The sequence below is a fragment of the Pristiophorus japonicus genome, chromosome 12 (assembly GCF_044704955.1).
Source record: "Pristiophorus japonicus isolate sPriJap1 chromosome 12, sPriJap1.hap1, whole genome shotgun sequence".
NCBI lineage: Eukaryota > Metazoa > Chordata > Chondrichthyes > Pristiophoridae > Pristiophorus > Pristiophorus japonicus.
Window position 1 is genome coordinate 156875824 of NC_091988.1, and position 72089 is coordinate 156947912.

Here is a 72089-nt window from a genome sequence, read left to right on the forward strand (position 1 = left end):
TAAACAATTAATTACGGATTTGTGCACAACAGTACAACATAGGATTACATAGAATATATGGCACAGAAATAGGACATTTGGCATAACCAGTTCATGATGCCATTTATGCTGCACTCGAGCCTCCTCCCATGATTCCTCATCTAAATCTATCAGCATAACCCTCTATTCCCTTCTCCCTCCAATGCTTGTCTATCCTCCCCTTAAATGCATCTGTACTATTCGCTTCAACCACTCCCTGTGGTAGCGAGTTCCATATTCTCACCACTCTTTGGATAAAGAATTTTCTTCTGAATTCCCTATTGGATTTCTTGTTAACTATCTTATATTGATGGCCTCTAGTTATGCTCTTCTTCACAAGTGGAAAAATTCTCTCTCTATCTACTCTATCAAAACCTTTCATAATTTTAAAGACCTCTATTAGGTTACCCCTCAGCCTTCTGTTATCAAGCAAAAAGAGACCCAGCCTGTTCATCCTTTCCTGATAGGTGTACCCTTGCATTTCTGGTATCATCCTTGTAAATCTTCTCAGCACCCTCTCCGGTGCATCTACGAATAAAGCTTTAAAGCTTTCCCAATAACTTGGTGGCAAGGCATTCAAGCTTGTGAGGCAGCGTGTACGTGCACCTTATGACCAGGTTATAGTAAAGTTGAAACATTTCTGTCTATTTTTTCCTTAGGATGAGGGTGGCACTGACAAGCCAGAATTTATTACCCATTGCTATGTACTCTGAAGGTAGGGCAGGAGTCACTTGGTGGAGCTCTTCCCAGAAACGGTAGTCAGGGAGCTCAGTTTCTGGCGGGAACCAAAGACAATAGCTTCAGTTTTCCCAATATTTAGTTGGAGGAAATTTGTGCTCATCCAATATTGGATGTCGGACAAGCTGTGTGACAAATCAGAGACAGTGAAGGGATCAAGAGAGATGGTTGTGAAATAGAGCTGAGTGTCGTCCGTATATATGTGGAACCTGATGTGCTTTTGATGATATCAACAGAACATAAGAAATAGGAGCAGGAATGGGCCATTGGACCCTTCAAGTCTGCTCCGCCATTCAATAAGATCATGGCTGATCTGATCATGGACTCAGCTCCACTTCCCTGCCCGCTCCCCATAACCCTTTACTTCCTTGTCACTCAAAAATCTGTCTATCTCTGCCTTATATATATTCAATGACCCAGTCTCTACAGCAGAGAATTCCATAGATTTACAACCCTCTGAGAGAAGAAATTTCTCCTCATCTCAGTTTTAAATGGGCGGCCCCTTATTCTAAGACTATGTCCCCTAGTTTTAGTTTCCCCTATGAGTGGAAATATTCTCTCTGCATGCACCTTATTGAGCCCCCTCATTATCTTATAAGTTTTAATAAGATCACCTCTCATTGTTCTGAATGTGTATAAGCCCAACCCACTCAACCTATCCTCATAAGTCAACCCCCTCATCTCCTATATCTATGGCTGTAACCATCTTATATCCCCCTCACCTCCATATCGCCGTGGGTCAGCTTGTAGATGAGAAATAGAAGGCGGCCAAGGATAGCTCCCAGGGGTACTCCAGAGGCAACTGCGACAGTGGAAGAGAAGCCATTGCAAGTGATTTTCTGGCTACGATTTGATAGATAAGAACGGAACCAGACAAGAGCAGTTCCATGCAGATGAATGACGGAGGAGAGGGATTGGAGGAGGAAGGTGTGGTCAACTGTGCAGATAGGTCAAGTAAGATGAGGAGGGATAGTTTACCAAATATCAACTATTTGAGCTTCCAACCTCTAGGATGCTAGCATCATAATCACGAGGCTACCGCAACAATGTATTATTGATTTGAATTTCCAATTACGAATAACAGAATAAACCTAAGTTCACACAAAAAATGACAATATACAACAGATATATGTGGATGAGTTGCTCCTAGGGTGTCAATGAGATATATGGATGTAAATGAGTAATTCTATAATCTGATGATAGAGATTTTAATATGTTAATTGTTTAAATGGTACAAAGCCTACTGATGCATAGGAGCCCCAGGGCTCATTCCCCAATCTTTCTCTGTGGTTCGCCACTGTGAATGGAGAAAGCCTTTAATTTAATAGTAATGATCCTGCCCCTGAGCCAGAAGGTGCAAGATTAGAACTCCGCTCCAGACAGTCACGGCGAGTAGAGACTCTGGCTCTGAATTCTGGGTTGACATCCAGCGAAATATTCACATCCAGTGGGCAATGGTGAGAGTGAGGGTGTGTTCCCTTGGCCTCCCCGCACCCCCCACCTCTCATCGCATGGGTTGTGGGATCCAATAAAATCCTCCTGTCATATAGGACTAACCACCCTATCAGCTGATGGTTTCTGCCTTGAAAGGAACATTATATTTGCAGCCTACCAGACTGTTAATTAGCTTGCAAATCCTTCCACTACTTTACACTATTCTCTGAGGGGAAAGTGTGAAGATAGAAAATAACAATCACAGCAAATGCAATTTATGTAATTAAAAGTGCTTCCATGTCTATCATTGTCCCTGTTCTATCATATATTCACTGGGTTGATCAAGGGTTCTGTCAGATCAAAATATCAAGTATCCTGGGATGATGATGTGGATTGCATGCTCTGTCAGAGACTTGTTAGAAGGGGCACAGCTAATGATTGGTTGCAGTCCTTTGATGGAGGATTCTAGTATGGGTTTACAAATGGCTGAGGAAGCCCAAATCAGCAGAACAACTAGGTTGGTTTGTCTCCATGGCTGTGATTTGCCATGTTACGAAGTGAACATCCACTTTCAAGGTTTAAGGTACAGTGGGTGATTGTTTGGCGAGAAGTATCTGATACGTCCTTACTATACAGTATAAATGCACACGAGGCCCATGCTTGAGAGAAGGTCAGTCTGTGACCTGTCCTTTATTGCTTAGCACTCAAGTGATGAAAGTGGGTGGAGCTTCCCCTTTTATACCTGAAGGTCCAAGTTAGGAGTGTCTCCCACAAGTTCACCACCTAGTGGTCATTGTTCTCACAGTGTACAACTTAGGTCAGATTATACATGGGTTACAATGCTGGTTGAATACATGACAGTATCTGTTGTAGCTTGAATGCTGAGAGATATTGAGCCAGATTTTGCTCTCTAAATAACAGTGAGGATAATGGCGCTTGCCATTATTTATATGCAAATACTGCAGAAACTTCAGGTGAGGATCAGATGCACGATTACACTCAAATATCCAAACGTTTCTGACTGAGTTGCACTGCTAGCTTCGCGAAAGTGGCATCTTGCTGTCTGGCTCACCATTGAATGACATGAAGTTAGATGCAAACTAAACTCATCACAGAAAGTCAAGTCCTGTTCAGTCTAATTGCACTTTTAGTGACGTGATAAGTGTTAATTACTACCCGTCAACCTCCACGGCATTGAAAATTAACTATTATGTGTAGAGACTCATTCCTTCAGGTTTTAATTGTTGAAAATGTTTAAAATGTAGTTTAAAAAAAATGAATTTTCCTGTCTCTTTTTCTTTCAATCCAAGCTTTCTTTTCCTCTGTTTATTTCGCTTTCTACTTGATTTGGCATTGAATTCACCCACTCTAATTTACATTGCCTTCTCAGCCCTTACACTGTTAATTTCATAATCCATCAGTCGGATTAGTTGAGATTGCTTGCCCTGTTCACTCAGGTCCTAGATGGCCTGTTTCTCTCACTGCAATGTTACCAGCTCGCACTTTCAGGAACTTGCCACGGAAAAGAAATGTAAAAACATTAATGTGCAAGGGCAAGCCGAGCTGTTGCAGACACCGTTAGATGCAAATTACAACCCATAATGACATTGTTGCATCGTTGGAAATGCAGCAGAAAACGGAATGCCCCCAGACACACTTCGAAAACTGCTGCTGGGACACAAGGTGAACAAACAGAAGAAGCAATAGAAATACCATACTAATAAGTCAACTAATACAGAATTCTGATACAAGGGATTATTGCTGTTGCATTGAGCATTTAATTTTTCCATAAAAATCATAAAATAGTGGCTCTGCTAATTGTTGCTGCTCAGATTTGCTTGCCTTCAATAAACTCCTTTTATTGGAGATTGACAAGAAGTAAGGAATGCAATGCTTCCTGGCACTCAACGGCCAGCTGTCTGCGAGGCTTCAGCTTTTACTTTGGTGAGCAGGCCAGGAGAAATCGGGGTCTGAAGAATGTAGTGATGTTCGACAGGTTCAGGCATTTTAGAATGTTTCTGAAAAATCTTGCTTCGCTTCAAACGCATCAATTTATTCTAATTGCATCTAATACTAGCACCCCAATAATCCCTATATAAAAGCAACAAAATGGCAACTTTTGACAGTTCCAATGCACCCCCGGGAGAAGGGCCTTCGTGGGCGGAGATTTATGCTATTTGCCCAACTCTTGCCCAGCAAATGTCCTTAAAACTCTTACACCTGGTCGTAAGAGTTTTAAAAGATAGAAAAATTAAATATTATCACTAATTTTTATTTTAAAAACCCTGTCCATTATGGTAAGTTTATTTTTAACTCTATTAAAACATTTTCAAAAACATAATATTTTCCTAAAACATTTAATTTAATTCAATTTTAATTAATTTTAAATATGTGATTTTTAAAATCTATAGTGTTGTGCTTCTGTGTTTTTGAGGGTATTCCCATTGATAGTAATGGGAGCTTGTACAAATGGAACTCACCACTATTATCAATGAGAATAGTCCTTATTCATTGGTGGTCCAGGCCCGCGTGATCCCAGGTTGCGCTTACGTTCCTGGGATGTGTGGGCCTCTGCGCTGGGCTCCACATGTAGGCCTCGTACCGGAAGTGTTCGGTCCTCCGGGACCACCAAGTACTTTCGGAAAAAATATTTTGATTGGAGACATCTGCCCGCGAGAAGCCTCCGACCGCAATTTTTGGCCCAAGGTCTTCTGTTATTATGGGCTGTGAAATGTCGGTTTTAGAAGATAAAGATCTATTTCTGGAGCACTTGTAAAAAAGTGGAAATCATGTAAACATTCAAGACTCTCGGAAAGCACTGAACTTATGCCACATTTCTTCTTCAAGTCCCTCTTTATACATGAAAGCTAAAGTTTAAAGCCAGCAAACCATTAGGTGAATGATCAGCAATTATCTTATTGAATGGTGGTGCAGGCTCGAAGGGCCGAATGGCCTACTCCTGCACCTATTTTCTATGTTTCTATGTTATGCACATTAGGCACAGAAAATGCAATCATAGGAGCTTTAAAAAAAATTTAATGCAAAGCATTCTAATCTCATAAAGATGCATTAAAAGAGACCGAAAATTCATTTAAATGTCATTAAAGAAATGTTTTTAAACACAGAGAGAAAAGTGCCATAAAACACCAGCAATATGAATTTGGGTGCTGGTACACATTTGTGCGAGTTGCACGTTTGCATGGGACTATGTTAATGAGCAGCAGAAGGTTTTGTCGCAGAATCGGCGTAAAAGATCGAGGAAATTCGGGCGCAGCATGAACAAATTTCCTCCATCTTTTGTACCACAAATTGTCATTACTCCGTGATTACACTGTTTTATTGATGCAAGTTTGCAGGAAACTCTGGGCCATCATATAATTCTGAACAACAACACATTCTCCAAATTCTGTCCAGTGCATTAGGCTATGCTCATATGTCAGAGAAAACAAAATGAGAAAACTGAGCAAACTGTTCTAGCTCACTTTCAATACTAAAAATCCTTCAATTCTAGTGTACAAATTCTAGATTCTACCACCCAATCTTTGGCACACACTCAATAATCCAAGGGAACCTGAATATCACAATGACCAAACAGCAAAAAGTAAGTTTAGCACAGCAGTAACTGGATCAGCAATGACATCAATTTAAAGCAAGACAGAACAGCCACTGGACCAACATAACGACAGAGCAATACAGGACTATGAGGATGTCACCCATACATTTCACTGCTCTATATACAGCCAGACAAATCATTACTTGCCTACTTTAAAACTTGTAGAGAAAATTATCCCATGGATGCATTAGTTAATATACTAAAATGTTGTGATACACATCTCAATGTTTTCTTCATCACATAACAAATTATAATTATATATTATAAATTATTGGAACGGGATTCCTGGTGAAATTCTAAGGTTTCAAGTGAATTAAAATCATCATCATAGGCTGTCCCTCAGAATCGAGGAAGACTTGCTTCCACTCTTAACATGAGTTCTTGGGTGACTGAACAGTCCAATATGAGAGCCACAGTCCCTGTCACAGGTGGGACAGATAGTCGTTGAGGGAAGGGGTGGGTGGGACTGTTTGCCGCCCGCCCTTTCCACTGCCTGCGCTTGGTTTCTGCATGCTCTCGGCGACGAGACTCGAGGTACTCAGCGTCCTCCCGGATGCTCTTCTTCCACTTAGGGCGGTCTTTGGTCAGGGACTCCCAGGTGTCAGTGGGGATGTTGCACTTTATCAGGGAGGCTTTGAGGGTGTCCTTGTAACGTTTCCACTGCCCATCTTTGGCTCATTTGTCGTGAAGGAGTTCCGAGTAGAGCGCTTGCTTTGGGAGTCTTGTGTCTGGCATGCGAACTATGTGGCCTGCCCAACGGAGTTCATCATGTGTGGTCAGTGCTTCAATGCTGGGGATGTTGGCCTGTGGATGGGAGGTCTATACGGATCCCCAAGATAAGTTTGGTGCCCTGTATTCCATACACTTGGGATTAAACTAAACTTAAAAAAACAAAAACATTATATGATGCTAAAAGCCATGTAATTTTAAAAATTTGACATTCCACAAATATCAAATTAGATTTTCAGGGTCAAAAGGCTGTTCAGCAGTAATTATAAAAAGAAAGAAAGACTTGCATTTATGGAGCGCATGGACCACCAGACGTCTCAAAGCGGTTTACAGCCAATGAAATACTTTTGGAGTGTAATCACTGTTGTAATGATTCATCACAATTATGATTCAATACTCCATTACACCTCATTCAACAACGTTTAACTATTTGGGGGCTTTTAAGACCGATATTACAGGGTAAAAGTTTTCATCAATTCAATGATTTCTCAAAGATTGTTGGCTCTGGGGAGTTCAACAGTGTACCCTATGGAGAAGCGTAGAATCACTGACAGCAACGTCTGGATTACTGCATTTATGTGCACATGCACTATCTCAGTTTAGGAGAAGTAATGATGGCGAATGCTGACAAATTCGCTCCCATTAGTACTGCAAAATCTGAGCCGACATACTGATCTGCTGACTGGCTAATGTGGCACAAGTCACCTGATGTTGCCTGAAAGGATCCAGATGCAAAGACATTTAAGGCAGTGGTGAACCACTGGTACAGACAATCCAATTCTCCTGGAGAAAGCAGGCTGCAGGTCTTCAGTCAGTAGCTGATATATTTCTGGTGGAGGCTAGCCTTTTGAGAAGTCTAAGACCTTCTTTATCTGTCGACCCTAATGACAGAGGCCTGTTCTGATGCTTAATTCTTAGACCTAGAAATTTGGGTCGTTTGCGCCTCCTGTTAGCACCCAAAAGGGGCATGGCGCTGCTAATGACTCACGCTAAATTCCGCGGGAGTTTAGCGGCGGCGGTAACTCATGGTGCCCCGCTCCACTGCGCCAGCGATACCGATATCGTCAGCGTGCACAGTGCCCTGTTTTCACCATGGTGCAAAAATTGAGGAGTGTCCCCTGAAGCTCTGCTGGTTGATGCCAGCGACAGCTTCAGGGGATGTGAACTGGCCACTCGCAGGGTGCTACTTAAAAGGGAGGTGCTGGCCATGTTAAAAAAAATATGACGACTTTCTTCAGCGCCCCATTGGCACCACAATCACGGGGTCCGTGCCGCGCTCATTCAGCCCAGAACTCTGTTGAGTGCAATGCTGTTGGCACGGCATCCCTGCTCCTCCATGGAGGCCCATTTCTTATCTGCAGAGTTTGCAGATTGGCCCCCCCTTTTAATGAAGGGAAGAGCCCCTCCTAACCTAGCAGCACTACACGGCCCAGTGCTTGGTGCTGTATCCCGCTCCCGACCTGTCCATCGTTGTACTGCCCCAGAAAGGATGTGGAGCATGTTATTTTGTGCTCCACATCCTTTCTGGGGTGATAAACTGATTTTTTGGAGCAGGGCGGGACTTCCAATAAAGGCGCAATGGAATTTCACTCCTAAGACATTCTAATCTGTTGTCCTGTATGTCGTCATCCTCCTTCTCTTCTTGATAACACAATTCCCATATGGAAATCACTGTCTATAGTGCTAAGCATCACTTTGACCAAAGCTGAGTAAACGTAGCAGTAAAAATCCTGCTCAAAGTACTTTAAAGAATTCTACGGAGACAAAGAAAAACCAATTTTCAGTATCAGTACACAAAATGGCCTCTCCAAGCTGCTTTCATCTTAAGAACACCTGCTAAAGTCTCCATTGCCACATTTCTAGTGGTTATCATTATTTGGGTGGGATAAGGGCAGAAATGGCTGAAAAAGGTTTGGAGGAGCTGGCCACGCCTCCTTGACTCCGTGAGCATGGGACGGGAGATTCTTCTGGTGGGTTTTAAAAGGAACAGGCGGTTTCCTGGGTGGAGAATTCTGATGCCGTTTTTTGGGGTAAATTTGATACTGCAGCCTTAAAGTATCCATTCTACTCTGGTTACTACCAAAAAATGGGTGGTAACTCCGGAGAAACAAGCACTGCTCTTTGCTAACCTGCTGCTCCCTCAACCTGTTGCTGCAACCTTCAGCCTGACCTTGCTTTTCAAAGGCTGCACTCTAATTTCCATGCACCCCAACACACTACTCCCGTTATACACGGTAGATTATTTATGGACAAAGCTATTTGGACTAGAAAATGCTTTGATTGGCTATATATGAACACATGACCTGATTTCTGATTGGTCCCCTTGGAAGATAAACCACACCCAGAAGTTTCTCTGGAATGTGTAATTGGAACTGCACAGCCAAGTTCTGAATGACTTTGCAAACTATAATTCGAGCCATTCTGACTTCAGACCCCAGAGCGGATAGAACTCCCCAACTCCAGCCCAGGTTCATACCACCCCCAGCCCAAGTTCCTTAACACCCGCAGCCTAAGTTCATGCCCCCCAGCCCAGTTCCTTACATGCCCAGCCGAAGTTCATCCCTCACCCCTGCCATCCCCAGCCCAAGTTCATGCCTCCCCAGCCCAAGTGCCTTACCCTCCCGAACCCAAGTTCCTTACCACCCCCACCCCCCAGCCCAAGTTCCTGACCCCATCCCAGCCCGAATTCCTGAACATACCCCACCCCTCTCCACCATAGATTGGCCATTGTTAACATGTTTATTGGGTATGAAGTGAATAGTGACACAGTCATTAATGTAATGAAAGAAAGATCAGGGTGAGACGTGAATAAAACTGGATCAAATATTCTTCAATATATCCTACGAAAGACAATCATAGCTAGGACCTATAGTGACATCCTCTATCTGGAGAAAGTGAGCTGAGTTAAAGGAAAAATTGTTCAAAATGTTTCTTATCTCCATTCACCTCCTCCAGATAAAAAGGAGGTATGCATGGGTCCTCAAGCCTTTGGTTTCAAACAAAGCAGTGGGAAGTTAATCCAGGTCTATATTGACAGCATGCCCCAAGAATTGCTGCAGAAATCACTATTAAATCTCCTCAGAATCACAAACTCATCATTTCCACCTGGAGCAGCTGATCCTGGCAACAGATGCACCTTATATTTCTCGGTCTAACGCACCCAGAGTGCAATGTGACTGTAAAAGCAGGAAACCCGGAGATGCAGCACCATTGGCCTTTGTTATAATATATGTAAATGACCTCTCTTGGAATTCAGTAAATGGAACACAGAAAGAGTCAAAAAGTTCAGGGGAATTTGGGGGAATCGTTTTTGGGTGGAAAACTAGTGTAAATGTTTTGCTGCCAAAAAAGATAACTTGCCCCAATTAGACCCTGAAATTACATGAAAACAGCGTGGAAATTCTAAGCTTGTAATAAGAAGCAAACAGTGACACAGAATTTATTGCCATACCATTTTATTGGTGGGATGCAGAGTCAGCATAATATCCAGAAATTACAAAATTTGTTCCCAAAGCTGCAATATATTTCAGTTACATTCTTATTACCCTTTACCAATTTTATCATCTCATGCAAAATGACAAACGCTTTCACATTATGGCCGCCATATTGGGCAAGTCGGTAGTGCTACCGTTGCCGGTGCTCGCCCCAAGTACTTTAATTTCCAGGAGCGTGGCGTCAATCAGCATACAAAGCTGAATTGACACAAGCTCAGGGATTTTGGATGTCACTGCTCCTTTTATCGCACTCTCCAAACCACGCCCGTGCGTGCAGCCATTGACAGCATGTCAAACCAGGAGAAAAAGCTATAAACTTACCCATAAACATTCTGTACCATGCTGCTCTTATGTAAATTACACCCAAATAACTGACTTCAATTGCCTTTCAGTGTATTGCAAACATTTGAGCTGGCTTTTTCTTAGTTGTTGTTTAATTAAATTAATTTTCTGGATCTTCTCATCAAGATCCAGTTTATACCAAGAAAATGCTGATGAACCCGCTAAACAATGAAATATTAAGATTTAAAGAGGGCTTTTTGTGTTCTTATTGAAAATCTTAATTTCTCATCTAGCCCCATATCTCATAAAGGTGGGAAATAGCAATGTGTATTGTCTGGGGAATTGGGAGGAAGCGGGGCGAGTTCTCCATTGTGGGGGGGTTGTAACTGTTTATAAGGTGACTGCGCGAGAAGGCCACACTGACCCTTTAGACTTGCCCTTCGGCCTCCTGTTGCTGTTACCACTGGAAAGAGTGCATTGCATGGGAGCTTCTGTGCTGCACTTCTTCATTCATAGGCGCATCCAAGTTTGTTGATGATACAAAGCTAGGTGGGAATGTAAGTTGTGAGATGGATGCAAAGAGGCATCAAGGAGATATAGACAGGCTAATGAATGGGCAAGATCATGGCAAATGGAATATAATGTGGAGAAATGTGAAGCAGAGTATTTTTTAATTGGTGAGAGATTGGGAAATGTTGGGGCTCAGAGGGACCTGGGTGTCCCTGTACATGAATCATTGAAAGTTAACATGCAGGCACAGCAAGCAATTAAGAAAGCAAATGGTATGTTGTCCATGATTAAAAGAGGATATTAGTTTAAGAGCAAAGATGTCACTGCAATTATATTGGGCCCTGGTGAGACCACACCTGGAGTATTGTGTACAGCTTTGGTCTCCTTACCAGTAGGATATACTTGTCACAGAGGGAGTGTAACGGAGGTTCACTAGACTGATTCCCAGGTTGGGAGGATTGTCCTATGAAGAGAGATTGAGTAGACCAGGCCTATATTCTCTCGAGATGAGAAGAATGAGAGGTGATCTCATGGAAACATACAACATTTTTATAGGGCTTGACAGGTTAGATGCAGGGAGGATGTTTCCCCTGGCTGGGGTATCTAGAACCGGGGTCACAATCTCATAATAAAGGGTTGGTCATTTAGGACTGAGATGAGGAGAAATTTCCTTAATTAGAGGGTGGTGAATCTTTGGAATTCTCTGCCCCAGAGAGCTGTGGGGGCTCAGTTATTGAGTATGTTCAAGAAGAGACTGATATATTTTTGGATATTAAGCAAATCAAGGGATATGGGGAGCATGCAGGAAAGTGGAGTTGAGATAAAAAAATCAGCCATGATCTTGTTGAAGGTGCAAGGGCCAAATGGCCTACTCCTGCTCCTATTTCTTATGTTCTTATGCTCTTATGTTTAAATCATCAGGCAGCACCAAAATACCATTAACCTTGGGCCCACGGTGTCACCGTTTTGGGGCTTAATGAAAATGCTATGCCTATATTTATAAGTGAATTCAAACTTTGCAATAAAATCCTTACATAAACAGAGAGAACATTCACCAAAACAGCAGTGTTAAAGTTGACTATCAATTGTAATTAAAATAAAAAAGTATATTTAAGCATGCAAGCTGACTGCAGTGTCTGTCGTGATTATTTGTGAAAATTTAAGCAGTTAAAAGCATCGGTTAATGAATATCCATCATGGATTCATAAAATAAAGAAATTGGGGTTTTAAGATCTTTTTCTCAAGCTTCCCTTTTTCTCTATTTATCTTGATTTTACTGTGATGTTCAAGGATCCTTTTACATCTTGCAGTTTGTCGCAGTCAAAATCCACCAGTAGTTTCTTCAGCCCTGACTTATAAGGGACAAAGTCGCAATTCACTTTTGTTGCTTCGTTCGGTACTACATCTTTAAACCTAAGGGGAAAAAAAATGTAAGAGAAAAAAATCCTAACACACTGGTTATAAAATTGTAAATACAAGACTGAAGAAGAACAAACTATCCAGCAATAACCATCTACTATCATCTGCATTATGTGTTTGATTACTTAAAGGGAAAAGTGACTCTATTGATGAGAAACATTACCCACATTACGAACAACTCTCTGAGCTCACTTTTTTTCTCTCTTGACACTTTACAAATTCCTCCCAGGAACCCTATAGACATCCATGTGTTCTAAAAATCCAAGAATATTTATCTGTTCGATAGCCATTATCCACTCATTCTGTTATCTTCTCAAATAATGCCTATCGATACATGAAGGAAGACTACTTGCTTCTAAAACCATGGTGCCTGGTGCTTTTAGTCTCTGTGTTCATCACACCAAGTAGAGTCGGTGTACTCAGGAAGCAATAAATGCTTTGCTACAGAAATGGAATTTCATGAACTCACTTCTGGGGTGTTCTGTACAAAACATCTGCTGATAGGCTCCCTAAGATCAGCAACTGGAAATGATCCTACAGTCTAAAGCTTCATGTGATGGTTTGTGTTGCCACATTTTATCAAGTTCAAAACGGAACTGAAGCAGCGGAGATGAAGGGAAGAGATGGCAATTTCTGATGCTTTCGTTACAAATGAAGAAAATTCACTGAACACCTTCGCTCATGCTTTCATATCATAAGTCAAAGTAGTAAGTGAGAAAATGGACTTCTATTGAAAAGAAAACAATTTTTTGATCTCTAGTTTCATAAGATTCAGTTCAGCTGTCTCAAATCCAAATGGTAGAGTCCAACGCTGCTTTCATCAGGCGCGATGTTTTTTTCTCAACCCTCCCCAGTGCGACTATGCTCTTCTGAGGTTAAGGTGAGCTAAAACTGCATTTGTGGCTTTACAAATAGTTATAATCATCCATGCCACCTGACATCATTGTCCTTGTAGATGCTCTGTCCATTACAAAGGCAACTGGGATTTCCAGTGTGTTCAAGCCATTTTGCCAGACATCCGTGGCATGATGGTGAGAGTCTGGCTGAATGGTCAAGGGAATTTCTTATATATTTCATACAACTTAGTTGCCAGAAATTTCTCCAGTGCTTCCCCCCTCTACCTTCCACTCTGCTACCATAACTTTTATGTGTGATTAATATTTAATAATATTACAGCGCTTTGAATATTAGCAATTGTCTAATTGGTCATTGAGTAACACAACTTGGTCTATTCAGCAAATTTAAAAATTATAGCGCAATCATTCTCAGTGTTGCTGGGGATTCCCATCTTCAGGGCAGAGTTTAAATGGGGCAGGATTCCTGCTCACTCCACCATGTCTGCTCCAAACCCAACCCATTTTCCTGGGTCGGGCTTATTGCATCTGCATGACAGGCTCCCAATAGGATTCCTGCCGTCAAAGGGAAGCCCGCCAGTGGAACTGAAGAACCACCGGCGGAGTTGCAGTGGGGAAGCTGAGTGCAGCACCAGAAGGACCTTAAAGGGGCAGAAGCACCCAAAGACTGGAAGTAAGGCTCCCACTGAGGGCCCCGGCCAGGAACCAGAAAAGTGTGTGTGTTCCGACCGGGGGAGGGGAGGCTGCAGCAAGGCCCTCTCCTGGGGTCTACTTTTATCTTCCACATGGCAGCCCTGGGAAGTGGCAGCAAGTGGGATAGATAGGAGGAAATTCCTCCGGGAACCAGGGCCCAGGACCCTGCTGCTATTTGCATACAGTTTTCCAAAATTCGCAGCTGTGATCCCTCCCAAAATTGGGCAGCATCGCGGAAGAGAATGCCCCTCATTATTTCTTCTTAACAGGACATATTTTTAAGATCTCTTAAAGTAGTCCAGTTTTCTTCTAGTAGAATCTTCAACCTCCCTGATGCATCATCCTTAGCCCCAAAATTTGCTCTTTCAAAGTCTTGTGTATCTGTTTTGATAGCTTTAATTACATTATCAGACCTAATGGCACAATTATCAATAGCTCGAGATACATCTGCTTCTTGCCGTGCACTATATATTTTCAGAGTGTTTCTACTTACCTTATCTCCTTTCCACCTTCAATCAGACCTGCTCCCTCGAGAGTCATAACACAATTCTTCAGAGTTTCAGGAAAAGTGTTCAGGAAGCTGATTTCTACGAGCACATTTTTAAACTGCACAACGGGCTCATTCAGTACCTGATGAAGTAAATCAATTTTTAACATTGTAAATGATGCGCACTCCCTTTGGAACATCAAGATTAGTCATTAGTTTATTGATGCAGCTTGCCTATGACTCAAAATTTGGAACTAAACAGAAGTCTACATAAAACAACAAATAGAAGCGATGGACGCAATGTCACATTGAAATCACAGAAATCATAGAAATTTACAGCACTGAAGGAAGACATTTCACCCATCATGTCTGTGCCGGCCGACAAAGAGCTAATCCCACGTTCCAGCTCTTGATCTGTAGTCTTGTAGTTTACAGCACTTCAAGTGCATATCCAGGTACTTTTTAAATGTGGTGAGTGTTTCTGCCTCTACCACCCTTTCAGGCAGTGAATTCCAGACCCCACCATCCTCAGGGTGAAAACATTTCCCCTCAATTCTCCTCTAAACCTCTTACCAATTACTTTAAATTTCTGCCCCTTGTTGACCTCTCTGCTAAGGGAAATAGGTCCTTCCTATCCACGCTATCTAGGCCCCATATAATTTTATACACCGCAATAAAGTCTCCCCTCAGCCTTCTCTGTTCTAAAGAAAACTCCAGCCTATCCAATCTTTCCTCATAGCTAAAATTCTCCAGTCCAGGCAACATCCTCATAAATCTCCTCTGTACCCGCTCTAGTGCAATCACATCTTTCCTGTAATGTAGTGACCAGAACTGCATGAAGTACCTAGCTGTGGCCTAACTAATGTTTTATTCAGTTCAAGCATAACTTCGCTGCTCTTGTATTCTGTGCCTCAGCTAATAACGGCAAGTATCCCGAATGCCTTCGCTACCTTATCTTCCTGTCCTGCTACCTTCAGGGATCTGTGGACATGCACTCCAAGGTCCCTTTGTTCCTCTACACTTCTCAGTGTCCCACCATTTATTGTGTATTCCCCTGCCTGGTTAACACTGATTTGCCACGGTTATGCTCACCTGACCAGTTCATTGATATCTTCCTGCAGTCTACTGCTTTCTTCTTCATTACCAACCATACAACCAATTTTTGCATTGTCTACAAATGTTTTCATCATATATCAACTCTAAATCATTGATATATACCACAAAAAGCAAGGGAACTAGTACTGAGCCCTGTGGAACCCCACTGGAAATAGCCTTCCAGTCACAAAAATACTCATCGAACATTACACTTTGCTTCCTGTCTGAGTCAATTTTGGATCCAACTTGCCACTTTGCGTTGGATCCCATGGGCTTTTACATTTGTGACCAGTCTGCCATGTGGGACCTTATCAATAGCCTTGCTAAAATCCATATCGACTACATCAAATGTACTACCCTCATCGACTGTCCTCGTTACCTCCTCAAAAAAGTTACATCTAGTTAGTCAGACACGACGTGACCTTAACAAATCAATGCTGACTGTCCTTGATTAATCCGTGTCTTTCTAAATGATGATTTATGTTAGGGATTTTAATCAGATAATTTCCTTAGTACCAAAGGCCAAGCTGTAAAAGGGCGACAGGCAGTTGACAATTGGGAAAAAAATAATCGCCCCCACATTGGCCGCCCAAGGCCAGTAACACAATTTTCAGGCAACTAGTCTTTGGAGGCAGCTAAGTGTGCCACATGAGTTAGATGTCATGCCTTGCTTTACTTTGTAGCATTTTAACAATTAAATACGGTGACTGGGGTGCTAGAAAAGCAACTCCATCATTAATTTTAAATTGACTTGTCCACCAGCTGCAAACGACTTGTAGTTTGCAGCTGGAGACCTGGTCCCTACCTGAGCTCTGGAGGAAGTTTATATTCCAAGAGCCCCTGTTCATACCATTCCCCCTTTTACCAAATTTTTACTTTTCACAAAGAGTGATCAATGTATGAAATAGACTTCTAGGAAGAGTAGTGGAGATAAAACCCTGAAATCTTGTTACAAACAAAGTGAATGCTGAAATATAAGAACATGGGAACATTAGGAACAGGAGTAGGACAATCAGCAACTTGGGCCTGCTCCGCCATTCAATTAGATCAAAGCTGATCTGCACCTCAACTCCATTTACCCGCCTTTGCTCCACATCCTCTGATAACCTTAACCAACAAAATCTATCTATCTCAGTTTTGAAAGCTCTAAATGCTCCTAGCCTCCACAAGCTTTTGGGAGACAGAGTTCCATATTTTTATTACCCTATGTGAAAGTGCGCAAAATTCTCCATAACAAGGGAAAATTTAGGATCTTTCTGGGTAGATGAAGTAAAAATGAGCTAAATGGTCTTCCTAATCTGTAACTTTCTTGTGATCTTTATGCACGGAGCTTCCTTTTTATCCCTACCTCATGTGGTGGACTAAACTCACAACTTGATCAAGGTAATCAACATTTACATTTTCATAGCATTAGCTGCGTTAGTGATGTTCTCATACATTTTGTAGGAGAACATTTTAGGCCAGCCTCAAAAGTTGCACATTGCGAATTGAGTGTGATCTGATTTCTTGACCCTTGTACACCCATTTCTCACCAGTGCAACAAAGCCCACCAGTGTAAAATCTGCCCTAACGTAACGAGGAAGAGGGGAAAATAAAAGTATCAACAGAGGCGAGCACAATCAGTGTTAGCTTCCATGGTGGAAATTCAATGAGGTGGGACAATTCTTGATCATTACCTTAATTGTGAGGGGAGGGTTGATCAGAGTAATGTCTTTTATTGCAAATGCACTGTCTTTTGTTGATACGTCAGTTACAAGAGATATCAGCTTCATCAGGTTGTACATGTCAGGAAATCGGCCATATTCTTTGTAATCCACTTTCACAGGGATTATCTTTTCTGCAAAATATCAGGAAATGTAACAAGGAGGTTATAAAATTGATATGCATTTAATTCTAAGGGATCAAAATTGACCCTTTGTGCCGTGCCAGTTAGCACACGGGCGTGGCGGCCACATCACCCCGAGCCCCCACCGGTGAAATGTGATTTACGCCGCACCGCGGTTAGCGCACTGCCGCAGCGCATGCACAGCGATGACATCATCATGGTGCACGCCGACCCCTTAACGCCCCGCGCCAACACTTTGCGCCCTTCAGGGGAAATTGCCCCGCGGGACACGAGGTCGGCACGTGGCGATGCCATCGACCATTCTCGGTGCGGGAAGCTGTGATGGCTGTGGCGCCCGGCTGCCCTTAAAGGTGAAGTGTTAGCGCGGCAGCCAGGCCGCTGGCCCAGCCGACACCCTCACTGGTGGCCAAGTGGATTCCACCACAGAGGCTGCAGAGTTCGCAGTTGCCATTAAGATAAGGAGAGGGACGTTGTGAGGCATCAGTGTGACGTGGCACATCCATGTCACCTTGACATAATTAGCGATATGCTGACATCATGCGGATGCCCTGCGAGCACCGCATGAGTGCTCAGTTAACGCAAATACCCACGCCGGTGATGAAAAAACATAATCCGAATTATGCGCTGCAAACTCAGCGCGAGGTCAATTTGGCCCCTAAGTATCATATCGCACCCGAAGATATAGTGAGAAAAACATGGTTTCATATTTTATAAAATATGAAACTTCTAACCTCAACAGACATCAACCTAATCAGGTCTCCTTACAACACTGATGGAGATGAGGCCTCAGTGCAATGAGGAAGAATATTTTAGACAAACTATTATAAAGCTGCCTGCCCCTCAGGAAACAATTAGGTAGACTGTGTACCTCGATACCTAGGTAGGTCATGTGTTTCCCATCATGAGTATATCAAGAGCAGCTCAGATTTAACCAAGTCCCAACAGATTAGATACTGGAAGCTATTGTTAGTGATTTGCCAGATGAATACCTAATGTTCATACATCATTGCTTTAGCAGAGGTTATTATTTTAACACATTTATGCCTCTGTGAGAATAATAGATAAAAGGATGTCGTACGAAAGAAACGTCTTAAAGCATTTCACACAAATTACTTTTGAAGTACAATGGCTGCATGCTACGCAGGTCAGCATGGCAGTCAGTCTGCACATAGCAAGATCCCACCAGTGGCAATGAAATGGATAGCTAGTTACTGCGATTTGGTGGTGTTATTTGAAAGATGAATATTAACAAAGACAAAAGGAGAACTCCCTGTTCTTCTTTAAATAGAGCTATATGATCTTTGATATCCACCTGAGCAGGCAGACAAAAATTTCAATTTAATATTTCATCCAAAGGACAGCATCTCTGATAATGCAGCAATCCCTCCATACTGCACTGAATTGCTAAAACCCTAAAGTAAGACTTAAGCCCACTCCAGTTTGGCAAGAGTGTCGCCATTAATCCAAGCTGATAAGCACTAAAGTCTCCAGCAAGACCACTAACACTAATCTCTCGGTTCATATGACACAACAGCTCTTGTGTTACCTTCATTGGGGGCAATAGTGATCTCCTGTTTATGCTTCTTGACACAAGTGTTTTCTGATGGTCCATGGTATTTTCTTTTCTTTGCCCAAAAGCTGAGCTCGCAAACCTTTTTCTTTGAAGTTTTGTTGGAAACGACCAAGGTGATTGCAACAGATTTTCCATTGTAGATGGGTTTCTCAGCAGTCAACGTCAAACCTAGTGTCTTGACTGGTGGTGGAATATTTTGTATCCTGTTAGCCCTTTCAAAAACTTCTGTTTCTTGAATGGAGCCTTGGAGTCAAAAAACAAATGAGTGCTGTTGCATACAAGACAAACAAGTTTGCTGGCTTTAATTATTCAGTCCATCAATAAACTGTGTTTCTGACAGTTTCATGGTCAGTCCCATTGACAAACTACACAGGTGACTTAAAACTGTCTCCTTTGGTACATGGTCTGCACATGGATCACATCCTGATCACAGTTTACAACACAATTAATTGCCATACTGCTTATTCCTCTTTGTAAAAATAATTTAGTTAATATGCACCCACTGTAAAATCAACAAAGACTTTAAGAACACAAGTACATAAGAAATAGGAACAGGAGTAGGCCATACGGTCCCTCGAGCCTGCTCTGCCATTCAATAAGATCATGGTTGATCTGATCATGGACTCAGCTCCACTTCCCCGCACACTCCCCATAACCCCTTACCCCTTATCGTTTAAGAAACTGTCTATTTCTGTCTTAAATGTATTCAATGTCCCAGCTTCCACAGCTCTCAGGCAGTGAATTACACAGATTTACAACCCTTTGAGAGAAGAAATTCCTCCTCATCTCTGTTTTAAATGGTGGCCCCTTATTCTAAGATCATGCCCTCTAGTTCTAGTCTCCCCCATCAATGGAAACATCCTCTCTGCATCCACTTTGTCAAGCCCCCTCATAATCTTATACGTTTCGATATGATCACCTCTCATTCTTCTGAATTCCAATGAGTAGAGGCCCAATCTACTCAACCTTTCCTCATAAGTCAACCCCCTCATCTCCGGAATCAACCTAGTGAACCTTCACTGAACTGCCTCCAAAGCAAGTATATCTTTTCGTAAATATGGAAACCAAAACTGCACGCAGTATTCAGGTGTGGCCTCACCAATACCTTAAATAGCTGCAGCAAGACTTCTCTGCTTTTATACTCCATCTCCTTTGCAATAAAGGCCAAGATACCGTTGGCCTTCCTGATCACTTGCTGTACCTGCATACTATCCTTTTGTGTTTCATGCACAAGTACCCCCAGGTCCCGCTGTACTGCTGCACTTTGCATTTTTTCTCCATTTCAATAATAACTTGCTCTTTGATTTTTTTCTGCCAAAGTGAATGACCTCACACTTTCCAACATTATACTCCATATGCCAAATTTTTGCCCACTCACTTAGCCTGTCTATGTCCTTTTGCAGATTTTTTTATGTCCTCCCCACACATTACTTTGCCTCCCATCTTTGTATTGTCAGCAAATTAGGCTACGTTACACTCAGTCCCTTAGAAACATAGAAACATAGAAAATAGGTGCAGGAGTAGGCCATTCAGCCCTTCTAGCCTGCACCGCCATTCAATGAGTTCATGGCTGAACATGAAACTTCAGTACCCCCTTCCTGCTTTCTCGCCATAACCCTTGATCCCCCGAGTAGTAAGGACTTCATCTAACTCCCTTTTGAATATATTTAGTGAATTGGCCTCAACTACTTTCTGTGGTAGAGAATTCCACAGGTTCACCACTCTCTGGGTGAAGAAGTTTCTCCTCATCTCGGTCCTAAATGGCTTACCCCTTATCCTCAGACTGTGACCCCTGGTTCTGGACTTCCCCAACATTGGGAACATTCTTTCTGCATCTAACCTGTCTAAACCCGTCAGAATTTTAAACGTTTCTATGAGATCCCCTCTCATTCTTCTGAACTCCAGTGAATACAAGCCCAGTTGATCCAATCTTTCTTGATAGGTCAGTCCCGCCATCCCGGGAATCAGTCTGGTGAACCTTCGCTGCACTCCCTCAATAGCAAGAATGTCCTTCCTCAAGTTAGGAGACCAAAACTGTACACAATACTCCAGGTGTGGCCTCACCAAGGCCCTGTACAACTGTAGCAACACCTCCCTGCCCCTGTATTCAAATCCCCTCGCTATGAAGGCCAACATGCCATTTGCTTTCTTAACCGCCTGCTGTACCTGCATGCCAACCTTCAATGACTGATGTACCATGACACCCAGGTCTCGTTGCACCTTCCCTTTTCCTAATCTGTCACCAGTCAGATAATAGTCTGTCTCTCTGTTTTTACCACCAAAGTGGATAACCTCACATTTATCCACATTATACTTCATCTGCCATGCATTTGCCCACTCACCTAACCTATCCAAGTCACTCTGCAGCCTAATAGCATCCTCCTCGCAGCTCACACTGCCACCCAACTTAGTATCATCTGCAAATTTGGAGATACTGCATTTAATCCCCTCGTCTAAATCATTAATGTACAATGTAAACAGCTGGGGCCCCAGCACAGAACCTTGCGGCACTCCACTAGTCACTGCCTGCCATTCTGAAAAGTACCCGTTTACTCCTACTCTTTGCTTCCTGTCTGACAACCAGTTCTCAATCCACATCAGCACACTACCCCCAATCCCATGTGCTTTAACTTTGCACATTAATCTCTTGTGTGGGACCTTGTCGAAAGCCTTCTGAAAGTCCAAATATACCACATCAACTGGTTCTCCTTTGTCCACTTTACTGGAAACATCCTCAAAAAATTCCAGAAGATTTGTCAAGCATGATTTCCCTTTCACAAATCCATGCTGACTTGGACCTATCATGTCACCATTTTCCAGATGCACTGCTATGACATCCTTGATAATTGATTCCATCATTTTACCCACTACTGAGGTCAGGCTGACCGGTCTATAATTCCCTGTTTTCTCTCTCCCTCCTTTTTTAAAAAGTGGGGTTACATTGGCTACCCTCCACTCCATAGGAACTGATCCAGAGTCAATGGAATGTTGGAAAATGACTGTCAATGCATCCGCTATTTCCAAGGCCACCTCCTTAAGTACTCTAGGATGCAATCCATCAGGCCCTGGGGATTTATCGGCCTTCAATCCCATCAATTTCCCCAAAACAATTTCCCGACTAATAAAGATTTCCCTCAGTTCCCCCTCCTTACTAGACCCTCTGACCCCTTTTATATCCGGAAGGTTGTTTGTATCCTCCTTAGTGAATACCGAACCAAAGTACTTGTTCAATTGGTCCGCCATTTCCTTGTTCCCCGTTATGACTTCCCCTGATTCTGACTGCAGTGGACCTACGTTTGTCTTCACCAACCTTTTTCTCTTTACATACCTATAGAAACTTTTGCAATCCGCCTTAATGTTCCCTGCAAGCTTCTTCTCGTACTCCATTTTCCCTGTCCTAATCAAACCCTTTGTCCTCCTCTGCTGAGTTCTAAATTTCGCCCAGTCCCCAGGTTCGCTGCTATTTCTGGCCAATTTGTATGCCACTTCCTTGGCTTTAATACTATCCCTGATTTCCCTAGATAGCCACGGTTGAGCCACCTTCCCCTTTTTATTTTTACGCCAGACAGGAATGTACAATTGTTGTACTTCATCCATGCGGTCTCTAAATGTCTGCCATTGCCCATCCACAGTCAACCCCCTAAGTATCATTCGCCAATCTATCCTAGCCAATTCTCGCCTCATACCTTCAAAGTTACCCTTCTTTAAGTTCTGGACCATGGTCTCTGAAATTACTGTTTCATTCTCCATCCTAATGCAGAATTCCACCATATTATGGTCACTCTTCCCCAAGGGGCCTCGCACAATGAGATTGCTAATTAATCCTCTCTCATTACACAACACCCAGTCTAAGATGGCCTCCCCCCTAGTTGGTTCCTCAACATATTGGTCTAGAAAACCATCCCTTATGCACTCCAGGAAATCCTCCTCCACCGTATTGCTTCCAGTTTGGCTAGCCCAATCTATGTGCATATTAAAGTCACCCATTATAACTGCTACACCTTTATTGCATGCACCCCTAATTTCCTGTTTGATGCCCTCCCCAACATCCCTATTACTGTTTGGAGGTCTGTACACAACTCCTACTAACGTTTTTTGCCCTTTGGTGTTCTGCAGCTCTACCCATATAGATTCCACATCATCCAAGCTAATGTCTTTCCTAACTATTGCATTAATCTCCTCTTTAACCAGCAATGCTACCCCACCTCCTTTTCCTTTTATTCTATCCTTCCTGAATGTTGAATACCCCTGAATGTTGAGTTCCCAGCCCTGATCATCCTGGAGCCACGTCTCCGTAATCCCAATCACATCATATTTGTTAACATCTATTTGCACAATTAATTCATCCACCTTATTGCGGATACTCCTTGCATTCAGACACAAAGCCTTCAGGCTTGTTTTATTAACACCCTTTGTCCTTTTAGAATTTTGCTGTACAGTGGCCCTTTTTGTTTTTTGCCTTGGGTTTCTCTGCCCTCCACCTTTCCTCATCTCCTTTCTGTCTTTTGCTTTTGTCTCCTTTTTGTTTCCCTCTGTCTCCCTGCATTGGTTCCCATCCCCCTGCCATATTAGTTTAAATCCTCCCCAACAGCACTAGCAAACACTCCCCCTAGGACATTGGTTCCAGTCCTGCCCAGGTCTTCCAAGTCGTTAATATAGATTGTAAATAGTTGGATAAACGGGAGTCGCTGTGAGTTTGTAAACAGGCAGCATAGTTTTCAATGAGCTGATGTTTACAGAGGGTGGAAGATTGGAGGCTGACCAGGAGAGCATTGGAATAGTCATTAATTGTAATTAACAGTCTGCTTATTCGATATTGTAGCTGACTTGGCCTCGATGAATAAAAGATGTTCCCTGTTTAATTGAGAGAGAGATAGAGACTGAAAAAAAGAGAGCAAGAAAGAAAGAAAGAGAGGACAAAAAGAACAAACCTGTGCATTATTTTTTAAAAAGCTAAGAAAACACCAACAGAACACAACACAGAATATTTATGCAGAAATGGCTGGTTTCATGATAACAAATGGAACTGCCTACAGTTCATTTTTACCTAAGTGAAACTTTCTGTTTTCCATTATTCCTGCACATCCCAATGTTACTGACAACCACTTCACAATTAAGTCATATGATATTTGAGAAGATTTTAACACAGTTATGAAACAGAAAACTGTTGAATTTAATAGGCTGCATCAAAGTATCCAAATTTGTGATACTGTATGTTGTTAAAACAAAGTTATCAGATTCTACAGCCCAGGGATATATGGTATCCATGTAGCAGATAATAGTCAAAGTGGGTTTCAATTACTTTGTACTCTGTGGTGAATAAGCGCATCACGTGTAGGGAAATCCCTGACAGAGGTCCCTGTCGGAATGTGCAGGAATGTTGGTATCAGGACAGCAGAAGAGGATTGTGAAAGATGACAAAGTCTGTAATACAATATTTTATTTTGAATAGTATTAATTTATCTGCTCTATTTAAAAGAATTATTTGTAGATTTATATCTTGGTCTGACAGTGTTTATTCAGTATGCCTACTAAAGATGAGGACTATCACATGCCACCACATGGCACAATCCAGTAAGGGAGTGTACAGTGGCAAGGATTGGATCATTGGGTCTTGCTATCACTTACCTATATTGGGCAGATAAAGGCAGCTTTCTGAGTATAAGGAATGCAAGGTTCATGAATGTTCAGCCCAAATGAAATATCAAGAAAGGAGGGAGAGAGAAAACAGGAAAGTGTAGACCAGTTAGCCTGACATCAGGAGTAGGGGAAATGCTAAAATCTATTATTAGGGGTGTGGTAACAGGGGCATTTAGAAAATCATAATATGATTGGGTAGAGTCAACACACATTTATTAAAAGCAAATCTGTTTGGCAAATCTGTATTTTGAGGTTGTAATTAGCAGGGTAGATAAGGGGGAACCAGTGGATGTAGTGTACTTGGCATTCGATAAGGTACCACATATGAGGTTATTACACAAAATTAGGGCTCACAGGTTTGTAGAGGTGTTGATATTAAAATAGTTGTACAGGTGTTGAGTTGGGAGTGGCTTAGCCAGTCACATGATGTTTACAAGACTCAAAAAAACCCCAGCCAGTTGGGTTCAGGGGATCCGCAACGAGACAGGTGGTTGCCTAAAAGGTTATTACACAAGCTAAGATCTCATGGGATTAGTGGTAATACATTAGCATGGATAGAAGATTAGTTAACAGACAGAAAACAGAGAGCAGGGATAAACGGGTCTTTTTCAGGTTGGCAGGCTGTAACTAGTGCGGTGCTGCAAGGCTCAATGCTGGTGCCTCAGCTATTTACTATCTGTATTAATGACCTAGATGAAGGGACCGAGTGTCATGTATTCAAGTTTGCTGATGATATAAAGCTAGGTGGGACAGTAAGCTATGAGGAGAACACAAAGCGTCTGCAATGGGATATAGATAGACTGAGTGGGCAGTATTGTGGCAGATGGAGTATAATGTAGGGAAATGTGAGGTTATTCACTTTGGTAGGAAGAATAGAAAAACAGAATATTTTTTAAATGGTGAGAAAGTTTAAAATGTTGGTGTTCAGAGAGAGTTGGGTGTCCTTGTGCAAGAATACAGAAAGCTAGCATGCAGGTACAGCAAGCAATAAGGAAGGCAAATGGCATGTTGTCCTTTATTGCAAGGGGTTTGGAGTCTAAGAGTAAGGAAATCTTGCTACAATTGTACAGGGCCTTGGTGAGACCACAGCTGGAGTACTGTGCACAGTTTTGGTCTCCTTTTCTAAGGAAGGATATACTTACCTTGGAGGCAGTACAACGGAGGTTCATTAGATTGATTCCTGGGATGAGAGGGCTGCCTTACGATGAGAGATTGTGTAGAATGGGTCTATACTCTCTGGAGTTTAGAAGAATGAGAGTTGATCTCATTGAAATATACAACATTCTGAAGGGAATTGATAGGATAGATGCTGAGAGGTTGTTTCCCCTGACTGGAGTGTCTAGAACTAGGGGTCACAATCTCAGGATGAGGGGAAGGCCATTTAAGACAGAGATGAGGAGGAATTTCTTCACTCAGAGGGTTGTGAATCTTTCGAATTCTCTACCCTAGAGGGCTGTGGATGCTAAGTCTCCGAATATATTCAAGGCTGAGATAGATAGATTTTTGGAGTCTAGGGGAATTAATGGATATGGGGATCAGGCAGGAAAGTGGAATTGAGGTCGATGATCAGCCATGATCTTATTGAATGGTGGAGCAGGCTCAATGGGCCGTAGGGCCTACTCCTGCTCCTATTTCTTATGTTCTCTTATGTTCTTATGTTGTGAGCCTGGTGGATGAACTAGTAATGTGTAGTGTGATTGTTAAACCTTTGCAAATAACCAACTCGTTCTTAATAGCAATGTGTCACTATGAATTTTTATGCAAAGAACCCATGAAGCAAATATATTACAATGGATTTGGAGGTAATATCTTTTAACATGGTTTGAGGATTGCTTGATGGACAGAAAATAGAAAATCTCATTGAAATATACAAGATTCTTACAGAGCTTGACAGGGTAGATGTTGGAAGGATGTTGCCCCTGGTTGGGGAATCTAGAACTAGGGGTCACAGTCTCAGAATAAGAGGTCGGCCATATAGAAGTGAGATGAGGCAAAATTCCTTTACTCAAAAGGGTTGTGAATCTTTGGAATTTGCTGCATGTGGATGCTCAGGCCAACTGCTCTGCAGTTCCATGTTTACTTTCTCCCTCCTTTCTTAAAATTCCACTTAGGCTCAGCATTTTAGACAGAGATCGATAGAATTTTGGATATTAAGGCAATCAAGGGATAATGTGGGAAGATGGAGTTGAGGTAGAAGATAAGCCATGATCTTATTGAATGGCAGAGCAGGCTTGATGGGCCAAATGGTCCACTCATGCTTCTATTTCTTATGAACATATGTTGTTATCTACCATAAAGTCCAAAGATAATAGAGACTTTACTCCAAGATCTCCATATCTCCATATCTCCAAAGAAGGGTAACGTTGAAGGTATGAGGCGTGAATTGGTTAGGATAGATTGGCAAATGATACTTAAGGGGTTGACAGTGGATGGGCAATGGCAGACATTTAGAGACCGCATGGATGAACTACAACAATTGTACATCTCTGTCTGGCGTAAAAATAAAAAAGGGAAGGTGGCTCAACCGTGGCTATCAAGGGAAATGAGGGATAGTATTAAAGCCAAGGAAGTGGCATACAAATTGGCCAGAAATACCAGCGAACCTGGGAACTGGGAGAAATTTAGAACTCAGCAGAGGAGGTCAAAGGGTTTGATTAGGGCAGGGAAAATAGAGTACGAGAGGAAGCTTGCAGGGAACATTAAGACGGACTGCAAAAGCTTCTACAGATATTTAAAGAGAAAAAGGTTAGTAAAGACAAACGTAGGTCCCCTGCAGTCAGAATCAGGGGAAGTCATAACGGGGAACAAAGAAATGGCAGACCAATTGAACAAGTACTTTGGTTCGGTATTCACTAAGGAGGACACAAACAACCTTCCGGATATAAAAGGGGTCAGAGGGTCTAGTAAGAAGGAGGAACTGAGGGAAATCCTTATTAATCAGGAAATTGTGTTGGGGAAATTGATGGGATTGAAGGCCGATAAATCCCCAGGGCCTGATGGACTGCATCCCAGAGTACTTAAGGAGGTGGCCTTGGAAATAGCAGATGCATTGACAGTCATTTTCCAACATTCCACTTTTTAAAAAAGGAGGGAGAGAGAAAACAAGGAATTATAGACCGGTCAGCCGGACATCGGTGGTGGGTAAAATGACGGAATCAATCATTAAGGATGTCATAGCAGCGCATTTGGAAAGAGGTGACATGATAGGTCCGAGACAGCATGGATTTGTGAAAGGGAAATCATGCTTGACAAATCTTCTGGAATTTTTTGAGGATGTTTCCAGTTAGAGTGGACAAGGGAGAACCAGTTGATGTGGTGTATTTGGACTTTCAGAAGGCTTTTGCCAAGGTCCCACACAAGAGATTAATGTGCAAAGTTAAAGCACATGGGATTGGGGGTAGTGTGCTGACGTGGATTGAGAACTGGTTGGCAGACAGGAAGCAAAGAGTAGGAGTAAATGGGTACTTTTCAGAATGGCAGGCAGTGACTAGTGGGATACCGCAAGGTTCTGTGCTGGGGCTCCAGCTATTTACATTGTACATTAATGATTTAGACGAGGGGATTAAATGTAGTATCTCCAAATTTGCGGATGACACTACGTTGGGTGGCAGTGTGAGCTGCGAGGAGGATGCTATGAGGCTGCAGAGTGACTTGGATAGGTTAGGTGAGTGGGCAAATGCATGGCAGATGAAGTATAATGTGGATAAATGTGAGATTATCCACTTTGGTGGTAAAAACAGAGAGACAGACTATTATCTGAATGGTGACAGATTAGGAAAAGGGGAGGTGCAACGAGACCTGGGTGTCATGGTACATCAGTCATTGAAGGTTGGCATGCAGGTACAGCAGGCGTTAAGAAAACAAATGGCATGTTGGCCTTCATAGCAAGGGGATTTGAGTACAGGGGCAGGGAGGTGTTACTACAGTTGTACAGGGCCTTGGTGAGGCCACACCTGGAGTATTGTGTACAGTTTTGGTCTCCTAACTTGAGGAAGGACATTCTTGCTATTGAGGGAGCGCAGCGAAGGTTCACCAGACTGATTCCTGGGATGGCGGGACTGACATATCAAGAAAGACTGGATCAACTGGGCTTGTATTCACTGGAGTTCAGAAGAATGAGAGGGGATCTCATATAAACGTTTAAAATTCTGATGGGTTTAGACAGGTTAGATGCAGGAAGAATGTTCCCAATGTTGGGGAAGTCCAGAACCAGGGATCACAGTCTAAGGATAAGGGGTAAGCCATTTAGGACCGAGATGAGGAGAAACTTCTTCACCCAGAGAGTGCTGAACCTGTGGAATTCTCTACCACAGAAAGTTGTTGAGGCCAATTCACTAAATATATTCAAAAAGGAGTTAGATGTAGTCCTTACTACTAGGGGGATCAAGGGGTATGGCGAGAAAGCAGGAATGGGGTACTGAAGTTGCATGTTCAGCCATGAACTCATTGAATGGCGGTGCAGGCTTGAAGGGCCGAATGGCCTACTCCTGCACCTATTTTCTATGTTTCTATCAGTGAAAAGAGATGTGGTTGCAAGGCGACAGGACTGGGAATTAAATATTCAGGGGTACTTGACAATCCGGAAGGACAGTCAGAAAGGAAAAGAGTAGCTATATTGATAAAGGATGGAATCACTGCAATAATAAGAAACAATATTGGCTCAAATGATAAGGGTGTTGAAACAGTTTCAGGAGATAAGGAACAATAAGTGGAAAAAGTCACTGATGGGTGTAGTCTATAGGCCCCCTAACAGTAGCAACTCTGTTGGTTGGAGCATAAACCAGGAAATAGTGGGGGCTTGTAAAAAGGGAACAGCAATAATCATGGGTGATTTTAACCTCCATATTGATTGGACAAATCAAATTGGTCTGGGTAGCCTTGAGGAGGAGTTCATAGAGTGCGTAAGGGATGGGTCCTTGAGCAGTCTGGAACCAACCAGGAGGCAGGCTATCTTAGATCTGGTCCTGTGTAATGAGACAGGATTAATAAACAATCTCCAAGTAAAAGATCCCCTTGGAATGAGTGATCATAGCATGACTGATTTTCAACTTCAGATGGAGGGTGAGAAAGTTGGATCTGTAAATAGCGTACAAAGCTTAAATAAAGGAGACTATGAAGGTATGAGGGCAGAGTTGGGTAAAGTGGACTGGGAGAATAGATTAAAGTGTAGGAGGTTTGATGAATAGTGGTGTACATTTAAGGAGATATTTCACAACTGTCAAGAAAAATATATTCCAGTGAGGAGGAAAGAGTGTAAGAGAAAAGAAATAAAGGATGATATCCAATTAAAAACAAGGGCAGACAAAGTGGCTAAAACTAATGGGAGGACAGAAGATTGGGAAGCTTTTAAAAGCCAGCAAAGAATGACTAAAAAAATGCTTAAGAAAGGGAAGATAGACTATGAAAGTAAACTAGCACAAAATATAAAAACAGATAGCAAGAGTTTCTATAGGTATATGAAAAGGAAAAGAGTGGCTCAAGTAAACGTTGATCCCTTAGAGGACGAGACTGGGGAAATAGTGATGGGGAACATGGAGATGGCAGAAATTCTGAACAAATATTTTGTATCAGTCTTTACGGTAGAGGACACTAACAATATTCCGACAGTGGATAGTCTAGGGGCTATACGGGGGAGGAACTTAACACAATCACAATCACTAAAGAGGTGGTACGCAGTAAGATAATGGGACAAATGGTAGATAAATCCCCTGGACCTGATGGCTTGCATCCTAGGGTCTTAAGAGAAGTAACGGCAGCGATTGTGGAAGCATTGGTTGTAATTTACCAACATTTCCTGGATTCTAGGGAGGTCCCAGCAGATTGGAAAACTTCAAATGTAATGCCCCTATTTAAAAAAGGAGGCAGACAAAAAGCAGGAAACTATAGACCAGTTAGCCTAACATCTATGGTTGGGAAAATGTTGGAGTCCATTATTAAAGAAGCAGTAGCAGGACATTTGGAAAAGCAAAATTCAGTCAGGCAGAGTCAGCATGGATTTATGAAAGGGAAATCATGTTTGCCAAATTTGTTGGAGTTCTTTGAGGATGTAACGAACAGGGTGGATAAAGGGGAACCAGTGGATGTGGTGTATTTGGACTTCCAGAAGGCATTTGACAAGGTGCCACATAAAAGGTTAAGGCACAAGATAAAAGTTCACGGGGTTGGGGGTAATATCTTAGCTTGGATAGAGGATTAGCTAACTAACAGAGAACAGAGAGTCGGGATAAATGGTTCATTCTATGGTTAGCAACCAGTAACTAGTGGGGTGCCGCAGGAATCAATGCTGGGACCCCAACTATTTACAATCTATATTAACGACTTGGAAGAAGGGACTGAGTGTAACGTAGCCAAGTTTGCTGATGATACAAAGATGGGAGGAAAAGCAATGAGTGAGGACGACACAAAAATTCTGCAAAAGGACATAGACAGGCTAAGTGAGTGGGCAAAAATTTGGCAGATGGAGTATAATGTTGGAAAGTGTGAGGTCATGCACTTTGGCAAAAAAAAAATCAAAGAGCAAGTTATTATTTAAATGGAGAAAGATTGCAAAGTGCCGCAGTACAGCGGGACCTGGGGGTATTGTGCATGAAAGACAAAAGGATAGTATGCAGGTCTTGCAAGTGATCAGGAAGGCCAATGATATCTTGGCCCTTATTGCAAAGGGGATGGATTATAAAAGCAGGGAAGTCTTACTACAGCTTTCTGAGGTATTCGTGAGACCACACCTGGAACACTGCGTGCAGTTTTGGTTTCCATATTTACGAAAGGATATTCTTGCTTTGGAGGCAGTTCAGAGAAGGTTCACTCGGTTGATTCCGGGGATGAGGGGGTTGACTTATGAGGAAAGGTTGAGTAGGTTGGGCCTCTACTCATTGGAATTCAAAAGAATGAGAGGTGATCTTATCGAAACGTATAAGATTATGAGGGGGCTTGACAAGGTGGGTGCAGAGAGGATGTTTCCACTGATGGGGGAGTCTAGAACTCGAGGATACGATCTTAGAATAAGGGGCCGCCCATTTAAAACAGAGATGAGGAGAAATTTCTTCTCTCAGAGGGTTGTAAATAAGTGGAATTCGCTGCCTCAGAGAGCTGTGAAAGCTGGGACATTGAATAAATTTAAGTCAGAAATAGACGGTTTTTTAAATGATAATGGAATAAGGGGTTATGGGGAGCGGGCAGAGAAGTGGAGCTGAGTCCATGATCAGATCAGACTTGATCTTATTGAATGGCGGAGCAGGCTCGAGGGGCCGCATGGCCTACTCCTGTTCCTATTTTTTATGTTCTTATGTAAAGTATTGATATCTTTTTTTAAAAAGTCAAAGTTCTTCTGAGGCAATATTTTCTTTCATGAGATGTGAGTTAATTTTTGTAATGCATTACCACATGGATTATCACATGGTTTAGTTTGAGCATGCTCAGTTCGCTCTGACCTAATAAAGCAAGCACATTGATTAGCAACTCATCGTGTCTCTGTTCTGCATTTGTTCTACACATATATATTACAATTTTAAACAAGTTTTCCCTTCTTCTTTAAGGGATGAAATATATTAAAAACTCTATCTCAAAAAGTGAAGTAAGCAATTCTTTTCCAAACAGATTTTAATGCAGTTGAAAGCCCATCATTTTTCCATTGCTTCAAAATATCACTTAGTAAGAACATAAGAAATAGGAACAGGAGTAGACCATACGGCCGCTCGAGCCTGCTCCGCCATTCAATAAGATCATGGCTGATCTGATCATGGACTCAGCTCCACTTCCCCGCCCGCTCTCCATAACCCCTTATCCCCTTATCGTTTAAGAAACTGTCTGTTTCTGTCTTAAATTTATTCAATGTCCCAGCTTCTACAGCTCTCTGAGGCAGCGAATTCCACAGATTTACAACCCTCTCAGAGAAGAAATTCCTCCTCATCTCTGTTTTAAATGGGCAGCCCCTTATTCTAAGATCATGCCCTCTAGTTCTAGTTTCCCCCATCAGTGGAAACATCCTCTCTGCATCCACCTTGTCAAGCCCCCTCATAATCTTATACGTTTTGATATGATCACCTCTCATTCTTCTGGATTTCAATGAGTAGAGGCCCAACCTACTCAACCTTTCCTCATAATTCAACCCCCTTATCTCTGGAATCAACCTAGTGAACCTTTTCTGAACTGCCTCCAAAGCAAGTATATCCTTTCGTAAATATGGAAACCAAAACTGCACGCAGTATTCCAGGTGTGGCCTCACCAATACCTTGTATAGCTGTAGCAAGACTTCTCTGCTTTTATACTCCATCCCCATTGCAATAAAGGTCAAGATACCATTGGCCTTCCTGATTACTTGCTGTACCTGCATACTATCCTTTTGTGTTTCATGGACAAGTACTCCCAGGTCCCACTCTACTGCAGCACTTTGCAATCTTTCACCATTTAAATATTAACTTACTCTTTGATTTTTTTCTGCCAAAGTGCATGACCTCACACTCTCCAACGTTATAGTCCATCTGCCAAATTTTTGCCCACTCACTTAGCCTGTCTATATCTTTCTGCAGATTTTATTGTGTCCTCACACATTATTTTTCCTCCCATCTTTGTATCGTCAGCAAACCTGGCTATGTTACACTCAGTCCCTTCTTCTAAGTCATTAATATAGATTGTAAATAGTTGGGGTCCCAGCACTGATCCCTGCCCCTTAAAGATCATTCACGAATTTATAGAAGTTAAAATATTTTTCAATAAGTTAGAGATAATGTTATCCCATAAAGCATGTTTTTACCAGTACATTTTCAATTCCTTTGATTTAGACCATTAATTTTCCTAACTATAAGAAATATATTGGATTCTAGATAACTTTGAATTGTAACTGTCCCGATCTTAGGTTGAAAAAAACAACACATTACCAATTGCTCCCAGCAATATATTTTTGAACTCCTGATTATTTTATAAAGAACTGTATTTTGATATAAGATTAGAGATGATACAAATTTTCCTTTCTTTACTTTGTGCTAATTAATTTTTTTCTTACCGTCAGAGTATTTGTAATGGCCTGTGACATCCTCACGTTCATCAGAACCGCATCTCTTCGTGCTCGTGCAGTGGCCAACACGTGACACATTCATATCCATCCTCATCTTTGTTCCATTTCCAAAAACCAGCCATTCCACACAATGTGCATTTACCTCAGCAAAAACAAATGGGACATCATACTTCATATCCATGTCGCCTTCTTTGATTGCCTTGACTGGAGCTGGTCCACAGCAGTAGATTCCTTAAAAAGCAGGGAAATGATGGAGAATATGAATATATAAAATTAACAGGTACCTGAAAGGCACATTACTTTTGTATGTGTACTGTATTTAAACAGGGTATCTGCCATATGTATGTAGGCACCGGAGCTGCAAATCCACTGAACCTAGAGCCGTCCCCTCAAAAGGCAATGAGGAAATGCTGGAGTTTAATACAAACTCCTCGATTCAATTACTCTCTGGTATCTGACTATTGCTATCTATTATTCTATTTATATTCCATGCAATACATTTCACTGGGGCTGAAAGGGTTAACTTATGAGGCCAGGTTTCATAGACTAGGATTGTAGTCCCTCACGTATAGATGATTAAAGGGTGATCTAATTGAGATGCTTCAGATGAATAAAGGATTTTATAGTGTAGAGAGAAACTATTTCCTTTGGTGGGGGAGTCTCGAACAAGGGGGCATAACCTTAAAATTAGAGCTAGGCTCAAAGGGTTGTGGAAATCTGGAACTCTCTCCCCTAAAATGTTGTTGAGGCTGGGTCAATTGGAAATTTCAAAACTGCAATTGATAGATTTTTGTTAGCTAAGGGTATTAAACGTTGTGTAATCAAGGCGGGTTAGATTCAGATCAGCCAGGATCTAATTGAATGGCAGAACAGGCTCCAGAGCCTGATTGGCCTACTCCTGTTCATGTCTTCCTCCTGGTGTTATCATTTCATTCATAATGCATCTCCTAATCCTTTCAGTCTTTACCATCACTTTCTTCCTGTGGTGTTGCATCCACTACCTGCCATCCATCATTGCCTAAACGCAAGTCATTTCGTGTCATCCAACATTCATTCCACACGTGGAAATTCCTAAAGTAAAAACAAAAGTGAAAAGTCTCACATTTCTGAAAATCTCACAGAAATAGAACTATTAATAGCTGTGAACGGGCCTTATATCCGATTTTCAAATGTTCCTTGTGGCGAAGGCAATACAAATACTGGCATAATCCTAGCACCAAACTGCAAATATTGACACACTCCAAGAGATACCATGCAAATATTAACACACTTATAGAGACTTCCTGCAAATGTTGACACACTTTAGAATGCCCCTAAAATATCTAAAATATAATGTCAGTTAGCCAAAGGGATATCATTGCAGAAAATATTAATTATGCAGCAACAGAAAGATTGTGTTAGTAAGTCAACAAATACAGAAGTCTGATGGCCTCATAGATGAGCTCAAAATCCCCTCGTGTCCAAGGATCTCAATCTGAGAACCTTTGTGTTACAATGGGGTACTTCATTAGAACCACATATTGGTTACTAAGGAGCCGAAATGGCCCTCCGCCCTATCTGGGGTGGATAATTAGAATTACATCGTGATTTACCACCCCAATCGATGGGGCGGGAATTAGAGGGAAATTGCCCTCTTTTCTTCTGAAAAATCATTGGGGCAGTGTTTGGGGCGGCAGAGGGGCGGACGCGAGTCAGGAGAGGGCGGAAGGCGGGCTGTGTCATCAGAGCGATGCTGATGATGTCAGCGGACACTTAGCAACATCCCTCCACTTCACTTAAAGGAGAGGAACGCTGCGAGGCCTACTTGGCGCCCTCTGGGCTTCGGCCAGAGTCGGCCGACAACTAAAATAAAATGGCGGCCGCGGCAGTACACCCTCCCCTTTAAGGACGGACGCGCACTGCTATTTAAAAAAGGGGCATTTTGAGCTACACTTTTTATATGAATACTTATAATGGAAAAACCTTAGGTTGACATTTCATGATGGGCAAACCTCTCATCAACATTTGGTTGTAAATGCAGACCCTCTGACACTAGATGGCACTACTGAACCACCCCATCCCCTGCCACCCCCACACCCCCAATCCCCACCATTACCCCACCCCCACCCCCACACCCCCAATTCCCGATGTTTTTGCATAATTGCAAATTCACAATCTCTTTTATCTCTTATCTGTTTCTGACACAACTGTGAGAAACTTACTCCAATTGTATATTAATCTACTTGAAATACCGGCTGCTCGCCACTTTCCTGATGTACTGAAAACTCATCTGTCCCCATTCCCGGCACAGCTCTCAAAACTGCTGCCAAAGTATTTCCCAGCCCTGCTCCACCTCTGCCTTGGCCCGACTCCGAACCACGTTCTGCCGAATGTTTCTTCCAGTTTGCTTTCCTTTTTTCCTTCTCTTAGGTTTTCCTTGTGGCTCCATATTTAAACACTGGCTGCCAGACATTTTTTTTTAAAATATGGAAAATATCCACCCAGCCCTCCTCCCACCGACACTTGGGTTTGTTGGCATAAAGTTCTCTCCATGTCAGGTTTAACTACAACACAGGCATTATGCCATTTGCAGTGCATTTAGTAAAAGCATTGAGCTGTTTGAATATTCATTTCTGTTTTAACTCACCAAATACTATCATTTGATTCTCCCGTTCTGTCCCCTTCTACATCATAGTATGAATCAATGGTCAAGTTTGCATCAGCATCATGAGCAGAGTCAAAGTTTGTGACCACACGAGTAGGAATTCCTAAACATCTCAAAACTAAAGAAAGGTCATTAATTTACATCTAATGCATGTGTTTCCAATTACGGCAGCATAGCTATTGTAATGTTGTTAAAAAGTTAATTCTCAACCAATCTGATCAGCCTGGATTTTGCGATCGGGATGACGGAGAACTAGCAGCGTTCGCCGTCATTCCACCTTTGAAACTGACCACAACTTTGGGATTTGGCGTTTGCGGAGGCACAGGTGCATACGGATATCCCAAAGTTGCAGTCAGTCATTGACAGCTCCGAAATAGGCTGTGCTGTGTCCCTCACACACCCCACCCCTTCCCAGAGCCGGCAATCTGTGCAATCAGCCAAATCATTGAAGCTGATGTAAACTTCGGCTCTTCCGCAGTAAGTACGCTGTTAAATTACCCACTAAAAGTTAGACCCAAAGTGATCAGGTGTAACTGGGGTTTTAACAGGCTGTTGACTGCTAATCAAATGTTAAGGGCCTGCAAAACTAATTTTAACTTTCTGCAGTGTGACATGGCTCCATTTGAATAACAATAAAACATTTTAAAACTTATTAAAATAACTTAGCATTTTTGTTATAAGTTTGTCCATCTCTATTTCATGTTTGTCTTTACCCAATGTGAGAGCCCCACTCTTTCTTTTGCTCTCTGTAACTATTCTTAAAAGTTCGAACTTTAAGGGCTTACTCACTTCCTTGTTCTGAGAATTTTGCCTTTTGATTGGCTCCTAAAGCCTGTTGCCATCAGAGCAATTCGAACAAGGGGATTCCCATTAAGTTCCGTTGAATTGATTTCAAGGTCGGAAAACCTGAAGTCCTCGACACAGGGATTGCAAGGTCAGTGTGCGGCACATATTTCAGGGCCAGCCGCGAATGCCTTCACTTCACTGCTGGCCACAAATTCCAGGCCATTATTTTACAATTGGATGCAGATTACATCGACTTGTTGAAGATGTAAGCCGACATCTTGTTGTCACCGTAAATCTTAACATTAACGGCGAATGTGCGATACTGGCTAGCAATTTGTAATGCAGTATGGACTTCACTTACTGCGTCTTTCCTGACCTTAACAGAATGCCATAATAAAATCTTTTACTTTGATGTGAATAACATGAATAGCAATTAATGTGGAAGATTGGGTAGCACTCCTTATTACAACATTACTGCAATACTGGTTTGGTCCATTCATTCTGTGAATTTATCTTGATCTTCTGATCTCTGTAATCTCCTCAAGCCCCTCGACCGTCCAAGATATTTTAGCTCCTCAAATTCTGGCCTCTTGAGTATCCCTGATTTTAATCGCTCAACTATTGGTGGCTGTGGTTTCTGTTGCCTAGGCCCTAAGCTCTGGAATTCCCTGCCTAAACCTCGCCACCTCTCTACCTCTCTTTCCTCCTTGATGACCCTCCTTAAAACCTCTCTCTTTGACCAAGTGTTTGGGCATCTGTCCTAATATCTGCTTGTGTGGCTCAGTGCCAAATTTTGTTTTATTACACCTTTGAAGTGCCTTGGGAAGTTTTATTATGTTAAAGGCGATATAAGTACAAGTTGCCATTATGGGTGCAAACAACCATTTTTGGCCATTTCCAACATTTCTCCAAGGTGTCCACCAATCTTCCATTGGAGATCCCCTGTGTAAGTTTCAGGACCTTAAACATATACACTTGGAATTTCCATGGGGGTTCTCCTGAACTCCTGCCATAACTTCAGCAGGAGATTGGCAAAACCCCAGAGAAATGATCTAACCAGCCATTTATGTTGTTTCCGCAGGGTTTCTGCTGATTTTCCACTGAAATGCCAGTAATTCAGGCGAAATCAAGGGAAATTCCACCCCTTGAATTTCCTTTCAGCATCCATTAAAATGTGTTCGATAAACTTTTGTCTATTTACAAATATATCTCAGTTACTTATGGAAATGTTTAAATATATATCTGCATTTACAATTCCATTTCAACTATAATTCCTTTTACGTGTGAAATCCAACACCAATTGCCTCTCTACCTGTGCAGGCCACTCCTGCAAACACCCAGCACTGTCCATAGCGAACTGCTCGACAGCCATCATTATTCCATTTGCGAAGGATTGCAATACTTCCATTCCAAATCCCTGGATATACTCCCTTGTCATATGGTGAGTGCCATCTGCCCTGAAGTACTCCTCTGTCATCTGAACTATTCACCTGAAAGTATAACATAGTAAATTTGTACTGACATTGTTGTGAAGTCATGACAGCAATGAAGAAGGCAAACACATCAATGGGATCAATGAGTCAAACTTATTGGACAATTTACAGCCATTTACAAAGTAAATGGAACTCTCTCGCTTTTTTCTGGTATTAGCATTTGCTCGGGTCTAGACGTTTGCAATAAATTGGAGGATCACCATTAGTTCCACATTGCATTGCTGTTTGGGGGATCTTCCTTTGCACAAATAGGCTGCAACTTTTCCATAAATTACAACAGTGATTACACTTCAAAAATACTTCATGGGCTGTGAAGCGCTTTGGATATCTTGAGGCCATAAAAGACACATTCATATAAACAAGTTCTTTCTTTTCTCTTAGTTTTCACTTCTTGCTTTAATTTACAATCTTCTAAAGTCCAAATTTGGCAACACATAATTCCGAATTTCTTCATCTTCTCTCTCTTTTCATTTCCACTTTGATGGTGACCCGAACGGCTGGCCTCAGCCTGTACCTGGGTTCTCAATAATACCTCAGGAACTCCCCTCCCACCTCATTTCCATTATAATGTGAGACCTGCATGTCCTGCAGTGGTTTAATTTGGGGAGCCCCAGGAAATTCTGGGGTAGCACAGTGGGGAGCGGGGGGCAGGGAGGGCGGGAAGGTGGGGGCAGGTAGGGTGGAAAGACCCTTTTTCTCCTTTACTGTGCCTAGGGAACTGAACCGCAGGCACGGCAGTGAGGGAAAATCTCCCCTTATTTCAGCACAGTTTTGTCATCCAAACGCCTGAAGCAAACGCAAGAGAATTGAAACTACTGTGAAAGGTCACCAGAAAGGACAATCAACCAAACTGAGGAGGAATAAAAATATTGGAATCAAGACGGTGGGAGGGAGATATGAGGGGATAAAAAGACTGGAATCTGCAGGGGTGACGGGGACGAGTTACTCATCAGACCCAAAAAGATGGAACAGAACTGGTGGTCTTGAATTGATCCTAATTATGTTTCCAATAAGGAAATAAAAGGGAATCTGTCATATGGGCCACTTTACCAGAATCCATCTACGGCCAAAAAGGACCAGTTATTGGTACCTGCCTCAGAATTAGCTATCAGTATTCCATTCAGGTAACTGCGGGATTGAATAGATAATGTTCAACAGCGGCTAAAGGTATTCTGGCGTGCAAGAAAGAGTAATTTTGAGAATAGTATAACAGCATTCACCGTCATTTCACCTTTGAAACTGACCGAAACTTCTGGATTTAGCCCATGTGCAGCCTGATACAGAAATCCTGAAGTTGCAGTCTGTCATTCCCTGCTCGTCCACAGGCTGCGCTGTGCACCCCTTCCCCCCCCCCCCCACCCCCCTCCACCCCCATCCCCCCCCCTCCACCCCCCTCCCCCCCCCCAGAGCTGGCAATCAGTGACATCTCTCAAATCATAAAAACTGGCAAAAATTGTGTCTCTTCCGCAGTAAGTACACTGTTAAATTCCCCACTAAAAGTTACACCCAAAGGGATTAGGTGTAACTGGGGTTTTAACAGCCTATTACTGCTAAACAAACATTATGGACCTGAAAAACTAATTGATGTTTTTCAGTGACAAAACTAAGTTTGTTGACATTACAGCAGCTTGCACTATGGGATTCCCACTAAACTCCATTGATTGGAATTACACAGCAGAAAGCACGACACAGAGATTGTGAAATCTTTGCACGAAGCTTACTTCCTGGCCAATGGCGAACGCCTTTGCTTTGATGCTGACTGCAAATTACAGGTCATTATTTTATTATTCATTAAAGTTATTCATTATATTATGATCCTAACACAGATGAGGCTGCACACAGGGAGGTTAAAGTAACAGTGACCTCAGTCTTTAATAAAACACTCCAGAGTGAGGAACAAGTCTTAGGGGCCGGCTTATATACAGTGCTCCCAAGGGATGCTGGAATCCCTTGGGACTTCAGGGTATGAGCTCCCTGGTGGCGGAACATGCGAGTGCATGCTTTACAGATACACAACATCACTCCCCCCCAAAGTCAAAATGAAAACTATTTACAAGGTGAGGCGGTCGGGAGCCTTTCTGTCCCTGGTGGATCGCCTCGGTACAAATGTCTGTTCTGGTGTGTTGGCTGTGCCCTCACTGGGCTGGCGTGTTGTTGGCCCGGCAGGGCTGCTACTTGAGCCTGGCCTTGCTGGGCTGTTGTGCGTGATGGGTTTGATTTCCTGGTCCGGCGTGGTGTCGTTGATCCTTTGGGTGTGTGTTGTGGGCTCGAAAAAGGTGGTGTCTGCTGTGGGTTGTTCAGGGCAGTCTGTGAACCGCAGCCTCGTTTGGTCCAGGTGCTTTTTGCAAATTTGTCCATTGTCTAGTTTGACTACAAAAACCCAATTCCCTTCTTTAGCTATCACTGTGCCTGCGATCCACTTGGGACCATGTCCATAGTTTAGCACATACACAGGGTCATTCAGATCAATTTCCCATGACACAGTGGCGCGACCATCATTTACATTTTGTTGCTGCCGCCTGCTCTCTACCTGATCATGCAGGTTGGGGTGAACCAGCGGGAGTCTGGTTTTAGGTGTTCTTTTCATGAGTAGCTCAGCTGGGGGCACCCCTGTGAGTGAGTAGGGTCTCATGCGGTAGCTGAGCAGTACTTGGGACAGGCGGGTTTGGAGTGAGCCTTCTGTGACTCGTTTAAGGCTCTGTTTGATTGTTTGTACTGCCCGCTCTGCCTGCCCATTGGAGGCTGGTTTAAATGGGGCCGAGGTAACATGTTTGATCCCATTACAGGTCATGAATTCTTTTAATTCGGCACTGGTGAAACATAGCCCATTGTCACGGACCAGTATGTCAGACAGGCCGTGGGTGGCAAACATGGCCCTCAGGCTTTCAATGGTGGTGGTAGCAGTGCTTCCTGACATTATTTTACATTCAATCCATTTTGAAAAAGCATCCACCACCACCAGGAACATTTTACAGAGAAACGGACCCACATAGTTGACATAGATCCTCCGAACATGGTATTGAGACCTTGCATTTGAATGATTTTTCAATTAACAATACTTTCTCAGGAACTTTGTGGATTGGTAACAGTTTACTGCAATTTTTCCATTTATTGGGGAGGGAGGGATGAAGGGGATTACATCAGTAATCTTTCACTGATAAGGGTCCAAGCACAAAAAAATCTGCTCTTAGGATAACAAGTATCGCTCCCTCTTTGTAATTCCTCCTCCCCCCCACGATTCCCGCCCTCCACTGTACCCGTTGTCACAAGTTGGGGGAGGATTAGCACAAAATAGAATGAGTAGATGCTGTACGAGCCGTCAAAGAACAAATTTGCCCCACCCACGATCCGACATTGGGATAGCTGCCTGATGCAGCTCTTATCTGTGTCAAGCAGCCGCAGCTAGGCCCCTTGAGCGAGAAAGAAAACAGCCCCGTCTGCACACGGGCAGGAGTGTGCAGCAAATCATCAGCGCTACTTTTACTTGGGACAAGAAAGTGTCATAGAATGTTCTGAACAGATTGTGACTTATTTCAGGGCTGTGTCTCCATCCCTCCCTCAGGCAACGTTAAAGATGGCTGCTAAGCTTTGTAAACACACACAACTCAAATTAATTCGCACATGCGCCCAAGGTGGGGTGGAAATTTGGGGTCTTCAGTGATATAAAACTAAATCCAGGGGGGTGGAACTGCAGTGTACTATTCAACGCTCTTCCACCCAGAGACGGATTTCTTTCAATTCTGCAACTTTGCCTGCATCTGGTCCTACGTCTTCACTACTGCAAAGCCCTAGTCCATAGCTTTATCAACAGGGCTCATCTTCTTAAGAGCATGCCATTATTCAAGTCATTTAGAAAGTCATGTTTTTCTGCACAATGTCCCGCACTCATCATCTGCATCTGTTCTCGGCTCCAGTGCCCCAATAAACGGACTTCAACATTTCTCCATGCATTTTCCCCAACTGATCTCCCTCAGCCACCAATCCTCTGCTCTTCTAACATGAGTTATTCCTTGTTCCCCACGCTCTTGGCTCCCGCCACTGCTTTCAAAACAGAAATCACAGTCAAAGCGAGGTTATGTCCAAAATACCACTCACTCAATTTGGTGGCAATAACTAAATGCTTCATTTTCCAGCTGCTCTGGAACATTCCTGTCAAATAATAACAAAGTAATACAAGAGAAGTGTAATTGCTACAATGTTTACTCCCAACAGGGGGCCATCTAGTGTCCAGCCAACAATATGCAAGTACCATACATATCACTTTTGGGGCCCTTTCTGCTCAGCATCATATCCTTCCTCTATCTTTAAAATCCTTTGAAAGGCCACTGTATGCAAGCAAAGCTACAGAAATACAATTGTTGTTCACTATCTTCCATGTCCATACAGGTTAGGAAATCCCATGCAGTACACAGTTTTTTACTAGGGCCAGCAGAGGATCTTGGCTGGTCCAAGTCCTAATCTGGCGGGCCGTGACAGGTGATTTATCATTTTTAAAAGCTTCCATGACCATCCACAAGTCTACGGGCTGCACCACCATCAACAAGTTTGCAGGCTGCGCCATTTCCACCCCCGTGGTGGGCAATGGTAGCCGACTGAGAGCATCTGTACAGTTCTCGGCACCTGGCCGTGGCGGATGGTATAGTTATACGCTGATAGCGCAAGTGCCCACCTTTGTATGCAGGCTGAGGCATTAGTATTTATCCCCTTGTTTTTAGCGAACAGGGATGTGAGTGGCTTGTGATCGGTTTCCAGCTCAAATTTGAAGCCAAACTGGTACTGATGCATTTTCTTTACCCCGAAGACACACATTAATGCCTCTTTCTCAATCATGCTGTAGGCCCTCTCGGCCTTAGGCAAGCTCGTGGAAGCATAAGCGACAGGTTGCAACTTCTCCACAACGTTAGCTTGTTGTAATACACACCCGACTCCATACGACGACGCATCACATGCTAGCACAAATCTTTTGCACGGGTTATACAATATAAGCAGCTTGTTGGAGCATAAAATGTTTCTCGCTTTCTCAAAAGCAATTACTTGTTTTTTTTCCCCATACCCAGTTCTCACCTTTGCACAATAACACATGTAGGGGCTCTAAAAGGATGCTTAACCCCGATAGGAAGTTCCCAAAATAATTGAGGAGTCCCAGGAACGACCGCAGCTCCGTGACTTTCTGTGGCCTGGGCGCGTTCATGATAGCCTCTGTCTTGGCGTCTGTGGGCCGAATGCCATCTGCCGCGATCTTTCTCCCCAAAAACTCCACTTCTGTTGCCAAGAAGACACATTTTGACCTCTTCAGCCACAGCCCTTCGCGATCCAGTCGCTGGAGGACCTCCTCCTGGTTTTGTAGGTGCTCGGCGGTGTCCCGACCCGTGACCAATATGTCGTCCTGAAAGACCACCGTGTGTGATACCGACTTGAGTAGGCTCTCCATATTTCTCTGAAAGATCGCTGCAGCCAACCGAATTCCAAACGGGCATCTGTTGTAGATGAACAGTCCCTTGTGCATGTTGATGCAGGTGAGGCCCTTCGAATACTCCTCCAGCTCCTGCGTCATGGTCGAGCTTGGTGAACGTCTTGCCTTCTGCCAGTATCGCAAATAGGTCGTCTGCCTTAGGTAGCGGGTATTGGTCCTGTAGTGAGAAACGATTAATAGTTACTTTATAATCGCCGTCAATCCTGACCGTGCTATCACTTTTGAGTACTGGAACAATCGGGCTGGCCCACTCGCTGAATTCCACTGGGGAAATGATGCCCTCGCGTTGCAGCCTGTCCAGCTCGATTTCCATTCTCTCCCTCATCATGTGAGGTACCGCTCGCACCTTGTGGTGAATGGGTCGTGCCTCTGGGACCAAGTGGATCCACACCCTCGCCCCGGAAAAGTTTCCAATGCCTGGCTCAAAAAGGGAAGGAAATTTGTTAAGAACCTGGGTACGAGGCCTCATCGACATGTGATAGTGCTCGGATTTCATCCCAGTTCCAACGGATTTTGCCCAACCAGCTCCTTTCAAGCAGTGTGGGGCCATCGCCTGGGACAATCCAGAGTGGCAGTTCATGCACCGTGCCCTCGTAGGTGACCTTGACCATGGCGCTGCCCAGGACAGTGATAAGCTCTTTGGTGTACGTTCTCAGTTTCGTGGAGATGGGGCTCAGGGCTGGTCTGACTGCTTTGTTGCACCACAGTCTCTCAAACATCTTTTTACTCATGATGGATTGGCTAGCGGCAATGTCCAGTTCCATGGCTACGGGTAAGCCATTCAATTTTACATTTAGCATTATAGGTGGATATTTCGTCGAAAATGTGTGCACCTCGTGTACTTTGACATCTGCCTCCTCTCTGAGGCTCGAAATTGCTTTGATCCACCATGGACTGATCTTCCTCTGCCATGTGGTAATTAGCAGGTTTTACAGAGCTTGCAGCTCGTTTGCATACCCTTTGAAGCGGCATGAATAGGCTGAATAAAGCTTCCACAATGCCAACAAGGTGTGAATTGCCTTGCATTCATCTTTTGTTGGGGACTCTGAGTCATCTGGGTCACCTGAGACTTGCTGGCAGTTGCAAACTCGTGGGTTCTGCCCTGTACATTTCTGCTTGCAAACACAGTTCCAGTTAATTTATGAACATTGCTAGCACTTGTGTGCTGAGTGATTTGTTTGGTGTTATCACTGGTGGACATAAATGCCTGTGCTATCGCAATGGCCTTACTGAGGGTCGGTGTCTCTACAGTCAAAAGTTTTCATAGGATGGTCTCGTGGCCAATACCCAGTACAAAAAAGTCTTTGAGCATTTGCTCCTGGTAGCCATCAAATCACATTGTCCTGCAAGTCGCCTTAGCTCAGCAACGTAGCTCGCCACTTCCTGACCTTCAGATCGCTGGCACGTGTAGAACCGATACCTCGCCATCAGCACGCTCTCCCTCGGGTTAAGATGCTCCCGAACCAGTGTACACAGTTCCTCATACGACTTATTTGTGGGTTTCACCAGAGCCAGAAGATTCTTCATGAGGCTGAAGGTCGGTGCCCCGCAGACTGTGAGGAGGACCGCTCTCCTTTTTGCAGCGCTTCCTTCTCCATCCAGCTCGTTGGCTACAAAGTGCTAGTCTTGCCGTTTGACATAGGCTTCCCAGTCCTCACCCTCCGAGAACTTCTCCAGAATGCCCACAAGTTTGCTGCATCTTTGCATTGGATTCGTATTCTTGTCGCCAGTTATTGTGTTCCTAACACAGATGAGGCTGCACACAGGGAGGTTAAAGTAACGATGACCTCAGCCTTTAATAAGACACTCCAGAGTGAGGAACAGGCCTTAGGCTTATATACAGGCTTATATACAGTGCTCCCAAGGGATGCTGGGATCCTTTGGGACTTCAGGGGATGAGCTCCCTGGTGGCGGAACATGGGAGTGCACGCTTTACAGATACACAACACATTAACTCTCCACTCATTATCAGTAATACATTTTCCCCCTTTCTCCCCTCTTTCTTTCCTGAGGATCTTGCTTTGTGCTAGTTCCATCGATGCCAGGCCCCCTCAGTCCCTTGCCCAAGGCAGCCATTCTTCATGTCTGAGCCTATACAGTGAGTATTGGTAAATTAACGTGGGCAGTATTTCATACCCAATTCTGTCCTCAACAGACACCTACATGAATGCACAGGGATCACTTAATAACCCTGCCTGAATTCCCTCTTCCTTGGCCTAGAACTTGAGGTTAATTGTAGAACCCAATGGCCTTTTCTGGCAGCAATCAGCTAAGTCATCATAGACTGGGAATCAAATCTATTACTTCAAGTCTATACGGCTTACAACACAGTGACTTTACCAATAAAACCATTGGGGAAGCTGCACCTTTACCCATAACATTTAAATGCTTACCATGGCAGACACAAGTCTCGCAATATAAACAGGATAACCTCTCGTTGCAAGAGCCTTACTTGGATTTTTCAGATACAAGGGTGTATTGTCCAATATCTTAAGGCAAATGTCCAAAATATCTTCTTCAAACTGGAAAAATTAACATATGTATCAATTGGTAAACAATATTAGAAATGATTCATTAATTGAAGTCCTGGAATTACTCTCATGCTACAGTATTCCATTTGATTTTATTTTACTTTTCTTCATTCATTAGCAATGCAATATATAAGCTGTCCTCTGTGCTCCTGCTCTTCCCTGTATCCTTTAACATAATACGCTAACTTCTAAAGTGACCCATTCTCTCTCAGGGCCTCAGAAATATCAAACTGCTCACTTCCCTTAAACATTTCGCTCCCATTCAAATTACAGACTTTTAAATCCAATATTGGAGTCACCTAATCACCACTTCCAAATTACCTCATCCTCTCTCCTTCTTGTTTCAACCGGAGTGGTGTCCTGCACTTTGCTTTGGTTCCTTCAAGAAGATTATATGATACTCAGCCACCTGCAGTGTTTAATTCATTTAACTGTTCCTGTGCTGCAGGTCAGGATTCTGTACCATGGCTATAACATTCAGGTGTTCACTAAGCTCAAGATGCAATGCCATTGTGCAGACTTATAGACCAATAGGGGAGAGCCAGATCTTGCAGAAGAGCACTTTATGTACAGCTTTATCTCACAGCTGTACATAACATGCAAAAATGCATCGTTTGATATTCCATTGAGAAATCTCCTGATCAACATTTTAAAACATTTGTGTATCTCTGGGAATTAACACTAAGCAGAATCTGACCTTATATCAAATACGTCATTTAACTTAAAACAGAATTCCTACCAAACCATGTAAGTAAAAGTCTAAAAATTTTACTGGATTTAATGTTAGTTGATAAAGGGAATGCACCAGAAAGTTTTCTGATTTTCATATACCTGTCCAAAGTTCCAGGCAACATGATTTATGTAATCGCTACTACCAACATAAATAATTCCAGTTTCATTCATCACATACTCATCTCGCTGAGAATCGCTGTTCAGAAAGACTTCATCCTCTGAATAGATAAAGCAGATGGAACAACAATCAGGTCATACGTGATGTATAAACAATAGAACAGTTACAATTGTGGGGCTGATAATGCACCGGTTCCAGCATTACCATCAAAATCAGCTGAACTCACGCACAATTGTGAGGCAATCACCACAGCATCACATGTGATAACATGCCAATTTCAGAAATACTCTTACTTAAAAGGAGCTGTACCTGAGCACCATGGGTTGAAGAGTACCACAAAGTTTCCAATATAGTACTTCACATGTTGGTCATCAATGTGTTGCAGAGTTAATCTGTGGTAACCAATCTTGGCTGTTGGCGATGGTGATATGGCCAGGCACCATTCACTGCTGGTGGAAGAGGAAATGATTCCACTCCATCTTTTTACATTTATTGACTTTGTGAAAGGAACCACGACTTGGGTTCCATTTGATTTCTTAGGATCTGGACCTAAAGCAAGACAAGCACAGTTAAATTAATAATACACCAGATTCAAATCATTTAACAAAGGTAGCTTTGTACCAAGCTTTTATATTTTATGACCATGTCATTTGAATTCAATGCGGCCAAAATTAGTGAAACACAAGTTCCGCCTGTTTTTCGGTGGTCCCCAGGCGGTGCGTCATTTTTTACTACCTGGTACCATTGGGGCCGAGTGGACGGGAATTTCATCCCCTTTTCTCGGCAGTATTGGGAGTGGAGTGCAACCAGTGTGGGTGGAGTGCAGCCGGCGGTGTGTGGCGGTGAAGCCTTTTGACTCGGGAATCTTGGTTCCCGAGTTGTGCGCATGCATGCACGGCACTCAAGCTCTGTCCCTCGAGAGGCAGCAACGAGAGGCCAGAGACTGTCAGCCTGAGATCGTTGTGTGGGCGGTGGGTGGGGTGGGGGGCGGGAAGTGATCACTGTCGGGTGGCATGAGATCGCTGTCGCTGTGTGGGCGGGGGGTGGTGGGGGTGGGGGTGGGAGTGATCGTTGTGGGGGGTGAGAGGGGCTGGGGGTTGAGAGAGACTTGAGGAGTGAGAGAGACTGGGGGGAGGGGTGGAGAGAGAGAGAGAGAGAGAGACTGGGGTGGGGGGTGAGAGAAAGAGAAACTGGGGGTGAGAGAGAGAGATGGGGGGGTGAGAGTGAGACTGGGGGTGTGAGAGAGACTGGGGAGGTGAGAGCGAGAGAGGACTGGGGAGGAGAGAGAGTGAGAGAGACTGGGGAGGTGAGAGAGAGAGAGAGAGAGAGAGAGAGAGAGACTGGGGTGTGTGGGAGAGAGAGAGACTGGAGAGGTGAGAGAGAGAGAGAGAGAGACTGCGGGGTGAGAGAGAGAGAGAGGCTGGGGGGTGAGAGAGAGAGACTGGGGGGTGTGAGAGAGACTGGGGGGTGTGAGAGAGACTGGGGGGTGTGTGAGAGACTGGGGGTGTGAGAGGCTGGGGGGGTGAGAGAGAGAGAGAGAGAGACTGGGGGAAGAGAGAAACTGGGGGATGAGAGAGATTGTGGTGTAGGAGAGACTGGGATGTGGGAGAGATTGGGGTGTGGGAGAGACTGGGGGTGTGTGAGAGAGAGTGACTGGGGTGTGGGAGAGACTGAGGTGTGGAAGAGGCTGGGGGGTGAGAGACACTAATAAAATTTTTATTATAGTTCATTAATAAAGGAGTAAATAAGGCTTTATTAGACTATTTATATTATGGTCTAACACTAGAAAATACTACAATCCATTTAAAAATACATCAAATTGTGGAGAGCTATAAAAGATCTGTGTAATATCAAATAAACCTGTCAGCTCTGTGTACATACCGCCCACTTAAGATCTACTTAAAAGCACGCTCTCCAAGACATTATGCATTTCCGACGGTATATCGGTGGTATGTCATTAATTTTACACTTTTGGGCGGTATGTCGGCAGTCTGCATGGGCGGGCGATGTGCATACCGCCCGGAGGTATGCCACTGATGAATTTTCTGTCGGGCATTATGTCAGCGTTATGTAAGTGTTTTTTCACCAAAATTGTTTGTCGAAAATTTCATGTATGTTAAGCTAAGTCGCTTCAGAGGTCCTTACACTGTGGTTATTTATTTAGATCCTAGTGCAAGGTAATATTCCCCTCATGTCTCATTTGCACATCTCATGATATATCTACACTACAAGTTTGACATCAGTGCAAAGAGGTCCACACACTGTATCAACCCTAAAGTTGCTCGAGTCAGGGCTCTGACCTTACTCTAAAGTCTAAGGCAGTGTCATCCAATAGAATTCATTGACTAGCTACTGGCATAGCTACAGTGAAACTATTTTAGTAGGAAGCATCTTAAATGCACAAAGAACAGAAGTGAGTGTGCTTCACATGTGTATATTTACTTAACAAACATCTATCATAATTCAGTAATTAAGGAAGTAAAGCATTCACACACTCTACTTTTTGTTTGCTATTCGGAAATTAAATTCGCCACTTCTGTATTCCCAATTTGCCACATCTGGCCAGTGATGGCTGTATTGTACAACACTGTTCTGCAGTGAAATATGTAGGGCTGCATTTTCCCGTTTCCCACCAGCACGGAGCGGGGAGATGCAGGAGACAGCGGGAAACCCAGAAGTTTTAACTCCACAGCGTGCATGCAACATAAAGGGCAGGTTCCCCGGTCAGAAGTCAGCCTGATTGTCAGCCAGGCTTGCAGTCAGGCGGGGAATGCAGGCTGGACACTGCAGGCCAGCTATTAGCTGGGCCCAGGATAGTGCTGTGGTGAGGGGGGTTCCAAGCCATGGGCGGGGTATCCAATCCCCAACCCCAGGGCTGAATCATGAACTGGGGAAGGAGGGGGAAGAGGTCCTAACTCCGACCCCAAGGGGTGTTCAGGCTGCTAATGGTGGAGTTTGGGGGGCTGGGAGGAAGCACTTCTGCTCCTCCCGCCCCACAATGATTTCTCCCAGAGACTGAGGCCGCCTCATTGCAGCTACCGGGAATCCAAAGCCCCGGGATCCCTGGCCACCTGCACAGTCGGTTAACGCAGCAGCTTCAGGCCTGATTATAATATTTAAATTGATAAACTGCCTCCTGGCAGCGGGTTAGCTTCCCGTGCCCCGTCCCATTCAGTAAATGGTGAAAGTGGGCTGGTTGGAGGCGGGTGGGGATCGGGTTTTAGATTTATACAACTTTCACTTCCCACTCGCCTCCAACCCTCCCATTCTTTCCTGTGAAAATTCCGGCTTTTGAATCTTGCTTGAGGAGGCAGTCACACCATGTTCATTCAATGCTGCTTGATGTATAAATCCAAAGCCAAGTCAAACCCTTGGACCTCCCAAATACTTCCTACACTCACCGTCAGTTAGTTTTAAATATTCAGACAGTGCACACATGGAACCTCACATTGTGCAAGCATTTGGATTTTAATTGCTAGAAGAGTAGTTCTGCATGTAAGCAGATATAAGCAGAACTCTTTCCTGGGCAAAATAATTCAAGTTTCAGCCTGTCAGCCTCTCTGAATCCCAGATCGCAGCTACCAGCCTCAGAATGCTAACTGCAGTGTAAATGCATCCTTAGCGAAGAAAATAAAGACACTTTACCTCACCGCAGTTACACACACCTTCAATAAACCAAACAAAGAGTAGCAAGGATATGAGCAACATTGCGAGCTTCTTAGAAGAGGAGAATGGAGTGAAGAGGTGGAGCAATGGAGGGGTTTAGGGAAGGAATTCCAGAGCATGAGGCTGAGACAACTGAAATATACCCATCAATGGTGGGGCAAAGGGAAGGGAAGATACACAAGAGGCCAGAATCAGAGGAATGGCGTGTTTGGGGAAGGGGAGATATAGGGCTGGAGGAAGTCACAGAGATAGGGAGGGGTGGGGCCATAGAGGGGGTTAAACAGAGGGATGAGAATTTTAAATTGGAGGCATTGAGGGAATGAGGGAATGAGTGCCAATGTAAGTCAGCAAGGGCATGGGTGATAGTCAAGCAGAACCTGGTGCAGGATAGGAGAGGGTAGCAGGGTTTTGGATGTGCTGGGTTAGTTGGAAGTCGGCCAGAAGAACATTGGAGTAATCAAGACTGGGCGATAAAATCATGAATAAGGGTTTCAGCGGCAGTTGGAGGTAAGGGAGGAGATGGAAGTCGGTGATCTTAATGATGAAGAGTTTATGTGGGTCACAAACTCAACCCAGGGTCAAACAGGGAGCCAAGATTATAAACAGTCTGGATCAGCCAGTGTCCAGGGAGAGGAATGGAGTCAGTGATGAGGATACAGTTTGTTGAGGAGAGGGTGGTGACAGCAGTTTGTACAGGGTATGAAGAAGTACAAAATATTACTTTTGCATATATCCTTTGTTGTTACATTACAATTACAACATTATAGTAATTTTTAAATTCCTTGACTCATTACCTGTCTCGAAGATCAATCTAAACGTGGTAATTTCTGGATTGGATCCATCCGTGAAGTTCACCTTAATGTTGAAGATCTGTCCCCTTCTGACTATCAGGCGCTTGGTGCTGATCTCATCGGTTCTGTGCTCCTTGTTATTCTTCGCAAATTGAAAGTCAACTTGGCATTTTGAAGACCGTTGAGCACAATCCCCAGCTTAAAATAAACAAAGGACATTTATAAAACTATTGGCCACAAAATTCAGCTCCATAACGCCCGTTGTTTGGGCACTACGGGTGCCATTTTGGTTCCAATATGACGTACGTGGCGCCGCGCATACTTCTGGTGCAGGTTGTTCCGGATGGCATCTTGGGTAGGGCATTATTGTGCACGCGTGTAGCACGCGCTGGAAGCATGCAGAGTAGGCAGATCGTGACGTCAATCAGTGTGCGATACTGATTTGATGCCAGTGGTGAAATTTCGGAGCTCAATGCTCCAGCTCGTGCCCTCTCTTGAGCTTGCACAGCTGAACATGCGTCCAGCAGCAGGAAGAACCCTCCCACCCGCGCTAGTTAAAGGGACCATCAACGAGTTACTGGTTAGTTTCTGATTCATTTCTACTGGCTCTTGCTGAGTTTGTAGAAGTGTTTAATGGTTTGCATAATGTTTTAAAGTTGCTAATGTTCTAAAACAAACATGTTTCACTGATGTTGCTGAGCTCCTCCTGATAAGGGCCTCCGTGGCTCCAGATCAGCCTTTGGGGCCACAACCACTAGGACTGAGGAGGAAAATGAAGTGAGCAAAAAAAACCATCTTTTAATTCTTAATTTCACCTTATAAAAATAAGGGGAGCACTCTCCCATGCCATTCATTTGTAATTAAAATAACTAACCCTGCAAGGACAGAAATACATTGCAATCTAGTTTTTAAATACTCTTATATTTCATTAAATGTCTCCGACAGGGTCAGCTGTTGTCTAAAAGCAGAAGTTTTCAAGTTGGGGCCTGAGATCCCTCGGGCAGACCCTGGGGATTCCAAGTCTCTCTCTCCATGTTCATCAGATTTATTGAAGGTTTCTCTGTTTGCTCGGCTTATTAGCAGCATAGTTTGTAAAACAATGCCTGAAAGGAAGATGACAACTCACATTTAAAGAAATGCTTTTAACAATTACACGATGGAGAATGTGCTCACAGGTTGAAAATAAAGCATCAGAAAAATTATCTTTTTCAGTCACAATTCAGTTTCTTCGAAACATTTTCTTGCTATCCTCTTTCATTTCTTTCCTCTAACATGCTCAAGTTTACTGAAATGATCTGTTTACTGAAATGATCAATTCCTTCCTACAGTTTCTCAAATATTAAAATTTCTGGTTATTCGAGTTTATTTTCGCCTCCTCAGCCAGTTTTCTCCCATCTCATCTTGAAGGTGCCAACTTAACCTGGATGTGCTATCTGATGTGGGGCGTTGACTGCCTTTTTTTAACTTCAGCTGTGAAATGTGTGAGCAGGCTATTAGCCCATGGGGAGCATCAAGCTGAGAATTGCTCCATTGCCATCGACACACTTTACACACACAACCCACCACACACCTAAAAAACATACAAATTCCACTAGAGCTCCCGGAATGGCAGTCCACAGGAGGAACCTGGCAGATTTCTTTCCCCTTTCATTGCTCAACAGTGCTAACGTCAGTCGAAATATCCTCACCACTTCCCTGGCTGAGATCATCTAATTCAGCACAAGTTAAAAGCTGGGAGCTTCCTATTTTTCAGAAGTAACAATACAGCACAAAACACCCTAAAGTGGACACAATACAAATTGACTAATCAACCCTATCCTACGACAAAGGCAACTAACAGCATTATTAGAACACGTTACGTGTACATACTGATTAACAGTCTGAACAGGAGTACAGGTAATGAGTTTGAAATAGTAACTTCTATTGGGATGGGATATTGCTGCCGTGTTTCATCAGGGTGACGTTTCTGCCCACTTTCTGCTACATTAATTAGGCTCGGACTGGTAGAATTCTGCTGTGGTTTCCCCGTAAACCACAAGTTTGAAAATGCATGTTAAATACCTCAGCGAAATATGAAAACCTACAACTAAAACAGGGCATATAATAGAGATGTAAATATTCAATCTCTCAACTTCTGTCCACAATCTAAATGATGCCAAAGAGGAGAAAAGGGAAAAGTGTCCCCAGGTGATAAAGCCAGTACTATCCAAACAGACGCTCATAACCATGTGACAGACTCTATCCTCAACCCATTCAAACTAGCATCGCTCAACCATATCGCAAGGCACTGAAGTCTAAGCATATATAGGGTGAAAGAAAAGAAAAGAAAAATAATTTAGCAAGAATAAGCAAATGGACAGAAAAGGGTATCAAAATAGGAGATCCTTCAAAATTAGAACTTTGGATTCACACATTTTGTCCACGTTGTTTCACGGAGATTATCTCTCTCTCTCGCTCTCTCTCTCTCTCCCTCTCTCTCAGACCCACTTCTGCAGTATCCTGCAAGAGCAGAATGTAGTTTCTACTTATACAGCCAGAGCACTTGTTTACAATGAACACTCTGCATCTATTTGTAGCCTCAGTACATAAAGGTTGCCACACGTCTGTGGTACGTATTAAAGGGGCATATCTCTAGATCATTTCTCAAATTTGTCCTGTGAATTCCTGGACTTCTCTGGATATCAAAACTTCTCTTCCACATTGGACAGCACTGGACTACACTGCAAGACTCATCTGCTGTGTCTCTAATCTGCTGACTGTTAAACAGTCAACCTCCTTTCTCCTCTGGTTCACAACAACACGTTTCGAGAGTCAGCCATACACAAGAAAGCAAAACCAACAGAGCTGCTCGTAGAAAGTGTTAACTTCTTTGCATTTTAAAGGAAGATAAATCCAGACATCAGCAATCAATGTGTCACGCGACTTCTCTCAGCTTCCAAAGAAACTATTTAAAAGAAAAAAAAGCAACTCTTCCTGATACCTTGTCGGCCTTGAAACTGACACAAAGATCCAGATACAATTATAATTCCGAAAACAAAGTTGAACGTCTCATTGACCTGCAATTTAACATCATTAAGACTTAGAGTAGAAAGAACAGAGTCTCAGCCAGTGACAGACGCACATCGGCTGTCGGGAAAAAATTATGGTTGCTAGCAAGACAAACGTATCTTACTCTCCCTCTTTGTCCTGCTTTTCCTCAGATCCCTTAGGTTTCCCAAATGGTTTAATCTGTGTTACATGCTTCCACGAGACACCTAGTTCTCCCACGTTTACACCGACTGTAAACAGACCTTTCAATTTTGCAGAACCAAAAGGCACCATGGGCTCTACTACTCATCTTTATTACCCTCAGTAAAGTCTACATTTTATTAAAACTAAACATTAACCTTTCATTGGTGACGTCATTACTAAATTTGGGGGGAGAAATTGGGGTCCTTTGTGCCTCCCGTTAGCCCTTGATGGGGGGAACGCTAACGGGGTGCAAACAACTTTATGCTCAGGCGCTGCGCCGCTAATGACCGATAACCGATAGCGCCACGCTCCGCTGGCAATGACATTGTCATCACTGTGTGCAGAGACCCGTTTTTGCCTCGGAGCAACATTTCGGTATTGCCCCCTGAAGCTGCGTCAGGCGATGCCAGCGACAGCTTCAGGGGGCGCGTACGTGATGGCTGGCTGTTTTCAGGGCGCTAGTTAAAGACATGGTGGGATGCGTCTAAATAAAAAATTCATCCGACTTACCTGTCAAGGTCCATTGCCTCCTTCAACGCGGGATCCCTGCTGTGATCTTGCAGCCTGGCACTCCACTAGAGTGCTGGGCTGATGGCACAGCACCCCGCTCCCCGATGGTCCATGTAGGGCCCCACAGATGAAGGGGTGGGCACCTTTTCCCGGTGCATAAAATTGTGCCCCGCTCGCTCTGCTTCCGCCCCAGAGAGGAAGTGGAGCATGCTTTTTCTTGCTATCCTCTTTCATTTCTTTCCTCTAACATGCTCAAGTTTACTAAAATGATCTGTTTCGATACAATTCCTTTGCACAATTTCTTCAATGTTAAACGTTCCAGTTATTCTAGTTTATTTTTGCTTCCTCAGCCAGTTTTCTCCGCTCCCTTCCTGAAGGTGCCAACTTAACCTGGATGTGCTATCTGATGTGGGGGGTTGATTGCTTTTTTAACTTCAGCTGTGAAATGTGTCAGCAGGCTATTAGCCCATGGGGAGCATCACAGTTGAGAATTGCTCGATCCCCATGTACACGCTTTCCACACACACCCACCCCCCCCAACCCACCACACACCTAAAAAACATACAAATTCCACTAGCGCTCTCGCAATGGCAGTCCACAGCAAGAACCTGGCTGAGATCGTTCCCCTTTCATTGTTCAACAGTGCTAACGTCAGTCAAAACGTCCTCACCACTTCAGAAGTATTACTATTTTTCAGAAGTAATAACACAGTACAAAACACCTTAAAGTGGACTCAATACAAATTGACTAATCAACCCTATCCTACGACATAGGCATCTAACAGCATTATTAGAACATGTTCAACTGTCTGAACAGGAGTACAGGTAATAAGTTTGAAACAGTAGCTCTTATTGGGATGGGATATTGCTGTCGTCTTTTGTCAGGATGACACTTCTGCTCACTCTCTGCTAACATTAATTAGGCTCAGACTGGTAGAATTCTGCTGTGGTTTCCCCGTAAACCACAGGTTTGAAAATGCATGTTAAATACCTAAGCAAAATATGAAAACCCACAACTAAAACAGGACATAAACTGGAGCTGTAAATATTTAATCTCTCAACTTCTGTCCACAATCTAAATGATGCCAAAAGGGAGAGAAGGGAAAAGTGTCCCCAGGTGATAAAGCCAGTACTATCCAAACAGACGCTCATAACCAAGTGGCAGACTCTATCCACAACCCATTTAAACTAGCATCGCTCAACCATATCGCAAGGCACTGAAGTCTAAGCATGTATAGGGTGAAAGAAAAGAAAACACATTTTGCAAGAATAAGCAAATAGACAGAAAGAGGAATCAAAATAGTAAATCCTTCAAAATTAGAATTTTGGACTCACTCAATTTGTCCATGTTGTTTCACAGAGATGATTTTTTTTACTCTCTCTCTCACTCAGACCCTCTTCTCCAGTATCCTGCAAGAGCAGACTGTAGCTGCTATTTATACAGCCAGAGCACTTGTTTACAATGAACACTCTGTGTCTTTTTGTAGCCTCATTACATAAAGGTTGCCACACCTCCATGGTACATATTAAAGGGGCTTGTCCCTAGATTTCTTCTGAAATTTGGCCTGTGAATTCCTGTACTTCTCTGGATATCAAGACTTATCTTCTGCACTGGACAGCACTGGACTACACTGCAAGGCTCATCTGCTGTGTCTCTAATCTGCTGTTTGTTAAACAGTCAACCTCCTTTCTCCTCTGGTTCACAACAACACGTTTCGAGAGTCAGCCATACACAAGAAAGCAAAACCAACAGAGCTGCTCGTAGAAAGTGTTAACTTCTTTGCATTTTAAAGGAAGACAAATCCAGACATCAGCAATCAATGTCTGCTGGTGTCACACAACTTCTCTCAGCTTCCAAAGAAACTATCTAAAAGAAAAAAAAGCAATTCTTCCTGATACCTTGTCGGCCTTGAAACTGACACAAAGATCCAGATACAATTATAATTCAGAAAACAAAGTTGAACGTCTCATTGACCTGCAAGTTAACATCATTAAGACTTAGAGAAATCTAGATACACAGGCTGAATGAAAAAAATAACTGCTGCTAGCAAGACAAACATATCTTACTCTCGTTCGTTCTTCTGTTTTTCCTCAGTTCCCTTAGGTTTCTCAAATGGTTTATTCTGTGTTACATGCTTCCACGAGACACCCAGTTCTCCCATGTTTACAGCATATAAAAAGGGTCCTAATCTGTCACCGACTGTAAACAGACCTTTCAATTTTGCAGAACTAAAAGGCACCATGGGCTCTACTACTCATCTTTATTACCCTAAGTAAAGTCTACATTTTATTACCCTAAAACTAAACATTAACCATTCTTTGGTGACGTCATTACTAATACTTAGCGGGAGAAATTGGGGTCCTCTACGCCTCCTGTTAGCCCGGGAGGGGGGTGGGGAGGAAATGCTAACGGGGCGCAAACAACTTTATGCTCAGGCGCTGCGCCGCTAATGACTCCTGCTAAGTTCCGCGGGAGGTTAGCCTGGCGATAACCGTTAGCGCCACGCTCCGCTGCACTGGCAATGACATCGCCATCACTGAGTGCAGCGACCCGTTTTCGCCTCGGAGCAACATTTCGGTATCGCCCCCTGAAGCTGCGCCAGGTACATGACGGCCGGCTGCTCGCAGGGCGCTAGTTAAAGACATGGTGGCATGCGTGTAAATAAAAAATTCATCCGATTTACCTGTCGAGGCCCATTGCCTCCTTCAACGCAGGATCCGTGCCGCGATCTTGCAGCCTGACACTCCGCTAGAGTGCCGGGCTGATGGCGTGGCGCCCCGATCCCTGGTGGTCCAGGTAGGGCCCTACAGAATCTGCAGCTTGGCCCTCCCCTCTAATGAAGGTGTGGGCACCTACTACACGGCAGCGCTATGAGGCCCGGTGCGTAGAACTGCACCCCGCTCGCTCTGCTTCCGCCCCCTTAGCGCCCCAGAGAGGACATGGAGCCCGTTTTTATATTTCATTTTTTTCCTCCAACGTGCCCAAGTTTAGTAAAATATTCTGTTTCGATAAAATTCCTTTCTACAGTTTCTTAAGTATTAAACTTTCTGGTTATTCTAGTTTACTTTCGCCTCCTCAGCCAGTTTTCTCCCCTCCCTTCCTGAAGGTGCCAACTTAACCTGGATGTGCTATCTGATGTGGGGCGTTGACTGTTTTTTTTAACTTCAGCTGTGAAATGAGTCAGCAGGCTATTAGCCCATGGGAGAAAAACCGCTGAGAATTGTTCTATTGCCATCGACACACCTTACACACACACCCACCCCACCCCTCCCCTATTTTTCATCTACATGCTGTCCCTCAGCGACATCATCCAAAAACACAGTGTCAGTTTCCACATGTACGCTGGTGACACCCAGCTCTACCTCAACTCCACTTGTCCTCCCTTTTTGCTAGATTGTCATTCTGCTTGTCCGACATCCAGTACTGGATGAACAGAAATTTCCTCCAACTAAATATTGGGAAGACCGAAGCCACAAATCCCATTCCCTAGCCACCGACTCCATCTCTCTCCCTGGCAACTCTCTGTGGCTCAACCAGATTATTCGAACCTTTGGTGTCATACTTGAGCCTGAAATGAGTTTCCGACCACATATCTACGCCCTAACTAAGACTGCCTATTTCCACCTCCATAACAGTCCCGACTCTGCCCCTGCTTCTGCTCATCTGTTGCTGAAACCCTCATTTGTTACCTGTTGAATTGAATATTCCAATGCACACCTGGCTAGCCTTCCACTTTCTACCCTACGTAAACTGAAGGTTATTCAATACTCTGCGCCTGTGTCCTAACTTGTATCAAGTCCTGTTCACCCATCACCCCTGTGCTCGCTAACCTACGTTGGCTCCTGGTTAAGCAATGCCTCAATTTAAAAATTCTCATCCATGCTTTCAAATTCCTCCATGGCCTCCGTTCTTCCAATCTCTGTAATCTCCTCCAGCCCCACAACCCTCTGAGATATCTGCATTCCTCTAATTTTCAAACATTGGTGGCCAAGCCTTCAGATGCCAAGGCCCTAAGCTCTGGAATTCCCTCCTAAACTTCTCTGCCTCTAAACCTCTCTTTACTCCTTTAAGACCCTCCTTAAAACGACCTTTTTAACCAAGCTTTTGTTCATCTGCCCTAATTTCTCCTTTGTGGCTTGGTGTCAAATTTTGATTTATAATGCTCCTGTGAAGCGCCTTGGGATGTTTTACTATGTTTAAGGCACTAAATAAATACAAGTTTGTGTTGTTATAATGCAGGAAACATGGCTGCAAATTTGTACTCAGCAAGGTCCCACAAACAGCAACAAGATAATGACCAGATAAGCTGTTTTCAGTTATTTTGGTTGAGATATAAATATTAGCCATGAAACATAGGGATAACTCCTCTGCTCTTCTTCGAATTAGTGCCATGGGATGTTTTATGGTCACCTGAGAGTGCAGATGGGGCCTTGGTTTAATGTCCCATCCAAAATACGGCACTTCCAACAGTGCAACCCTCCCTTATTGCACTGAAGTGTCAGCCTAAACGGCTACCAGTGATTGGTGGAAAACAAACTTTCCCATGAATGTCCTGTATCAACCTTTCCCAGGCATCCCTCAGAAACTAAACTCATTGCTTGACTTTTAAACAGTTGTAGATTTCATAGCACAAGTAGCAGTGATTCTGTAATATAATTACAGCATTTACCGATATGGCTGGCTGGAGTCATACCGAGCACAAAGGAAGGTGGTTGTGGTTACTGGAGACCCATCATCTCAACCCAAGAACATTGCTGCAGGAGTTCCTCAGGCCCAACCACCTTCAGCTGCTTCATCAATGACCTTCCCTCCATCATAAGGTTGGAAATGTGTTGTTCGCTGATGATTGCAGTGTTCGATTCAATTCACAGCTCCTCAGATATTGAAGCAATCCGTGCCCACGTGCAGCAAGACCTGGATAGCATTTAGGTTTAGGTTGCTAAGTGGCAAGTAACATTCACGCCACACATGTGCCAAGTAATTACCATCTCCAACAAGAGAGAGTCTAACCACCGTTCCTTGACATTCAGCGGCATTACCATCTTCGAATCACCCACCTTCAATATCATGGGGGTGACTTAACTGGACCAGCCACATAAATAATGTGGCTACAAGAGCAGGTCAGAAGCTGGGTATTTTGTGACGTGACTCATCTCCTGATTCCCCAAAACCTTTCCACCACCTGCAAGGCACAACTCAGGAGTGCGATGCAATATTCTCTACCTGCCTGGATGAGTGCAGCTCGAACAACACTCAAGAAACTCGACGCCATCCAGGACAAAACGGTCCACTTGATTGGCACCCCATTCACCACCTTAAACATTCACTCCCCCCAACACAGGTGCAGAATGTCTGCAGTGTGTACCATCCATAAGATGCACTGCAGCAACTTACCGAGGCTTCTTCGACAGCACCTCCCAAACCCAAACCACCTCGAATGGCAAGGGCAGCACCACCAGCTCCAAGTTCCCCTCCAAGTCACACACCATCCTGACTTGGAAATATATCGCTGTTCCTTCAGCGTTGCTGGATCAAAATCTTGCAACTCCCTCCCTAATAGCACTGTGGGAGTACCTTCAATACACGGAATGCAGCAGTTCAAGAAGGTGGCTCACTACCAACCTCTGAAGGGCATTTGGGATTGGCAATAAATACTGGCCTTGCCAACGATGGACACAGCCCATGAATGAATAAATTAGAATATATATATATACATTTATATAGTTAAATGTGGCACCATAAATAAGTTTAAACAAATCAGATGATTTTTGTGCATAGTGTAAGGCTATGGTTAAGAGGTCTGCAAATCTCACCAGAATGGGGCCTCTTCCCCAATTTTCTTCTCCCCCTGGATCCAAGTGCAAATGACATCCACCCACGATTGATGCACGTGCCGATGTTTGGGTGATTTACATCGAATGTTTATACACCAGTGCCTGTGATATGCTGATATCATTCAGCTTTCACAGGTCAGACTATTTGCATAATTATTCACAGCTCCAAGTATTGAGAACATATTAAGGCTTGCATTGTCTGTGTGTCGCATTCTTTATTTTAGAGAAAAGCACAAGTGAACTCGTGGGGATCTTTCCAAAGGCACACAAGTGGCGCGAATCACTTCGACATGATTTTCCATGCAAAAAAACCCTACGCCATTCCAGAGTTGCTAATGCGCTTAAACCGGCAAAGAAATTCACCCCCTTAGTCTTCATACTATGCTTTTTAAATGGAATTCCACCTGAAGCTGATCCTAAGGAACCATTTTATATGGGTGGGATTACCATCTGCCACTGTGCAGGTGTTATGGGTGGAACATTATTTGGGAGCTGATATGACATCACTTCTGTGCACTGGAATATTTTATAAAGTTTCATCCTTGTTTCAGGCAGGGGCTTTCTGCACCTGCTCCCTGGACCATCAGAAATGCAAATCAGGCACAAACCAGACACAGGCCGTCCTTTCCCAGTATGTAGCACCCGCTTGAGGTGTAACAGAAGTAGAAGTTTGTCCTACTCTTTCTTAACTGTTTTCCCTCAAACCCAGTCTCTGCTTCAGTGAAATACTTTTGTTTTTGAATTTCTTTGTTTAAACAAAATGGCCTGATATCAAAATCCAGTGATTCCTGTGATAGTGTGTGGAGCAGAATTTTCATAAACTGATGTAAATCATCAACTCCAAATTTCTACATTAAGTTTGCAACTTTCCCAAATCTAACCACACCCAATTTGATGTGCACTGTTTCATGACAACAACAACAACAACAACTTGTATTTCTATGGCGCCCCTATTTAAGAAAGGAGGGAGACAGAAAGCAGGAAACTATAGACCAGCTAGCCTAACATTTGTTATTGGGAAAATGCTGTGATGCTTCATCTCACCCTTAGCAAGCTCCCTGCTGGAGTGGAGCTAAATTATAGAACAAATGGGAATCTGTTCAACTATACCACCTCCAGGCCAAATCCAAGGTAGTCCCATCCTCTGTCATTGAACTACAGTACACAGAAGATGCTTGCATCAAACTCCAAGCCACCATCAACACCTTCACCGAAGCGTACGAGACCATGGGCCTTACGCTAAACATCCATAAGGCAAAGGTCCTGTACCAACCTGACCCCGCCACACAGCACTGCCCCCTGATTATCAAAATCCACGACGATGCCTTGGACAACATGGACCATTTTCCATACCTCGGGAGCCTACTGTCAGCAAGAGCAGACATTGAGGATGAGGCCCAACACCGCCTTCTTTGCGCCAGTGCAGCTTTTCATCGCCTGAGGAAGAGAGTGTTTGAAGACCAGGAAATCAAATCCGGCACCAAGCTTATGGTCTATAGGGCAGTAGTGATACCCGCCCTCCTATATGGCTCAGAGACATGGACTATATACAGCAAACACTTCAAAAACCTGGAGAAGTACCACCAGCGCTGCCTCTGCAAGATCCTGCAAATTCTTTGGCAGGATAAACGCACCAACGTCAGTGTTCTCACTCAGACCAACATCCTCAGCATTGAAGCATTGACCACGCTTGATAAGCTCCGTTGGGCGGGCCACATCATCCGCATGCCCGACACGAGACTTCTAAAGCAAGCGCTCTATGTGGAGCTTCGACACGGCAAGCGAGCCCCAGATGGGCAAAGGAAACGCTTCAAGGACATCCTTAAAGCCTCTTTGATAAAGTGTAACATCCCCACCGACTCCTGGGAATCCCTGGCCCATGACCACCCAAAATGGAGGAAGAGCACCTTGAGTCCCATCGCCGAGAACAAACAGAAACCAAGCGTAGACAGCGGAAGGAGCGTGCATCAACCCAGGCTCCCCACCCACCCTTTCCTTCAACCACTGTCTGCCCAACCTGTGACAGAGACTGCAGACCCCGCATTGGACTCCTCAGGCACCCGAGAACTCATCCTCGACTCCGAGGGACTGCCTATGATGATGATGCTGGAGTCCATCATTAAGGAAGTAGTAGCAGGACATTTAAAAATCATAATGCAGTCAAACAGAGTCAGCATGGTTTTTGTCATGTTTGTAACTACAATGTAACACCGCTGCATTACTGTACACACTCAACTTAGATGCACACCTTGACCGCAGGGGGTGAACTTGTGGGAGACACTCCTTACCTGATCACACAGGTATATAAAGGGAGGTCCCACGCAGGGTCATCACTTCTGGAGTCCTGTAATAAAGATCTAAGGTCACAGAGTGGCCTTGTCCCTGGAATGTGCCTCATGTGGTTTTATGCTGTAGAGTAAGGACTTTACATTGGCAACGAGAAACAGGAATTCACGACCCACGAGAACGACCACCGGTAGCACAGAGGAACGGTACTGTGTTGGGGAAGACTGGGACGATTTTGTCGAGAGGCTTCAGCAAAGCTTTGTTACTAAAGACTGGCTAGGGGATGCAGCAGCCGACAAGCGACGGGCTCATCTCCTGACCAGCTGCGGGCCAAAGACTTATGCGCTCATTAAGGACTTACTGGCACCCGAAAAGCCGTTGGACAAAACCTTTGAAGAGCTCAGCAAATTAATCGGGGAGCACCTCAAACTGGCGAGCAGCACACACGGCTCGACACTGATTCTACACCCACTGACGTCGTGAAGGACAGAGCATACCGGACTTTGTAGCGGACCGCCGCCGTTTGGCCAGCCTCTGTAAGTTCACAGATGCCTGCAGGGGGGAGATGCTAAGGGACTTCTTCATCGAGGGTATCGGTCATGCGGGAATTTTTTGCAACTTAATTGAGACCAAGGACTTGACCTTGGAAGCGGCAGCGTTGTTAGCCCAAACTTTCATGGCGGGGGAGGAAGAGACGAAAATGATTTACTCATGCAATTCTGCCTCTAACGCGGCGATGGATCAGGGAGTCAACATCATAAATGCTACTCAGAGCCCCGCAGGCAGGCAGGGGCAGTCCAACATTTACCAGTCAGCAATGGATCATAGAGCAGGATCTCAACAGAGACAATGGCAGGCTGAACAGACGTTCACGCCATCACAGTGGACAATGCGGCCCGGGATGGGGCCATTGACACCCACTAATAGGGTACTTAAGAGCAGTCAAAGGGACAGTCAGCGCGGAATTCCTGGCCATAGTTCCTTTGTACCCAACAATGGAAACTTTAATTTATGCTGGAGGTGTGGGGGAAAACACTCAGCCAGATCTTGCAGGTTCCAACATTTTGACTGCAGAAGCTGCAATCTCAGTGGCCATTTAGCTCGAATGTGTAGAAAACCTGCAACCAGACTGATATATGAGACAGAGGGACCAGAAGAGGGTTGTGAGGCAGGATGACTTTTGGGGCAAATCGATGGACGCCAAGGTTCAGCGGGTCCATGCGGCGAATAGTCACAGTTCATACACCAAAATGCCACCAATGATGATGAGGGTTTTGTTGAACGGTATCCCAGTATGCATGGAGCTGGACACTGGGGCCAGCCAGTCACTCATGGGCATTCAGCAATTCGAGAAGCTATGGCCACTCAAAGCCAGTAGACCCAAATTAGAACGCATTGAGACACAATTACGGAATTACACCAAGGAAATCATTCCAGTGCTAGGCAGTGCAATGATGGCTGTCACACACAATGGGTTAGTGAATCGGCTGCCGCTCTGGATTGTCCCGGACAATGGTCCCGCACTGTTGGGGAGGAGCTGGTTAGCCGAGATGAACTGGAAATGGGGGGATGTTCACGCAATGTCATCTGTGGAGCGAAGTTCGTGCTCACAAGTCCTACAATTTGAGTCACTATTTCAACCGGGCATCGGGACTTTCAAAGGCACTAAAGTGGTGATACACATCACCCCGGATGCCAGGCCAGTGCACCACAAAGCCAGAGCGATGCTGTATGTGATGCGGGAAAAAATCAAGAGCGAATTGGACCGGCTGTTTTGAGAGGGCATCATCTCGCCTGTTGAATTCAGCAACTGGGCGAGCCCCATCGTTCCCGTTCTAAAAAAGATGGCTCTGTCAGGATCTGTCGAGACTACAAGGCCACCATCAATCGGGTGTCCCTACAAGACCAATACCTGCTCCCAAGAGCGGAGGACCTCTTCGCCACGCTGGCAGGCGGCAAGCTGTTCACCAAGTTGGACCTCACTTCAGCCGATATTACCCAGGAACTGGCCGACGAATCCAAACTACTGACACGTGCGCACAAGGGACTGTTTGCGTATAACAGGTGCCCGTTTGGCATTCGATCAGCGGCCGCAATATTTCAACGTAATATGGAAAACCTGCTTAAATCCATTCCTGGAACGATCGTATTCCAGGGTGACATCCTCATCACGGGTCGAGACACCGAGGAACACCTCCACAACCTGGAGGAGGTGTTACGTCGACTGGACCGGGTAGGCTTGCGACTCAAGAAGTCTAAATGTGTGTTTTTATCTCCTGAGGTTGAGTTTCTGGGCAGGAGGGTTGCTGCAGATGGGATTCGGCCCACCGAATCCAAAACAGAGGTGATTCGACGAGCACCCAGGCCCTGCAACACATCGGAGTTGCGTTCATTCCTGGGACTGTTGAAGTATTTTGGGAACTTTCTGCCGAACTTGAGCACGTTGTTGGAGCCGCTACACGTGCTCCTGCGTAAGGGTTGCGATTGGTTTTGGGGGAACTGTCAGGAACGGGCTTTTGATCGGGCGCGAAACCTACTTTGTTCAAACAAGTTGTTGACCCTGTACGACCCCTGTAAACGTTTAGTTCTGACTTGTGATGCATCGTCCTATGGGGTTGGGTGCGTGTTGGGTGGGTAATGCTGAGGGTCAGCTACAACCTGTGGCTTATGCCTCCAGGTCGTTCTCTCAAGCAGAACAGGGATATGGCATGGTCGAGAAGGAAGCGCTTTCATGTGTCTATGGTGTAAAAAAAATGCATTAGTACCTCTTCGGTAGGAAGTTTGAATTAGAGATGGACCACAAGCCACTCACATCCCTGTTGTCAGACAGCAAAGCTGTCAATGCCAATGCATCAGCTCGCATACAGTAGTGGGCCCTTACACTAGCTGCTTATGACTACTCCATCCGGCACTGGCCCGGCACTGAAAACTGCGCTGACGCACTCAGCAGGCTCCCACTGGCCACCACCGAGGGGGCAGCTGAGCAAAGCGCTGAGATGGTCATGGCTGTCGTTGCCTTTGACAGTGCAGGCTCCCCTATCACAGCCCACCAGATCAAAATCTGGACAAACAGAGATCCCCTCCTATCCTTGATTAAGAAATGTGTCCTGACTGGGGATTGGGTGCCCGCACACGGAGTATGCCCAGAGGAGGTCAGACCGTTCCACAGGCGAATGGATAAGCTCTCCATCCAAGCCGACTGCCTACCATGGGGCAGCCGGGTAGTCATGCCACAGAAGGGCAGGGAGGCATTCATCAGGGAACTCCACAGCGAGCACCCAGGCATTGTGCTGATGAAGGCCATTGCCTGGTCACAAGTTTGGTGGCCTGGAATTGATTCAGACCTGGAACACTGTGTTCGCAGGTGCACGACCTGTGCCCTGCTGGGTAATGTCCCCAGGGAGGCCCCACTCAGCCCGTGGCCCTGGCCCACCAAGCCATGGTCATGCATTTACGTTGACTATGTGGGCCCGGTCATGGGTAAGATGTTCCTCATTGTAGTAGATGCGTACTCGAAATGGATCGAGTGCATCATCCTGAATTCATGCACGTCATCCACCACCGTGGAAAGCCTACGTGCGATCTTTGCAACCCATGGCTTGCTGGACATCCTGCTTAGTGATAATGGCCTGTGTTTCTCGAGCTATGAATTCCGGGAGTTTATGTCGGGCAATGGCATCAACCATGTTGGGACTGCGCCGTTCAAGCCAGCCTCCAATGGCCAGGCGGAACGGGCAGTCCAAATCATTAAGCAAGGTATGCTCAGGATTCAAGGACCCTCCCTACAATGCCGCCTATCACGTCTCCTGCTGGCCTATAGATCCCGTCCACACTCGCTCACGGGAGTCCCGCCTGCAGAGCTACTCATGAAACGGACACTCAAAACTTGGTTGTCCCTCATCCACCCAGCCCTGACAGACATAGTTGAGGGCAAGCGCAAGTCACAAAACGAATACCATGACCGTAATTCAAGGGGGAGATGTATAGAAATAAATGATCCTGTATTCGTCCTCAATCACGCCATTGGCCCAAATGGCTTGAGGGTACTGTAATTGGCAAAGAGGGGAATAGGATCAACGTGGTAAAACTCAACAATGGCCAGGTATGCCGTAAGCATCTGGACCAAGTAAAAAAAAGGTTCAGCATGGACACGGAGGAACCTGAAGAAGACCATGAGATGGAGCTCACACTACCGCCAGCGAACATGCAACAAGAGCAATCAGAGGAATACACAGTCCCTGAGGTCAGCCCGGACAGGCCGAATCACCACAGGTGACAGACACTCACATCAGTGCCCAACAACCAGAGCCCCAACTGTGGCACTCCACGAGGGAGCGTAGACCACCTGAAAGACTGAACCTATGATCCCAGTAAGACTTTCGGGGGGGGGAAGGTGATGTCATGTTTGTAACTACAATGTAACACCACTGTATTACTGTATACACTCAACTTAGATGCACACCTTGACCACAGAGGGTGAACTTGTGGGAGACACTCCTTAACTGATCACACAGGTATATAAAGGGAGGTCCCATGCAGGGTCATCACTTCTGGAGTCCTGTAATAAAGAGCTAAGTTCACAGAGCGGCCTTGTCCCTGGAATGTGCCTCGTGTGGTTTCATGCTGTAGAGTAAGGACTTTACAGTTTTATGAAAGGGAAATCATGTTTGACAAATTTGCCGGAGTTCTTTAAGGATGTAACAAGCAGGGTGGATAAAGGGGAACTATTTGATGTTGTGTATTTGGATTTCCAGAAAGCATTCGATAAGGTGCCACACAAAAGGTTACTGCACAAGATAAGAGCTCACGAGGTTGGGGGTAATATATTAGCATGGATAGAGAATTGGCTAACTAACAGAAAACAGAGTCAGGATAAATGTGGTCATTTTCAGGTTGGCAAACTGTAACTAGTGGAGTGCCACAGGGATCAGTGCTGGGACCCCAACTATTTACAATTTATATTAATGACTTGGATGAAGGGACCAAGTGTAATGTAGCCAAATTTTCTGATGATACAAAGATAGGTGGGAAAGCAAGTTGTGAGGAGGACGAAAATAATCTACAAAGGGATATAGATAGGTTCAGTGAGTGGGCAAAAATTTGGCAGATGGACTATAATGTGGGAAAATGTGAGGTTATCCACTTTGGTAGGAAAAATAAAAAAGCAAATTATTATTTAAATGGGAAGCGATTAAAAAATACTGTAATATAGAGGGATCTGGGGGTTCTTGTACATGAAACACAAAAAGTTAGCATGCAGGTACAGCAATAATCAGGAAGGCAAATGGAATGTTGGCCCTTATTGCAAGGGGGATAGAGTATACAAGTAGGGAAGTCCTGCTGCAACTGTTCAGGGCATTGGTAAGACCACACCTGGAATACAGTTTTGGTCTCTTTTTTTAAGGAAGGACATACTTGCATTGGAGGCAGTTCAGGGAAGGTTCACGAGGTTGATTCCTGAGATGAAGGGGTTCTCATATGAAGAAAGATTGAGCAGATTGGGCCTATACTCATTGGAGTTTAGAAGAATGAGAGATGATCTATTTGAAACTTATAAGATTCTGAGGGGGCTTTACAGGGTAGATGCAGAGAGGATGTTTCCCCTCATGGCGGAATCTAGAACTAGGGGGCATTGTTTCAGAATAAGGGGTCGCCCATTTAAAACAGAAATGAAGAGGAATTTCTCCTGTCAGAGGGTCCTGAAACTTTGGAATTCTCTACCCCGGAGGGCTGTGAAGGCTGGTTCTTTGAATATATTTACGGTGGAGATAGCCAGATTTATTGAATGATAAGGGAGTCCAGGGTTATGGGGAGTGGACGGGGAAGTGGAGTTGAGGCCAGGATCAGATCAGCCATGATCTTATTGAATGGCAGAGCAGGCTCGAGGGGCCAAATGGCCTATTCCTGATCCTATTTCTTATGTTCTTATATTTAACGTAGTGGAATGTTCCAAGGTGCTTCACAGGAGTATTATGAGATAAAACAATTTGATACCGAGCTGCATAAGTAGAAATTATCGCAGCTTGGTCAAAGAGGTAGGTTTTAAGGAGCCTCTTGAAGGAGGAAAGAGAGGTAGAAAGGCGCAGAGGTAACGAAGGCATGGATGAGGGTATCAACTGCGGATGAGCTGAGGAAAGGGCGGAGATGGGCAATGTGGAAGTGGAAATAGGCGGTCTTAGTTATGCTGCGGATAAGGGAGGTAACTGAGGCTCTCTTTTCGAAGAGCGCTGAATACATTTCCACCTCTCTGGCCAGAGAACAGCAGGCAAAATGAGCATGCAGCTTCTCAAGGTTTGCAGGCTCCCCCATGGTGCAGGTTACCATTGACTGCATGCACTTCACTTTATTGGCGCCGCATGTAAACTCTGAGATGTAATGCAACCAAAAACGATTCCACTCCCTCAATGTCCAGCTAGTGTGTGACCTTACGCAGTGAATTGTACAGTGTGACATCTCAGCAATCCCAGGAAAAGTGTCAGCCTGTGGCTCAGTGGGTATCACCTTCGACTCTGAGTCAGAAGGTTGTGAACCAACCAGGGAGCAGGCTATCTTAGATCTAGTACTGTATAATGAGGCAGGATTAATAAATTATCTTGTAGTAAAAGATCCTCTAGGAATGAGTGACCATTTCAAATTCAGTTGGAGGGAGAGAAAGTTGGTTCTCAAACTAGTGTCCAAAGCTTAAATAAAGGGGACTACAAAGGTATGATGGCAGAACTGGCTAAAGTGAACTGGGAAAATAGACTAAAGTATGGGACGGTTGAAGAGTGTGGCAGATATTTAAGGAGATATTTCATAACTCATGACAAAAATATATCCCAATGAGAAGGAAAGACTGTAAAAGAAGGGATAACTATCCGTTACATTAGCTACCTCCAATCCATAGGTACTGATCCAGAGTCCATGGAATTTTGGAAAATGACCACCAATGCATCTACTATTTCTAGGGCCACTTCCTTAAGTACTCTGGGATGCAGACTATCAGTCCCTGGGGATTTATCGGCCTTCATACAATGTGGCCAACACTAGTGGGAGGACAGAGGATTGGGAGATTTTTAAAAGCCAGCAGAGAACGACTAAAAAAAATTATTAAGAGAGGGAAGATAGATTATGAAAGTAAACTAGCATGAAATATAAAAACAGATTAGAGTTTCTACAAGTACATAAAAAGGAAAAGTGTTGCTAAAGTAAATGTTGGTCCTCTGGAGGATGAGACTGGGGAATTAATAATGAAGAACAGGGAAATGGCAGAGAATTTGAACAAATATTTTGTATCGGTCTTTATGGTTGAAGGCACGAAAAACATCCCAATAATGGATAATCAAGAGTCTATAGGTAGGGAGGAACTTAATACAATCACTATCACTAATGAAGTAGTACTCGGTAAAATAATGGGACTAAAGGTGGACAAGTCCCCTGGGCCTGATGCCTTACATCCTAGACTTTTAAAAGAAGTGGCTGCAGAGATAGTGGATGCATTGGTTGTAATCTACCAAAATTCCCTGGATTCTGGGGCAGTCCCAGCAGATTCAAAAACTGCAAATGTAACGCCCCTATTTAAAAAAGGAGGCAGACTAAAAGAAGGAAAATATAGACCAGTTAGCCTAACATCTGTCGTTATGAAAATGCTGGAGTCCATTATTAAGGAAGCAGTAGCGAGACATTTGGTAAAGCATGATTCAATCAAACAGAGTCAGCATGGTTTTACTGACCACACTCAACCAGTTCCATTGCGCGTGCCACATTGTTCCTATGCCTGACACGAGACTTCCAAGGCTAGCGCTCTACTCGGAACTCCTACACGGCGGGGGAGCCGCATGTGGACAGAGGAAGAGTTTCAAGGATACCCTCAAAGTATCCTTGATAACGTGTGGCATCACCACCGACACCTGGGTGTCCCTGGCCAGAAACCACTCTAAGTGGAGGAAGAGCATCTGGGAGTGCGCTGAGAATCTTGAGTCTCGTCGTCGAGAGCATGCAGAAAAAAAGTGCAGGCAGCGGAAGGAACATGCTGCAAACCAGACTCCCCAACCATCCTTTCCTTCAACCACTGTCTGTCCCACCTGTGACAGAGACTGTAATTCCCGTATTGGACTGTTCAGTCACCTGGGAACTCACTTTTAGAGTGGAAGCAAGTCTTCCTCGATTTTGAAGGACTGCCTATGATGATGATGAAAGGGAAATCATGTTTGACAAATTTGCTGGAGTTCTTTGAGGATGTAATGAGCAGGGTGGATAAGGGGGAACCAGTGGATATGGTGTATTTGGATTTCCAGAAAGCATTCGATAAGGGGCCACATAAAACGTTATCTGCACAAGATAAAAGCTCACGGGGTTGGGGGTAATATATTAGCATGGATAGAGGATTGGCTAACTAACAGAAAACAGAGAGTCGGGATAAATGGGTCATTTTCCAGTTGGCTAACAGTGACTAGTGGGGTGCCGCAGCCATCGGTGTTGGGTCTTCAACTATTTACAATCTACATTAATGACTTGGATGAAGGGACCGAGTGTAATGTAGCCAAGTTTGTTGATGATACAAAGATGGGTGGGAAA

The 72089-nt window shown here is 44.1% G+C and overlaps 1 protein-coding gene across 1 annotated transcript; it reads right to left on the bottom strand.

Annotated features, from left to right (window-relative positions):
• Positions 1-9970: 9970 nt before the first annotated feature.
• Positions 9971-56841, bottom strand: LOC139277513 (protein-glutamine gamma-glutamyltransferase 2-like). Its single transcript, XM_070896058.1, has 13 exons — positions 56748-56841; positions 51676-51870; positions 47525-47764; positions 47197-47315; positions 46228-46356; positions 38181-38358; positions 36065-36200; positions 34406-34509; positions 33427-33669; positions 18759-19028; positions 17043-17203; positions 14278-14414; positions 9971-12231 (listed from the first exon to the last, which is right to left on the bottom strand). The coding sequence occupies exons 1-13, from the start codon at positions 56758-56760 to the stop codon at positions 12081-12083; spliced, it is 2076 nt and encodes a 691-aa protein (XP_070752159.1). The 5' UTR covers positions 56761-56841; the 3' UTR covers positions 9971-12080.
• Positions 56842-72089: the final 15248 nt, after the last annotated feature.

Bases quoted from the DNA above. Each gene is read 5' to 3' on its own strand.
- LOC139277513 (XM_070896058.1), bottom strand. The intron at 46,357-47,196 runs GTATATGAAAAT...TAATTTTTCCAG, and splicing joins TTGCCTGGAACTTTGGACAG to TTTGAAGAAGATATTTTGGA. The intron at 36,201-38,180 runs GTAGAGAGGCAA...ACCTTTCTTTAG, and splicing joins TGCAGGAGTGGCCTGCACAG to TTTTGAGATGTTTAGGAATT.